This window comes from Gracilinanus agilis, chromosome 3 (assembly GCF_016433145.1).
Source record: "Gracilinanus agilis isolate LMUSP501 chromosome 3, AgileGrace, whole genome shotgun sequence".
Lineage (NCBI taxonomy): Eukaryota > Metazoa > Chordata > Mammalia > Didelphimorphia > Didelphidae > Gracilinanus > Gracilinanus agilis.
This window is the reverse complement of record NC_058132.1, coordinates 473,965,655-474,037,743: the sequence shown is the minus strand read 5'-3', so window position 1 is coordinate 474,037,743 and position 72,089 is coordinate 473,965,655.

The window sequence follows — 72,089 nt, the reverse complement described above, 5'->3', positions numbered from 1 at the left end:
GATCATCTCTACAACTTACACAGTTGCCTAGATCACAGAGAAATTACATGACTTGGCCAAAGTTGCAAAACCAATATATGTCAATCAGTACTTGAACCCTGATTTTCCTGTCTCCAAGGCAAGATCTCTATCTTTTAAGTCAGGACTTGTTAACCTTTTATGAATCATGGAATCCTTTAGTAGTATGGTAAAGCCAATGGACTCCTCATAATAAGTCATATTTTTAAAATGCATAAAATAACGTATAAGAATTAGAAAGGAAACCAAAAATTGGAAAACAATATGGGAGAGATTAGGTTTAGATCAACATTTCACACCCTACAACAAGATAAATTCAGAATGGGTTAATGACTTGAATATAAAGAAAGAAACTATAAGTAAATTAAGTGAACACAGAATAGTATACTTGTCAGATCTCTGGAAAAGGGAAAATTTTAAAACCAATCAAGAATTAGAAAAAAATTTCAAAATGTAAAAGAAATAATTTTGATTATATTAAATTAAAAAGTTTTTGTACAAACAAAAACAATGCAACCAAAATCAGAAGGGAAAAAACAAACTAGGAAAAAATCTTTATAACAAAAAACTCTGACAGAGGTCTAATTATTCAAATATACAAGGAGCTAAATCAATTTTATAAAAAATCAAGCCATTCTCCAATTGATAAATGGGCAAGGGAAGTGAATGGATAATTTTCAGATAAAGAAATCAAATGATTTCTTGACGTAGAATATCAAGAATTTTTTGATGTAGAACACATGTGAAAGTGTTCTAAATCTCTAATAATTAGAGAAATGCAAATCAAAACTACTCTGAGGTACCACCTCACACCTAGCATATTGGCTAAAATGATAGCAGGTGAGAGTAATAAATGTTGGAGGGGATGTGGCAAAATTGGGACATTTGTGCATTGCTGGTGGAATTGTGAACTGATCCAGCCATTCTGGATATAAGTTAAATATAAATAAACAAACAAATAAATGAATGAATGAATGAATGAATGAATAAGTAAATAAATATAAGTTAACCCCAGTTTTTACCTTAAAAATGGCCATTTGTATCTATGCCCAAAGAGCTCTAAAAGACTGCCTGCCTTTCAATCCAGCCATACCATTGTTGGGTTTGTACCCCAAAGAGATCATAGATAAACAGACTTGTACAAAAATATGTATAGCTGAGCTCTTTGTGGTAGCAAAAAACTGGAAAATGAGGGTATGTCCTTCAATTGGGGAATGGCTGAACAAACTGTGGTATATGCTGGTGATGAAATACTATTGTGCTCAAAGGAATAATAAACTGGAGGAATTCCATGTGAACTGGAAAGACCTCCAGGAATTGATACAGAGGGAAAGGAGCAGAGCCAGAAGAACATTGTACACAGAGACTGATATACTGTCGTGAAACCGAAAGTAATGGACTTCTGTACCAGCAGCAATTTAATGACCCAGGACAGTTCCGAGGGATTTATGGAAAAGAACGCTATCCACATTCAGAGGAAGTGAATTCACAGGAGTGGAAACACAGAAGAAAAACAACTGCTTGAACACATGGGTTGATGCGGACATGATTGGGGATGTAGCTCGAAATGACCACACCAATGCAACTATCAATAATATGGAAATAAGTCTTGATCGATGACACTAGTTAAAACCAGGGGAAAGGGGGGGGGGGGGGCAGCTGGGTAGCTAAGTGGATTGAGAGCCAGGCCTAGAGATAGGAGGTCCTAGGTTCAAATCCGGCCTCAGACACTTCCCAGCTGTGTGACCCTGGGCAAGTCACTTGACCTCCATCGCCTACCCTTACCACTCTTCCACCTATAAGTCAATACACAGAAGTTAAGGGTTTAAAATTTAAAAAAATAAATAAATAAATAAAACCAGTGGAAATGGGCATTGGCTATGGGGGTCGTTAAGGGGGGATGAAAGGGAAAGTAAAAAACACCAATTATGTAACCATGGAAAATTTTTCTAAAAAAATAAAATATTTAAAACAAAAAAAAATGAAAATAAGAAAAGAAAGGAAACTAAGTACATTGAAATAGATATCAACATTCATTTTGCCAGTTTTGCAAATTTTGTCAATTTTGCTATCTTTCCTTTCTTTGTGCATCTCTGCAAACTTCACTGAGAAGCTAGGTGGAAAGGGATAAGGATGTATCCTTTGCAGTGAACTTAGAGGTCAATAGATTCTATGCTTCTTATTTGTTTGGATGGGTTTGTATTTCTATGAGATGCATTTTCTCTTGCAGTTAAGATCAATTACAACTTGTATTGCTACTATTATTTGTTTCTGATGGTCAACTAGAAAAGGCATCTTAATGTTTAAAGACAACGATCTTTATGATGGGATTTTCAGCTGCATGAATTAAAGAACAATTCTATTGTATATAAAAAAAGGAAATAGATATCAAAATATTGTAACAAAAAAGTCTGTGACTAGGTTCAGAACCCTTAATATCTTGGTATCTTTCTCTCTGTCTCTCTGTCTGTATCTTTCTGTCTCTCTATCTCACTCTCTCTCTCTGTCTCTCTCGGTCTCTCTGTCTCTCTGTCTCTTTTCCCGTCTGTCTGTCTGTCTATTTCTCACTCTCTCTTTTTCTCTTTCTCTCCTTCTTTTTCTCTTCATTACCAGAAACTAAATGAACTAGCTCCCTTCTAATTCCTAACCTTCATCATTGTCATTACTCATTTTGTTGATGAATCAGAGATATTTCATGCATCCTTCACAAAGTGAATAATTTTTATTTATAAATAGTGATTCTTTTAAGTATGCTTCATTACTATTTCCTACCCTGAGTCACACCTCTGAGCATATATATCACGGCAACTGAAATCTATTCCTAAAGTAGTATGTTTTTTTCCTAGTCACGAAGATATTCAGAAGGTTAAAAGAGTCCACAAAAAGACAATGCTGCTTCTTATTCTTTAGGTGCTCTTCTCTGAGGAATGTTTTAGCTCCTCCTGACTCAGCCAGCTTGATTGGTCTTTCTGTTACTGCCATTAATTACCAGATATCCAGTCATAGGTAGATTCCTTGACTTTCTTCTACTATGTGTAAACATATTTATTTTTTTCCTCAATTCTACCAAAACATAGTATTGTTTCTTTTCCAGTGGAATTTGTCTATATAATTAAGGAGAGAAGTAAATAAAGCAATTTAAAAGAATGTGAAAGTCAAGTTGGAAAACTGGATAAAGGGTTGCCCTTGCAGTCAGATATGCCTGGGCTCTAATCCCAAGAAAATCAGAAATTTAACCAAAAAAAAATAAATATCATTTACAAAACTCACCAATAATGTCATAAGGCAATAATAATTTAGTCATAGGCTGGTGTAGAACATCCAAGTGATAACTTGTCCTGCTTTATATCTAATATTGACCTCCATGCTTTCTCAGCCCCTATCTGAAACCTTTTCAAAATATGCCTCCTCTTTATTCTAGCTCTGTGTAATTTTGCTCATTTTTTAATCTCGTCTTATTCTTCATGATCTCATTTGGGGTTTTCTTGGCAGAGATACTTGAGTGGTTTGCCATTTCCTTCTCCAGTTCATTTTACAGATGAGGAAACTAAAGCAAAAAGAATGAAGTCCAGAGTCGCACAGCTAGTAAGTGTCTGAGGCCACATTTGAACTCAAATCTTCCTGGTTCCAGTCTTTGTACTCTATTCACTGTACTATCTAGCTGCCAACCCTTGGATAAAATGTTTATTTAGGTTGTGAAGACAATAAGGCAAATCCGAGGTAAATATGTCTATCCTGGCCATACCTATTATCAGAGTTAATTCTTCAGAATCTTGGTAACACTCTGGTAATAATTTAAAAACTGATATAATCATTTTTTCACATATAACATTTTCCTTGTATAGACAGAGCTGACATTTTTTGCATTCTTGCTCAAATACCAACCTTAATATTACTTTGTAAATTAAGAGTGCAGAATACATTCTGTTATTTGCCTAGTATTCCCTCTGCTTCTTTTAAAAGTTTTTAAGGGTTTAATTTTGTCATGATAAGAGGGAGATAAAAAAAGTGGTGAGGTATGATGTTAAGTATAAGTTGAATAATAAATGGCAGTTTACAGAGTTTAATAAATCCCTCTCTTAAGATTATCTTGGCCTCAGTTTAGATTGTGCATCAATATTTTTAAAGTTCAAAGCCTCCAAGGGTCAATTATTAAAAGAAGACTCCCATCTTAAGGGAATTTAAGTGAGTTCCACTATTACATCATTAGATCTTAATAGGTTCCACTGGGCATTAATATTAAAACTCTTCATTTATAGCTGTCCTTTATTACTGCAGAGGTAAGCAGAGAAAAGAGGCTTGCTTGATAAAGATCTTCACTTGCTTGAATCTACTTATTTCCTTGAAAGAATCATCATACATTGCAGCAACTGAAGCTTTTTCTTTCTTTCTTACATATAACTTATATTGAATTGTCTGCAGTACAATCGCAGAAACTATTGCCCTCTAGTGAAATTCCTTAAAACCACTCAGATGTCCTGCAATTCTTTGTTACATCACATTGTGATGCTTCATGCCAAAAAGTAATGAGGATGAATTGCATATAGTGGAGAGGAGTTAGATGTTTTTTAATCCTTACCTTCTGTCTAGAATCAATATTAAGTATTGGTTCCAAGGCAGAAGACTGCTAAGGACCAAGCAATGGGGATTAAGTGACTTGCCCAGGGTCACACAGCTAGCAAGTTTCTGAGGCCATATTTTAACACAAGACCTCCTGTCTCCAGGCCTGGCTTTCTATCCATGGAGTCACTCCCAGGTTAGACATTCTAACAGGCACAACATTTTCTATGTAGTGATAATTTAATTTAAATTGATTTAAAATTGGTATTTTTAAAAGTTTGATTCAGTTGACTTTTCGGTAATAAAATTTTGTCACAAATTTGTCTACAGACACCTGATGGAGATTCTGAGTCTAGAGAGGAATGGTGCAATAGGAAAATTTAGATGGGAAATTGAGAAATCATTTTAGTTCTAGGTAAAGCAATTTTAAAGAATTGAAGGAAGAGAAATGATAAGTTAATAACTTAGTCTTCTGAAAATATTTAAATAATTCCCTTAAAATTGACTTTTTATTCACCTTACTTTTCATTTTATTCCTAAGACCTGCCTGCCATAATTAAGGTAAATACCTAACATGCCCTGTGCAATGCCTGCTCCATAATTAATAAAGATTCTCTCATCCTTCATAACTTTCTCTCTTGCTCTGCCAGTCATCTGGCACACACTCAGGCTTATCCACCTCCAGAAAACACAGAAACCCAGATCACCCTTTCTAGTACTGGTTGTACTTTCCCTCATGTCCCCAATATCTGCGTCTTTCTAAAGGAGTGGAAATATACATTATTCCAAGTTGCCACTTCTAGACTCCTCCTCTACTACCAATACTAAGCAATACTTTTTCCTTTGCAGTTAATATAGTAGAAAGCATGCAATTGAATAGAGATGAGATAATTGTTTTCTATCAGCCTCCAAAGAATTTTATCATCTTTCTCAATGATTTAAATCCCATTTTATTATTTGTTACCTTTCTAACTTCTGCCCTCATACTAGTTAACTTCAAATAAATTTTGAGCCTCCATCAAATACTTTAATTTCCCAGTAACTCAATATATTCGAATCTCTTTGTCTAATTCTCTACTTTACCTTGACTAGACAAAATGATAATCATACACTGGATCTTGCAACAGCAAATACCCCCAGTTTCATGTTCAGGAACTCAAAAATTCCTTTATCTAAAACTTATCTGTAACCTTTCCATCTTCCAAATATGCTTGACTTCTTTTCTTTTTAGAAAAAAAAGTTTAATTTAAAATGATAAAAGTTATCTTAAAAGCTACTGATATATTACAGTATTATAATTATTTAATAACTTCAAAAGAATACTAGTAAAAATGTCTCCTTCTTTATAACTATTTGGATTCTATAACCTCAATTAGTACTTTTAAAATACCCACCACCCCAAATAACACTCTGGATAATAGAGTCTAGATTGAAAATGATATTGACAGTAGAGAATTATTTTAAATATAATAACATGAAATTCAATAAGGACAAACATTTAAAAAAAATCAGTCTAGTAAGACTTCCGGTTAAGATGGCAGCAGAGTACAAATATTTATTAAGTATTTACCATAATCCAGGAACTATGCTTAGCACTAAGAATATAAACAAGAAAAAGAAAGACAGCACCTGCTCCCAAGGAATTTACCATCTAATGAAGAAAATATAGAAAAGGAAATTCAAAGGAGGAGAGGTCAACAGAGGGGATTCTCAGTGGTAGCATGATGTTCTGTGGGTTTAAAACCAAGAACTGCTTTTGGATAATTAAGAGTTCAAGGGAATACTTTGGGAGAACTTACTGTTCCACCCCTTAGTCAGAAAAGAGAGTCAGCTGAGGGAATTGAGAAGGTATTGACTATGAAAAGCTAAGTCCGACTTCTGGTTAAGATGGTGGCAGAGTAAGGAGCAGCAGCTTGATCTCTCCTAACCGAAGCATACAGGACTCCTCAAGGGGACATAAAAATGAATCCAGACGAATGAAGGGACCCCACAACAGGGCGCAGCATTGAAGGTACCCGGAATTGGGCATTTCCACGCTATAAAGGGGTGAAACAGCTCTCACTAAAACACGAGGAAGAAGCCCCTCCCCCACCCCCCACACCATGGACAACGCCAAGGCCAGCACACAAGAGTTAAAGCAGGTTTGGGGCACCCATTAAGTCAGGGCTTAAACAGAATACTAGCAAAAAGACTCCAGCAAGTGATCACGAGGATTATTCATTATGATCAGGTGGGATTTATACCAGGAATACAAGGATGGTTCAATATTAGAAAAACCATTCACATAATTGACATAATATCAACAAGCAAATCAACAAAAATCACACGACTATCTCAATAAATGCTGAAAAAGCCTTTGACAAAATACAACACCCATTTCTACCGAAAACACTAGAAAGTATAGGAATAGAGGGTCCTTTCCTAAAAATAATAAACAATATATATCTAAAACCATCAAGAAACATCATATGCAATGGGGATAAATTAGAAACATTCCCAATAAGATAAGGAGTGAAACAAGGATGCCCATTGTCCCCTCTATTATTTAACATTGTACTAAAATACTCACAGTAGCAATTAGAGAAGAAAAAGAAATTGAAGGTATTAAAATAGTCAGTGAGGAGAACAAGCTATCACTCTTTGCAGATGATATGATGGTCTACTTAAAAAATCCTAGAGACTTAACTAAAAAGTTAGTAGAAATAATCAACAACTTTAGCAAAGTTGCAGGATATAAAATAAGCACACACAAATCATCAGATTTTTCTATATATTTACAAGATGTCACAGCATCAAGATTTAGAGTGAGAAATTCCATTTAAAATCACCCTAGACAATATAAAATACTTAGGAATCTATCTGCCAAAACAAACGCAGGAATTATATTAACACCACTACGAAACCCTTTCCACACAATTAAAACTAGATCTAAACAATTGGAAAAAACATTGATTGCTCATGGGTAGGAAGACCTAACATAATAACAATGACCATCCTTCCCAAATTAATTTACTTATTTATTGCTATAACTATGAAACTACCAAAAAACTTTTTTACTGAATTAGAAAAAACAATAACAAAGTTCATTTGGAAGAACAAAAGACCAAAAATATCAAGGGAAATAATGAAAAAATTATGAAGGAAGGGGGCCTAGCAGTACTAGATCTTAAACTGTACTATAAAGCAGTAGTCATCAAAACAATATGGTACTGACGAAGAGACAGAAGAGAGGACCAGTGGAATAGACTTGGGGTAAGCCACCTCAGCAAGACAGTCAATGATAAACACAAAGAACCCAGCTTTTGGGACAAAAACACATTATTTGACAAAAACTGCTGGGAAAATTGGAAAACAATATGGGAGAGATTGGGTCTAGATCAACATCTCACACCTTATACCAAGATAAATTCAGAATGGGTGAATGACTTCAATATATAGAAGGAAACTCTAAATAAATTTGGTGAGCACAGAATATTATATTTGTCAGATCTCTGGGAAAGGAAAGATTTTAAACCCAAGCAATAGAAAAAATTACAAAATGTAAAATAAATAATTTTGATTATATTATACTAAAAAGTTTTTGTTAAAAAAACCAATGCTACCAAAATTAGAAAGGAAGCAACAAACTGGGGAAAAATCTTTATAACAAAAAACTCAGACAGAAGTTTAATTACTCAAATATATAAGGAGCTAAATCAATTATACAGAAAAAATCAAGCCATTCCCCAATTAATAAATGGGCAAGGGACATGAATAGGCAATTTTCAGATAAAGAAATCAAAACTATCAACCAATACATGAAAAAGTGTTCTAAATCTCTTATAATTAGAGAAATGCAAATCAAAACAACTCTGTGGTACCACCTCACACATAGCAAATTAGCTAACATGACAGCAAAGGAAAATGAGGAATGTTGGAAGGGATGTGGCAAAATTGGGACAATAATGCATTGCTGGTGGAGTTATGAATTAATCCAACCATTCTGGATAGCAATTTTGAATTATGCCCAAAGGGCTTTAAAAAAAGTATAGCACTGCTTGGATTATACCCCAAGGACATAATAGAAGAGAAAAAACTTGTACAAAAATATTTATAGCCGTGCTCTTTGTGGTGGCAAAAAAATTGGAAAATGAGAGAATGTCCTTCAACTGGGGAATGGCTGAACAACTTGTGGTATCTGTTGGTGATGGAATACTATTGTGCTCATAGGAATAATGAACTGGAGGAATTCCATGTGAACTGAAATGACCTCCAGGAATTGATGCAGAGTGAAAAGAGCAGATCCAGGAGAACATTGTACACAGAGACTGATACACTGTGGTATAATCGAACATAATAGACTTCTCTATTAAGCAGCAATGGAAGGATTCAGAGCAAGGCTGTGGGACTTATGAGAAAGAAAACTAACCACATTCAGAGGAAGAACTGTGGGAGTAAAAACATAGAAGAGAAACAACTGCTTGAACACATGGGCTGATGGGGATATTATTAAGGATGTAGACACTAAATGATAACTCTAGTCCAACTATCAATAATGTGGAAATAGGTCTTGATCAATGATACATGTAAAACCCAGTGGAACTGTGCATTGGCTAAGGGGCATTAGGGTGGTTTGGGGGGAGAGGGAAAGTACATGAAACATGTAATTATGGGAAAATATTCAAAATAAAAATAAAAAAAGGAAAAATAATATCAGGGATCATGCAATGTTTCCACAACAGATTGAGAAAAAAAAGGTGGGAGTGATGAGATAATAAAGGAAGAGAAATAAGAAATAATCTAATAAAAAAAGGAGATTCCAAATCAGGAAAATTGTCATGGATCTAAATATGGAAGAATGTGACATTGAGGAAGAAGGGAATTGGAAACAATGTGGTATTTCCAAAAGAATTGGAGTCAGGAGAGTTAGATTCAAATTCTGTCTAAAAAATAATTGAACTACTTGGTACCTCAATTTCATCTGGAAAATGAGGAAATTGGACTAGATAACCACTGACAATGTATATTTTTTTCTCCGTTCCCACAAAGGAGTTCTTAGTATTAATAATAGAACTTTAGCTTTTCCCAGGTAATATGTCTGGACCATCAGAAGGGAAAGTGCCTTCTCATGTTTCAAAGAACATTTGGAGTGAGAGAAGTGCATAGAAGGCTACAAGAAAAGTTCATAATCTTCTGACTTTAGAAATAAGAAATATGGAGGCAGGTAACTTCACTATAAAAAAGTATAGAAATAGTCATTTGTCAGTCACATAAAAGCAAGCAATATATTCCAGCTGTCTTTCTGTGATGTGCATGTAGAATGTGACCTAGAACCTTCTGAGACTTCTAAAATTGAAGATATATAATCATTAGTGGTGTAATAATAATGCCAGAGATATCCTGTAAAAAAGTCTCTGAAGATTTTGAAGTTCTGAACAGAAAACTCTGCCTGGATACAGTGGCATTTTCTAAGAGTTATATAATAAAACATAAAACTTTATTTTGAAGTTCTCTAGAATGAGGTTAGAAATTGGAATTGAGAGAAAATTTTGAGTTAGACATGTACTTCTTGATAAAGGTGGCAGAATGCCCTAGGAATTGGTACCTAACACCTTCTAACATCTGGATTGGGCTCTAGTTTTGGAAAAACAGTAATGTCTGATGGAAGAAAGGAAAGGAAATGACCTTCAGAAATGGAAAATGAAAAACAAAAACAATTATATTCTGATACCTAGGAATTAATAATGAATACAAATTATTTTGTGGGAATGGACAACAGTGAAGTTTATTAAAAGAATTTGTGGGTGAAAAACTTGAAACCCTGTCATTAATATCTGAAGAACAACAATGAATGACAGGCAAAGTTGGGCAAGAGAAAAGTAAATGTCCTGATTTTTAAAAAGGAACGGTGGATCTTTCAAACTATAATTCAATAGAATTCTCATAAATCCTTAACAGAATTGGAGACCAGATTATGAAAGGGACAGTTTGTGATCATTTAAAAGGAGAAGAGTGCCTTTTAAAAACCAGCATGTGCTCATTAATAAAAAAGTCATGTCAGACTAATCTCATTCCATTTTTTGACAGGATTATTTGTCTCGTAGATAGGGAGATAGCTGTCAACATAGTATATTAGGATTTCATCAGGGCATTGGATAAATTGTCTTAGTGTCCTTGTAGATAAGATGGAGAGATGACTCAATGATCATATACTTAGGTGGGCTCAAAATTGGTTGGCTGACAGAATTTTCCATGTTGATTAATAGATTGATGCTAACTTAGAGAGAAACCACTAGTGGAATACAGGGATTTCTTTTTAGCTCTCTTATTAAACTTTTTTTTTATCAGTTACCTAAAGTTCTTTGATTGAATGCTTTAAAATTTTTAAATGGAAAAAAATGAATGCAAAATATACAACAAATTGAACCAATCAATTAGTCAATCAATAACAACCTTTTACACATCTATTATGTGCCAGGGGCACTTAGATGGCACAGTGGATTTAGTGCCTGGCTTGGAATCAGATATGGTTAGAAAAGATACAATGTTTTAGTGAATTATAAGCTAAAATAAGACAGTAATCTAAGGTAGTAGCTAAACAAAATGAGAAATTTTGATATATGTTAAAATTGAATATAGTGTACAGAGAATGGAAGTTTATAATTCCACTGTACTCTGCCTTGTTCAGACTAACCCTGTAGTTGTAATATGCCTAATTCTTTATATCATATTTTAGAAGGAATGTTGACAAGCTAACTTCAGAAGACAGAAACAAGATTTCTGAAATGATAGAAAACCATGTCCTTTGGAAATAGATTGAAGAATCAGGGGATATTTAATTTAGAAAGGAGAGGACATGAGGAGAAGGAATGATTCTGGCCTTCAAATATTGCCTGACAAAATGAAATTGGATTTTTGCTACTTGGCCCTGGAAAAAAGAACTATGACCAATAGGAAGAAATTTTAGGAAAATGGATTCTTACTCAACAAAAGGAAAACAAACAAACAAACAAAAACAACAATCAACAACTTCTTAAATAATAAAGACTATTTGAAAACTGTACTGCCTCAAATGGAAGCAATTACCTATTTCAGAAAGCTTTTCCAGAAAGTTCACGATTTTGTTGATAGAATTTACAACTTTGTAAGGGTTTGAGTTCATGCTTTCTAAGGTCCTTTTTACTTCAATGACACTATGTTTCTATCACTAAAGGAAACTTCATTTCCTTTTGACTGATTTTCCAAACAATTTTCTGCTAATTTATTTATTGTTTAATTTGACACTTTCTCCTCTGCTTCCCATTTCCACTCTCCCTCTCTTCTACTTAGTCCTATATTCTATAAAGAATTTTAAAGATTAGCGATAAAGAATCAAAACTACTGATATTCCGTGGCCCAGGCACATCGTTTTGTTGATTTTGGTTTTGTTTTGTTTTGTTATAGTGGAATGTTTTGCCGCAATCTGGTAGGTTTTTAGATGAATGCGTGGGAATGGTTCCAGGTAACCTTCCACACTGCACCATGGCAACTAACTTCCCTTGACAGTGAATGGTGAGGTTACCATGGTGTTTTTCATTAATTTCGGTCTTATCCAGTTATGAAGTAACAGAATGAAAGCTCTTGTACATCATCATTTTTTTCTAAGAATTAGGAAGGAATTCTTTTTCTCTCTCCAGTGGTCACTTAATAAATTCTCATTACACATTTTTCTTTTATAAAATCAGAGGTCTTCAGGAAAGCATTTTTCATGAAAAACAAGAACAAAACAAGACAATTTCCTATAACTTTGATACAATCAAAGAGCAAAGACTTAGAAAGAATGAAACTTTATGAATGTGCTTATTATTGTTCTAACTTTACAAATTGCTTAAAGAAAGGGGTTGCAAGATATCCTTGAAATAATAACAATAATGACAAGTAGAATTTACATAATGCATTAAGGTTGTAAATATTTAGTAGATTTTATTTTATCTGATCCTCAGAATAATTCTATGAAATAGGTACTATTATTATCTCTGTTTTAGAGATGGGAAATGGGCTGAGAGAAGATAAGTGATGTGCTGCTCAGTGTCACAAAGCTGACTAATACCTGAGGAAGGACTAAAACTTAGGTCTTCCCAATCACAAATTTACCTAGTTTTCTATGAAAAAAAAGTATTGTGTTTGAAAGCAAGACTTTTGTAAGGCTTATCTCTCCTAGCATCTCACTGCTAAACTTTAAACTCTTCACACCACTCAGTCCTCATTCTATTCTTTTAGAGAGAGTAATAGAGTATATGTAAAGAGAGAAAATGAGAATATTTCATTTCCACTATTTCCCATTATTCCATTACACAATTATAATACGTCCTACTTTGTAGATATAGTCAAAGTTCTACTATCTAAGGCACAGGAAACTATTAGAGTCCTGTGTTTTTGTTGTCTTATCTTTAGTGACACCCCAAGTGACACAGACCTTGTTCATTTCTGTATTTCTGAATCTCTCACTCACATTTACACCTAGTAGAATGTCCAGACCAAATAGGTAGTGTTGTGTGGAGATGCAAAGCATGGAATCCCTGCAAAGGTACAGGGATAGCCTCACCCAGAATTCTAGGGGACCCCCCTGGAGAACTTTGGGGGAGGGGCAGTTGAGAAGGGTTGAGGACAGTTAATTTGTGGGAGTGGATGTGAGCAGACACTCTGCTTGCTTCTCCTGACTTGGGGTTTCTCCTGAGGTGGCCATTGTAGCTTAAGCCAGTGGTTTCTACTCATAGGGTTAGCCTATTTGTTATTACTATTCTTCATTAATATAATTATATAATTACGAAGTGATTAGAGAGTAAGATATTTATCAATAGCAAGAGAGCCAGTTTTAGTTAAGTGCTTCATCCCCTCCAGTGAGGAGGGGGGAAGGGGCATCAATTTAACAGTTCAGGGTCACCTTTCCTTTATCCTAAAACCTTCATTAACTTCTCTAATTTTCCTTGTTAATTCCTAATATAAGTTTTTACCTTCAAATCTGTGCCTGATAATTATTTGGGAAGATACTTACAATTCAGTCTGTACATTTAGTTTGAATCCTGTTGGCTGCCAGTTTAAGAAGATCTCCTCTGTCCTCAACTGTTAGATAACTAATTTCTATATACTCATCATACTGACCTGAGAGGAATATAAATTTAAGAAAAGGAACATCAATTGGGGTTTCAGCCATAACTGAAACTTACCAGAGGAATCTTATTCCTCTTATTCCAGTCTTCATTACCAACTGAAGCAGAAGCAGTTAGAGGGGGAGAGGTTTGAGAATCAGGAGTGTTTTACCCCCTCCTTTCCTCACTGTAGCCTGTCAATCTCTGGCTCTTGACTTAAAGCTCTATTTGACCCTGACACATTTATCTGCTTCTCCAAACTATCTGTTATTATCATCATAACAGTAGTCACCAACACTGTGTACCTTATAGGAGATTTTCACCCCCTTCCTCAATTCAGGAATTTATCCTCATTCGATGCCTGTAATTTTTTGTCACCTCAGTTTTAGTTTTTCCAAACTGAGTTTCTACTTCCATCTCTCTTCTATCCTACCTTTTATCATGAGTCAACAATAACTTCTTGATAATCAAAACAGCATCCTTTTTCTAAGAGAGAAGAATGAATATCTACTCAAAAGAATCTTGAACTCAGCATCAGTGTATCAAAGGCTATATTATTTCATCCTCCAAGAATGGGTGTGACATCCTCCAAGTCAGTGTGACAAGCATTAAAGCCAGCAAGCAAATACAAAAAATGAGAAAACTTTTTTCATCTTAGTTCTTGACACAAAGATGGTCCCTTCCCTCTATCACAATTGACTGGTTACTTGAGAGTTACAATCTTATCCTGAAATTTAGCTAATTGGAATGTGCAATTTACAGAACCAATTATCCTAATTATTCAAGCAGATTTTAAACAATCAAAAAAAGGAATGTTTCAATCCTATGTGAAATGGGGCATAGGTTGGGAACATGAAACTTAACTTGTTTTGATGGAAAGGCTCCCTAACTCCATCTTAGTAATTCATTGAGAGGAGTCCACCATCTTACTGACCTTTATCTCCCACACTTAGTCTTTTGATAATATTACCTCTTTCCCTAACTTTTTTTTCTTCATACTCTTCATACTTCATGCTCTACTGGTTCTTTTACCTCTCTAACTTTCATTAATCTGTCTTCTATACTTAATCCATACCTTTTGCCTTCTTTGAGTTATATATTTCTCAATTCTCATTTTCTAATTCTTTCTACTGTCCTTTCCTTAGCAGTTTCATTCATTTCCATAGCTTTACTGATCACCAAGATGTATCACCTAAATTACATGGTTTTTTCCCCTAATTTTAACTTTTCTATTGTGCTTCAGATACACACCTCCAGCAGGACCATTGTAGCTGAATGTCCCACCAACCCTCAAATTCAACATATCCCCAACTGAACTATTTAGTTCTCTTAATTCACTGTTCTGATTGTCTTTGTTATTTTTGTTATTCCATTTCTATTCATTCCATTCCACCATTCTATCAATTCCACCACTATTCATTCCATTTCTCAAATATCAGACTTTAATGTTATCCTTGTCTCTTCCTTTTCATTTATCTTTTATATTCAATTGTGAAAGAAAAAAATAACATACTATATTTAAATAAAACTTATATTTTAAAGGCAAGTAAATCTTATTATTTTAGAAGCAATTTGCTTGGAGAAACATTCGACCAACATATTGTCAAACCCTTTTAAGCAGAGTTTTCTGTCTAAAGGCACTTCCTATTCCCATTTATAGCAACTGTGGAACAACACCAACAAAAAAGACAAAAGTACATTCTTATGTTAAAATTTTTGCAATGTTTAACCTAAAGAAATCAATAGTTGTAACAGCTTTGTGTGGGTCTCAAGAGTCCAGGGGATTAAAGGGAATAAGGTTAGTAAAAATCTAATTTAGCCAGAAATTCAAAAGACACCAAGGACACTAGATCAAACATACTTACAACACATTTTTTATTTCTACCACACAATGGAGACCTTAGTACAACAGGCTTTCACTTGAGGCATCATCAAATCTTTTCAATTATTTCTCTTCAATAATCTCTTGAATATCTCCCTTTATCTGTAATTCTACTGACACCAGCCTAGTTTGAACCTTGTGTATAATCAGTCTAGCATATTTCAATAAATGATAAACAGGTCTTCTCATCTCTACTCTTTCCTTTTTCTTTCCTTTCTTTATTTTGTAGATCATTGACTCTTCCTTTTATTACAGTTGATCTCTGTCACCCATTTGTTATTTCCTACGTGGATAATTGACTCTTTGGAAGTTCCACAACTTTTCATACTTTGATACTGACATCACAAATATTTATTTTTCAAATGTGAATACTGAGGACCTCTTCATATGTAGGGAAACAAACTTTACCTAGGACTCTGTGCTGAAACTTCTTTATGATCATGGCAAAAACAAAACAAAGTAAAAAAAATAAACTTGCTTTTGCAATTATATTATTCAATTTTAATAGTTTGTTTAATTTTTATGAGATTCAATTATTTTGTCTTTGGGTATTTCTCTGTATCTCACATATGCCTTCATCACACAAAGCAAGTGTTATAGATTTTTACTACTTCAGAATTATTAGAACATTTATCTGCTAAATGCATATGTATGTATATACATTCTATACATATACATACACACATGTTTAAATAGATGAATAATTTATTTGAAGAAGTGAGCCTTGCTTAACTTTGTGGCTCCATGTAAACTAGCTAGTTCCAATTTTAAGATCAAAAGAAAAGATACTAGAGAAACTGATGAAGATAAAATTGGTCTATTTTCTCAGTCAAACTCACCCCTACTTCCCCAAAAGAATAAAAACATAATTATACTGGCAAATTTCTGTTTAAATGAAGACCTTCTAACATTTATTTTAAAAAATCTTTGGGAATACTCTTGTAATTCAAAAGGGCACAGATACAAGTCTTGTATTTTTTAGTTTGGCTGATCCTTTCTAATTTACTATGTAGCAAGAAATAAAAATGAGATATAGTCTCCCAGTGCCTAAAGTACTCCTTGGTCCCTAGTAAGATATCACTAGGGTACTATTTAGTAACTTACTATTTATTATAACTGGAGAGTCTGGCTGGACATCATTAGGCTTTTATTATCTACTATGGTCCTCACTTCTTGCAATGAATTTTAATTTTTAATGACTATGGCTTACTATTTGAAGATGAATCTTAGAAATCAGAATCTATATCATAAATGTGCTTTCTTTTTAGCTCTTCAGTATTCCACAAAGCTGCCTTTGATCAAACTTTTTTTTTAAATACTTCTCTCTGAGAGACAATTTCAGCTGTGTTAAGTACTGAGTGATTCTATTTTGAAAGTAATTAGGTTTCGCATATGGAGCATAAATAAAAGGCTTATGATTTTAGTGACCTTTATAAATGTTTGTTATCAGTTTAGTGGTGTTTATTAGCATTAACAAAATGTTGCTTACTGTCAGGAAGACCGATTATTTTCCAGTGGGTAGCTTACCAATCAGAATTATTATGTCTTGGGTGGCAGGAATGCTTTTTCACTGAAGTGGCCTCATTAGTGGAATTCATGAGAAGCACTCTGCCCTCCAGGTAAAAAGCCAAAGAAGGTGCTAGATATTAGGCAATATTCCTAATAGAGACAAGGTCCTTGGGAGAAACAAAATATTAAAATAGGAAATTATGATGATCTTTTATTTTAGAGTCTAAAGTCTGTTCTAAAAGCCTTTATTTCACAGATTAGCTACTATATTAGAATGTGTTTTGATACAGAATATGTGGTGTCTTCAAAATGAGATCAAGTAATCTATAAGTAATCATGAGATGTCAACTATGTGCCAGGCACTGTTCAAGATATTGGGGATTCAAAGAAAAAAATTAAATCTCCCTGCCCTCAAGAACTTCTCTGGGATAAAATGTTAGAAAATCAGAATTATGAAACCATAGTGTTGGGATATAGGGAGGTTTTAGATCATCAGGTTGAGGTGGATTTATATGGGGGAATACAAGAGCTTGATAAGATAGAAAAGGAAATAGATGAGGCTGAATACTAAATGTATGAGAGCTGAGACTACCAGTTTGTTTGCTAAGGCAAAGATTAAACAGAGAAATGTATTAGTCATGGGCCAGATCCAATGAAGACAAAGTTAGAGGAATTACTGCCTGGGGTGAGTTGACCTGAAGGGAACAACATGTTTCTGAGATTTGCCATTTGAGGCAGAAAAGGTATGGTCATGTTGATTGTTAGTGGTAACAGTCATGACCAGAATCAGGTATCGTTCTGACTAGTGGTTTGCAGCATAGAGCTTCTGTTAAATAAACTATAGTTTGATTCTGGGAAGTAAGATATAATACAAAGTTCTTTACTTAGATATCAGCCTTTCTACTGAAAAAAAAATACTTCCCATTCCTTTTTTTCTCTGTGTCCAACTACATCAATACCCAGTTGTTACAAATAATCCTTGGAAACCAAACTAATACTTGGTGTTTTTGTGAAGATCACAGGAAAGAGGCAGAACAGATTTAAGGAAAGTCAGAATACGGAAGGGAGACTTTGGCATTATGGTGGGTAAAATTAGCAAATGAGAGGAGGCAGTTCGAGATATAGTCTGGATGGATAGGGTTAGAGCTTCAATTGTAAATTAGTGAAAGTATAGTGAAGCAAGTGATCAAGGAATAATAATAAGAAAAAGATCTATAATTTTTAGTTGGCTCCAACTTTAATGTAGACCAGTAATGTTACCTGACAGACAAAAAGTTAATTTAATTATTTAGTTGTTGTTGGGGTTTTTTGTGTATATGTTTTAACCACATCTGTGGTTTCATGTGCGTGGAAACTTCTGGTTAGAGTGAAGTGGTGTACCTCAGAAAAGCAGTCTAGACACCCAGAAGTCCAAATTAGTGGAACCAATATTTATTTATTACTATACTTATTAATAAACATATCTAGTTGGCCAGGACAGCCTTCCTAGTGAAAGCTCTCCCGAACAGAAATTAAAATGCAATTTTATAGGGTTCAAGATACAAAGAGAATAATGTTCATTACATAGCCTTGAAGCAAACTTTTTATCATCTGGAAGTTAGTAGCATGCGACTTTCCACCATATCTCTTATTCTGGACTGTTAGGCAGCTGTAGGAAGCTATTCTTTCATGTGAAAGTTAGTTTTGAGCTGGCCTTCACAGGAAGGCTCATTCTTGATTTCTATTTTTTTCCTCAGGGAAAAACAGGTTTTCTGGACAATGACTTAGTTTACCTCACTTTAAGAGATCCAACCAGCACCTTCTAAGCAATTTATTGTTTTCGAGAGTTATCTCTATCATTGAGAGGTTGGAATTTAAGTCACAATCACATAACCAGTGTATATCTCTTATGGGGAAAAACAGGGGAGATAACTTAAATATTATATGTGGGTTCAGAAAGGTGTGTAGAAGACAGGAATGACAAAAGGTGGGGACTTAACAAGTTAGGTAAATTGAGTTTAATTGCCAAGGAAAAATGTCTGTTGACAGAAGTGACAGTTAGTCCTAACTGTCACCCTGCTCCACATAGACAAGGGTTCTGTGAAAACCAGCAGGCAAATGACAAAAGGGTTTGTAACAAATTTAATTAAGGGAACTATGGTCTAAAGGATGGGAATAGGAATTTCTACACTTCCAGACTATGGGCAAACCACAGGGTCAGAGGAGAGACTTATCTACTCTCAACTGAGATCTAAGCAAAGCAGGGTCCAGAGAATAGCAGGACTGAAGTGGGTATCCTCACAGCAGAGTCCTGACACATTCCAGGGATGTTGCAGCTCTTCCAGGACCACTAGCTGTGCTCTTTCAGGTGAGTAGATTCTGGGAGCTAAACCAGCCCAAGTTAACCTGTAACTCAGGTTGGGATTAACAGTCTCTTCCAAAATCTCCCACAAGTAGATGACAGTCTTCCTTCAGGATCCTAGGGAGTCAGGGTACAACTCCACTTCCTCTGAGGTCTCCTAGGGTCAGTTCCAACTTGTCCCAACCACCATGAAGTCCATTTCAGAGAGAGAGAGGCCACGCTTCCTGCTTCCCCATTCCATTTGGAATTCTCTAGCCCTTCCTGTTAGGGTCTCCTAAATAATAACTAAGTAAACTTCCTCACAACGTATCAGAGGCAGATTCAGATTTTAAAGGGTATATCATATAGAATGTATAAATAATTTCCAAATACCAAAACAAGTCTTTATGACCTTTGTTTAAATCCAGTTGTTACATAATTCCCTGATTTGGGTAATAGGGAAGAAATGGACCTTTCTCAAGATGACTGTCCAAAGCAAGAATAATGTGAACAGGAAGACAAAAACTTGAAACACTGAAATATGCAGAATGTGTTCACTTCAGCATATTAAGGGAATGATCAGATCCTTTTGTAAGTATTTAAGTGATAGTAGGTATTTATTAAAAGCAAAGAAATCAATTAGTGAGAGCCATTATCTCATAGGTTCTTTTCTTTATCTCCCATTGTATTGAATTGTTCCTTGTAAGACATGACTGTGTTCTGTTGGGTTCTAAGTGGACAAATATTTATTCATTAAAACAAGAATTTAAACTTGCTTTTCCTCCATACTAATCATTAGTGTTTTTGCTTTTTTAAATGATTGTAACACCTTGTAACCTTGATTAAAGCATTGATTTCCACTGGGAGATATAGATGAACCTGTAAAACAAATACAAAAAATAACTAGTAAATGAGACACAAAAAATTATCCATTATATTTCATGCTTCCAAGAAATGAATACTTTTTTTCTGTAATAATTGCCCAGAAAGGTGAATAGCATTACATCTCTGAGTTATCCTCCATACTGGAATATTATAACAGTCTTCCATATTTAATTTCTTTTGGAAATAGATGGGGTTATGCCAGTCCTCTGCCTAAAAATCTGTTGCCTATGTCTCAGGGATCCAGACTATTCCTGTTGAATTCCTAGCTGGCCTTTAAATCTCACCACGGTGATGACTCAACAACTTGAAGCTTTTTCTGATACATCTTCTTGTTAATGACTTTTGATCTTACATAGCATTTTGTTCTATATGTATTTAATTCAATTATCCGGTAATTATTAGTGACTAAGGGATAGCTCATCACATTGAAGAGTTCCCTAATCAAATAGGGATAATGGAATTCCAGTTGTTTCTCACAGGAAAAGTATCAGTGCTTAGAATTTACTCCTAAAGATTTTATATTGACTTTAAGAAGGGAAAATACCATGCACTTTCATCTATTATTTTATCAGAGACTAATAATTATGATAGATAGTCCACAAGTCTGATCTAGCTTAGGTTTTCTTTTGTCTATATTGGAGAAGGAGATATTTTAGGTTTGAAACCTGCATGAGTGCAGTAAGGGAGGAATTATGAGACGATTTTCCTGGGCAAACCCTCTGAAAAAGAGGATCTAAGAGGAACTTTCCACTGACCACCTACTACTATGTATAATGAGTCATTAAACAATTATTTAGCGCCTACTCTAGGCAGCCACTTGTTGCAATGCTGAGTCTGCAGTCAAGAAAACTCATCTTCCTGAGTTGAAATCTGGCCCCATTCACTTAATAGCTATAGCACCCTGAGTAAGACACTTAATAATATTTGTCTCTGTTTTCTTATCTGTAAAATGAGCTGGAGAAGAAAATAAGAACCACTACAGTATCTTTCCCAGAAAACCCCAAATAGGATCACAAAAAGTCAGACAGGACTAAAAAGGCAACAATTAAACAGCAATTATGAGCTAAGTGTTGGGGGGAAGAAAGGCAAAGAAAAACAAACAAATGAAAAAAATTACTTTCCCTCAAGGAATCTACAGCTTAATAGTGAAGACACCAAATAAAAAGAAGCTGAAAAGAGGGAGGGTATGAGAAGATTGGATATTAGGTAGGAGAGTAGACATGAATACAGCCAGGGAAATTCTGAAATGGCTTCCCTAGACAAACTTCTTAAATTGAGGATAAAGGGGAGTTCTCCACTATCCACTGCCCATCATCTCCAATTAAAAAGGGGGGAGAGTTCTGAAGAGGGAAAAGTTATAAGATTGATATGATTTTTCAGTATGATGATTGTTCAGAGACTATGATGAAATCCAAGCATGCACTGATTTATGGTACTTTTCATTTCATATTTCAGACATTATATTTCATTTTATTTGTACCAGTAGGATCAGAATTTGGAATATCATGATGGACTTCTGACATAGTCAGAAGCATCTCTAACACCAGTATTCTTTTAATTCAGGTTCAACGTTGAGATGAAACTCACAGATCATTAACAGATGACAGAAGGAAATTTACCTTGCCTTAACAAGAAATGGATGTGCAACAAGGAATCTATGATACTTAGCTCCTTGGATGGGGCTCCCTTCATATTCATATGGAAATGCATATGGTGATCAGAACAGGGTCTAGTGAAATACAGGATGACTCCCGTGATTTTCAGAAATATATCCAAGAAAGAGAGGACCTACCTGAACAAGTCTAGGTGGGTCTTTTTATAACCTTAGCTGACCAAAAAGCTGAGACAAGGAAGCAAGGGCCACTCAGGTCCTAGATCACTTTTAGGGGAAACTAAATCTCATCCTCAGATGGAAAAATAAGTGATGAATTTATTAAATCTTATTGTGGGGGAAATTGAGAGATAGTCACCCCATCCTGGATGCCCATATGTGACAACCATATTTAGTCTGAATGAGGTTTCAGATCCAGCAAAATTTGAAAAACAAAAATTTAATAACAGGCAATTCAGAGTTTGAAGCAATTTCAGGTGATTATTAGTGAAGAAAAGAATGGATCATTGACTTCCATTCAATTACTGGTAAATAAAAATATTTTTAAAAATGCAAATATGGCATTCATATTTGTCAGATCAGACAAGAAGCTAAAAATTAAAAAATTGGGGAAATGAGTCAGTACTATGAAAAATACGACTAGAACATTATAGATGACCTTGGTGAATAAATTTGGAGATGCATACCTAAAAGAACTTGGAAACTTTTTTGCATTTGTCCTGAAAGCAAGAATTACAAATATAGATATAGGTGATAGAGATGACAAAAATATATAGAATTATGGGTGTAGTTACAGCAATCCATTGTCATCATTCTAATAAAGTGGTGCATTGGGTAGAACATGGAGTGAGGAAGATTTAAGTTGAAATGTGATCTCAGATAATTACTAGCTAGTATTTATTTATTATCATAGCCTTTAGGTAAGAGAGAATTCAGTAGTAGGGATATTATAATAAAGCAGGAAGTTAACTGGGAAGTTGTGCAACTTTTGTGCTGCATAGCCTACTTGGAATAATTTAGTCCTACAAAAACTTGATATTTTAGAGACAATCAATAACTAAAGTGAGGTTTCAGGATTACCAATGCCTCACTTTTATCCATTATGGTCTTGAATTGTTTGATTTAGTTTGCTAAGACTCATTAGATAATTTCTGATTATCTGGATCCAGCTTTCAATTACTTTAACATGAGCTCTTTCTTTTTTGGTTAATTATTAAAGTTGGCTTTAGATGAATGTAGACTTCTAAGAATTTTATTATTCAGAGTGGGCACTGTGGATACTGTAATACATGGAGCTAAAGTTGGAACAGGTAAAAATTCAGAACAGCATGTACGGCACTGAAAGTGCAACTTTGTTAATTATTGAGTACAGCTGGAGAACATCTCATTCCCTGGGCTCCACAGTAGCTCTGTCATTTTCTGCCCACTGCAAAAAAATAAAAAATCATTGCTGGGTATTAATGGGCACAGCTTTTCAAAGAAAATTAGGTATACACCATGTGGAAATACTGAGAGGAAAGAAAAAGAAGAAAAGTCAAGCAAAACAGTTTTGCTGACTGTTGTATTTCCCCAAATGCAAAACTTGATGCTGAGATAATCACTTGGAAGCAACATTTTTTTTTTAAAATTTTGCAATAAGTTCTCTAGGAACTAGGAAAAGAAAACTCCAAAAAACCCGAAGCAAGATGCCAGCATTTTCCCCATGAATACTGCAATTTAGATATATGCTTACCATCATTTTTCATGTGTCTCATGATGGATGTCAGGTGTTCTGAAGATACATAGTAAAATCAGAGGGACCAAAAATAACTGGTGACTTGAACTACTGATTATAACTTGGTTTAAATAAACATAGGGCGAAAAACCTTATGAAAATTTGGAGGTTGGCCCAAAATTGTGGGGTTTTTTTTCATTAAAAAAATTCACAGAAAAAAAATGTATGTACATTTTGTCTTTGAAATGACCAAACTCCAGATTTAGAAAAAAAATACAGATTTTAAAAGTGGTTATCTAAATTTCCTGGATTTTATCCTGTCTATATTCCTGCTATTAACATTCTAATAATTAGCTATATATGTGTACAAAACATTTACATATATATGTGTGTATATATATGCATACCTGGATAGGTATTTAGTGTATTGTATCCATACACATATAAATATATTTTCAAAGTCCAAAAGGAAAATATTTCATTTTGAGAGAAAAATTGAAATGGAAAAATGTTGTTTCTCTCATAAAAATGTGATGCCTGAGGGCAGATAAGGAAATATAGTATTATCCAAGGACATTGCTAAGTTATCAGTCTGATATGAACCAATTTTGTCTATACTAAGCAGTATAATTTGAATTCTGCCATTTCTAATTTTCAACTCATCTGCTAAAACTTTTGAATACTTACCCAAATTATACTCATACAATATTAACTGACACACCCCAAGAGTGGAGGGGACTCATTCTAATGAACATGCAATGTATGTAATAAGAGGAGGAACATATAAAGGGGAAATGGGTAAAGGGGTTTCGGGAAGATGGTCTACTTCCTAGTACTCAGCTAATGCGGAATGAAGGGGAGGAAATTTGCATTAGGATTAATGATAAAAGAAAATTGTCTGTGACAAGCATGAACCATTTTTTGGCAGTGCATGCCCATTCTTGGAAGAATGAAATAAAGTCTTCAGTCTCAATTTTATTTATAACAATATAATGACTCAATTTATCTAGAAATCTTAAGAATGTACCTTCCTATTGCAAGAAAGAAACTAAAATATATTAAACACAATTCCCTTTAAATCATGTATTTGAATACCATTTCATTTTTCATTGATGCTTAAAAATTAGCATTTAACTGTTCCTCAATAACTTACACTTTAAATCATTTGAAAGTCTGCTTTGAGGGAGAATTCAGTCCATTTTACATCACTTGCTTCCTGGTATATATTTCTTTCAGTCTGTTCCATCCTTACTTCAAACTACATGTCTAAAATTAAGTTCATCAACTCATCTTTCATTTTGTTGTCTCAAAAAAAAAAAACAACAACCAGTCCCCACTTCTGGTCTCCCTATTTCTTCAGTTAAATTATCAGGCTAGGATAGATTACCAAAGTGCTTTCCATTAACAGTTTTTGCTAAATGGTATATTTTTGCTTCGGATCTATAGTTTATCAAACACTAGGCGATAGTGTTTAATTAGTTTCTGTATATAGTGTACTTAACCTGTTCTCCTGATCATTTTCTCTATTTTTTAACCAATGTGAACTTATTTAGATGATTATTACTAAGCAGTATAATTTGAATTCTGCCATTTCTAGGCCTCCTTTCTTTCCTCTATTTTTCCATTGATTCCACTTGACTTTTTTTAAAATCATTTTCCCCTCCAGATGAATTTTCAAGTTATTTTTCTAGCTTTATAAAATAATTTTTTGTAGTTTAATTATTTTGACATGAAAAAAATTATTTTAAATATGAGTGTTGTTTTTACTATATTGGCTTGGCCTACTCGTGAGCAATTAATATTTCTATAATTAATTGAATGTTTTTACTTGCATAAAAGATTTTTAATAATTTTGTTCATATAATTTGTGTGTATATCCTCTCTAGTGGATTCCCAAGTATTTCATATTTTCTATACTTATTTTAAATGAAATTTTTCTTTCTAGATCTTCTTGTTGAATTTTGGATCATATAGTTTCATTTTATATTCTGTTACTTAGCTGAACTTATTATTTTAATTAATTATAAGTAGTTTTAATTATCATTTATTATTTAATTAATTTATTCTCTATTAATTAATAATTAATGATTAAAAGGTAATTTTAATTGTTTTTAATTGTTTCATCTGTAAAAAAGTGATCTTTTCTTTTTTGATTATTCTTATTCATTTGATCTCTTTTTTCTATCTTATTCTTATATGTAGCATTTTTTAGCATTATCTATAGTGAGGAGGAGCACTAGAACATACAAGTGTTTGCAGCCTCAAGGGAGCAGGGAATCCTAATCAATAGTTCCAAGGTGGAAAAGAGTACTTGTGTTTGCTCATAGACCATGAGAGTAACTAAACACACCTCCCCTTAGATCATAGCACCTTAAAAGAACTGAAAGCTTACAGATCCCCAGAGTTAGTTCTGAAGGCACTGCCCAAAGATCCTGAAGCTTTGTGATCTCTTTACTATAGTAACATTTTTTAATGAAAAGAAAAAGGCTGGAAAATGAGCAAATAACAACCAAAAAATCAATGTATAAAGTTATTTTGGTGACATAAACTCAGATAAAAAAAAATAAACTCAGGAAAAAAAGATAACAAAATCAATACCTCTGTATCCAAAATCAAACCTCCAAGTAAAATATGAATTGCTGTAAGCCCCCTCAAACCCTCTCAAAAAATGTAGGAAATCAAAAAGGATTTTCAAAATCAAATAAGAGGAATAGAAGAAAAATTGGAAAAGGAAACAAGAGTAATACAAAATTATGAAAAAAAAAAGATCAACAACTTGGTAAAAGAGGCACAAAAAATACAGAAGAGATGAATACCTTACAAAAAAAAAAGAGGCCAATTGGTAAAAGAGTCACAAAAATCCATTGAAAAGAAGAACTCCCTAAAACGCAGAATTAGCCATAAAAAGGCATAAAAATTTACTGAGAAAAAATTTTCTTCAAAAGTAGAATTGACCCAATGAAAAAAGGTGCGGAACCTCAATCAAGAAAATAATGTCTTAAAAATTAAAATTTGGCAAGTGGATCCTAATGAGAAAGGGCCAAAGGATATAAATATGCAGTTTTCAGACAAAATAATTAAAGCTCTCTATAATCATGCAAAAATGCTTTCAGTCTCTGAGATTAAACAGAGGATGGCAAATTAAAAAAACAACAACAACAAACCTCTGAGGTACCAACAGATGCCTATCAGGTTGGCTATTCCTACAGAAAAGGAAAATGACAAAACTTGGAGATACGGGAAAACTGAGACATTAATGCACTGTTGGGGGAGTTGTGAACTAAATCAGCAGTTCTAGAGAACAATTTGGACCTAGGCCCAATGGGCTATAACATAGTACATACACTTGGACCCAACAATACCATTATTAGGTTTGTATTTCTAAAAGATTAAAAACAAAAAGTGGGAAACACACACACACATACTCATCATAAAAAAAAAAAATGCTGTCTGCTTCCAGAGAAAGAACTGATAGAATTTGAATTCAGACCAAAGCAAACTTTTCACCCTCTTTCTTATTTCTTTCCTTTCCTTCCACAAAAAATATGAAAATATATTTTATATGATTACACATGTGAAATCTATCTCAGATTGCTTGCCTGAGGAGAGATAAAAGGAGAGAATTCAAGACTGAAAATTCTTTTACAATGTTGGAAACTCTTTTTTCAATGTAATTGAGTAAAAAAAATGAATTATGGCAAGAGCAGGAGAATTGGAATCAGATAAGTAGGGTTGAATTCCAGGTGTCAGATACTTCCTCTATGACCTTAACCAAGTTATTGTTTTTTCTCTGGATTTCAATTCACCTCTGTAAAATGGAATTTTGGAGTAGAATTGCCTTGATTCATCAAATATTTATTACACCCGTACGTACAAAGCATATAGTTTGGAGGTGCTGGAATCAAACCCAGATGAAATAATCTCTGCCATCTATGAGTTTTCATTCTATCATATAAGCCCTAAATTTTCTTCTTACTTTAAATCTAGAACTAGTTCAAAGAATCAAACCTGGTTTCATGTTTGGTACTTTGTCTTTAAGATATATTAATTTCATTCATTACTTTATGGAATATTCAACCTGAAATACTTTTTTCTTCAAATCTTGCTGGTCCCTCTTCAAGATATAATTCATTTTTTCCTCTACAGAAGTAAACACCATAAACACCTCACATTCACAGTGATATGATCTATACCAATCATGTATTCATTATCATAGTATTGAAGAGTTTTAGAGAGGAAGGACTTTTAACAGCCATTGAGCCCTGACACACAGATCATAGAGGTCATAGATGGTTTTTAAGTTGTTAATATGCATATGCCTAATCTTCAAGTATCACATGCATTTAAAATCACAAGATAATAGAGTTAATTTGCTAAGGATCTTAAAAATCATTCAGTCCTACTTTGTCAATTTACAAATGAGGAAGATGAGTCCAAGAAAGATTAAATCCTTATTTCAAAATTTTGCAGGTTACAAGCAGCAGAACCAGAATTCAAATGTACTTAATAAATATTGGTCAATTTGTATAAGAAATATCTAATTTGTATAAGAAATCACTAATCAAAACTAATACAAAATAAGAATTAATATTCACTGATATGAATACTCATTCATTCATTTAAACTTCAATAGAAAGGTCAAAGAATTGAACAAGTATGGGTCATTGGAGCTCATAGCTTTAAAAATAAAAGAATCCTTAAAGGTTATTTATTCTTATCCCATCTTCTCTTTTTTAGTAGGATTTAAAATATAACATAAATCCAAGAAGTAACATTCAAACTATTGTTGCTTTTTTGCTTAAAAAACTTCTGGTAAAGACATCATTAATATACTCTTTTGCAAGGATATCATCTCATGTTTTAAAATATTTAACATCAGAGTTTGTAGTTCATTGAAAATCTTTCCATTTGAGGAGAAGTGTCCCCATTATGTATGGGATATTATTGACCTTATACCAGTCAATCTGAAATGAAAAATGGCAAAGGATGGGAAAAGAGTGATAAATGTTTAACTGTTTCAGTGATTTTAATTAAAACATTTGTCATGCCAGCAACTAATTAGTAATTACATAAGAACTGTATTATGCAGCATCAGTGAAACATTACTTTGAGTTTCAGAGCAAATTCTAGTTTCAAGTAAATAATTGTTTAAGTCAGAACTAATTACTTCATAAATTATGTACCCACAATACCATTTTAATGTACTTTGTGTATGTTAATAAATCTGTCAAGTCTTCTTTTCTCAAGCAACCAAATGCATATTCTCCCTAAATTATGTGGAATATTAGAGAAATGTGCAATGATTAAGGAGGGAATGGAACTATCTCCATTATGATTTAATTAGAAAATGAAATATGTTGTTTCTAATATGTTTTTAAATTGTGACTGGCATTGTACAAAGGCTCCTGAAGGTTTTTATGAGTGGGTATCTGACTTTGAGAACTAGAAATGAGAATATTGTGGCAATGAAGGGTAATGGAAATAATATAGTTTCTTTAGACAGAGGATATAGTTTGAGTACTGCCTTTACCACATTATAACTTTTTGACCTTGGAAAAGTGATGTCCAACTCAAAGTCCATTTCTTTTTTTTTCTGATTTAAATATTTTATTTTTTTAGAAAAATTTTCCATGGTTACATGATTCTTGTTTTTACTTTCTTTCACCCCCCTTCACCACCCCCATGTCCAACACGCATTTCCACCGGTTTTAACATGTGTAATCAGGCAAGACTTATTTACATATTATTGATAGTTACATTGGTGTGGTCGTTTAGTGTCTACATCCCCAACCATGTCTGCATCAACCTACGTGTTCAAGCAGTTGTTTTTCTTCTGTTTCCACTCCTGCAGTTCTTCCTCTGAATGTGGGTATTGTTATTTTCCATAAATCCCTCAGAACTGTCCTGGGTCATTGCATTGTTGCCAGTACAGAAGTCCATTACCTTCTATTTTACCACAGTGTATCAGTCTCTGTGTACAACGTTCTTCTGGTTCTGCTCCTTTCACTCTGCATCAATTCCTGGAGGTCTCTCCAGTTGACATGGAATTCCTCTAGTTTATTATTCCTTTGAGCACAATAGTATTCCATCACCAGCATATACCACAATTTGTTCAGCCATTCCCCAATAGAAGGGCATACCCTCATTTTCTAGTTTTTTGCCACCACAAAAATCGTGGCTATAAATATTTTTGTACAAGTTTGTTTATCTATTATCTCTTTGGGATACAAACCCAGCAATGGTATGGCTGGATCTAAGGGCAGGCAGTTTTTTAGAGCTCTTTGGGCATCTAAGTCCATTTCTAATGCTTTTTATGAACACATCAATTATTGTCTATGAAAAGATAAAAAAGACATTTTGAAGCAATTTAGAAGAAATTTAGATGATGGAATTTAGATATGAAAGGGATTTGAATCTAATATAACTCCTTCACTTTACAGGAATGGAAACTTGAGCCTGAGGGAATTAAATGACTTGTCCAATGTCATACATGCTTGGATATGGCAAGGTCAGGATTTGAACTCAAGCAATTTGACTGCTTTGTGAATCAAAAACTGAATATAAACATTTCTTAACATTTTAAAAGATATCAATAATAATTTTTCATATGGTACATGTTTTTCTCTTTATTACCTATAAACCCTGTGACTGAGGATTCTTCCCTACCAAATGAATATACATTTGCACATGGTAGGGTCTAATCCTAGTAAAATTAGCTCATGAATGATCAGTTTCTCTCTGATACATGGCTCCCTACATCTGAATAACTTCCAGGGAAATCTCCAAAATATAGCCTAATTACATTTCTGTGACTAAACCTTCCCCAGTGTGGACAACTAGGACCTCTCCTACAAGGTATTAAATGATTTCTTCTTCCTCCACTTCCACATGAGAGAAAGTAAAGACATTTTGTGGATTGCTAAAGAAATTGTCCCGAATCAACAAAACATCAACCACTATATTAGCAAATCAGAACAATATCATGAAATGTTTGGCAGAGTCCCAGTCTCCCACATTTTCATATCACAGTGTTAGTCTCAGTTGTGGGATAATTTACTCCAGATAATTTTCTTTGTCTTCTCTGAGAAGTGCATTATTAAGGAAATCTTTTTGAGAAGCCAGTGCCTGATTCAACAATTCAGAAATTCCTGAATTCTTAAATTTAGGATTGCCCACGAAATAACCCATAAGGCAGCAGATACCCATTCTTTTTGTGTTATGAAAAAAGAAACATAAAGTTAGAAAATGGCAACTAAGAATTGGAAGCTCAGGAATGTATAACAGCTCACCTGGACAAGGAGAGGATAATTCTTGTGTGCTTTTCCTGAAAATTACCATTTCTTGCTCCTAGGATTGGAAAAAGAGAAAACTCCATACTTTCCCCCCACTTAACCTGCTACACTTCCTCCTGGAAGTAGAAGGAAGTGAAAACAAGGAAAAAAGGGGATTGGGGGGAAAGGGACAAGCTATTTAGAGCTGTGTATATAAAAAGTGGTTCCTTCAACAGGAGTCCATCTTTTCTAACCCAAAGCCTCAGTTGCTAGGAAATAGGCAAATGAATTCTCTGCATTGTGGCATTCAAGAACTAGGACATCTTAGAGCTTTGGGCTACTTCCCTGAGGGATGCCTCAATTAGACCATTCACTGCAACAATAGTTACAATTGCACTCATTCTAATTCCAAAAGAATGACTGTACACCCTTGGACCAGAGTAGGAAAAAAAAAGAAATATATCAACTTAATTTTCAAATGAGATTTATTAAAGACTATTTTATATATCTGGATGAAGACAGGAAGGATTTGCTGCCATACTATCTTCATCTTTATTGGGTAGGTGTAATGGTATGGTAACTGCTTAGAAGTTTTCCTCATTTTCCTTTTCTTTTGCATAGGAAAAATTCCATCTCTGATGTTTATTAAAAATGTTCCTTTCCTTATGACATTCCAATGACAATCCAGATAAGAATTGGTGAGAAGTAAGTTATCAATTACTTTAACTGGCAGCATATAAGCTCTTGAATTTTTGAGTGTAGCCATTAGTTGAAGGGGACTAGAATATGATATTGGAATATCCTTTGATTATTTAAAAGTATGTCTTATCAAAGAGACAACACTTTGGGGTCATCTGGGCCAACTTTGATTTACGTTTATCTCTAAAGTTCTAATTGGGAAAGGAAGAGGAGACATTCTTGACTGGGTAAAAGCAAAAGAAAGCAAGAAAAAAAAATAACACTTTCAGGATATTAGGTAAATACAGAATTTATCCAAGATAGTCTGATCCTTTCATTGTTTAAGTAGTAACAGGAAAGTGGCTTTAGATTCAGAATGAGGACATAGAGGCATTATAGAATTAAAGTTTTTTTTCTTTTAGGTTTCTACATAGGGATGCTAATTCACAATTTGTTTGGAAACAAAGAAAACTTCTAATTACAAAAAACAAAACAAAATAAAATAAAGCAAAAATAAACAAAACCCCAAAATAAACAAATAACCTCCCCAAACTAATGAAATGTGAATGGTTTTACTTATAAAGTTGTTTTTTTTTTATTTTTTTTTAAACCCTTGTACTTCGGTGTATTGTCTCATAGGTGGAAGATTGGTAAGGGTGGGCAATGGGGGTCAAGTGACTTGCCCAGGGTCACACAGCTGGGAAGTGGCTGAGGCCGGGTTTGAACCTAGGACCTCCCGTCTCTAGGCCTGACTCTCACTCCACTGAGCTACCCAGCTGCCCCCCACTTATAAAGTTTTATAAAAATATGTATACAGAATATATTTTCTAAAAAGCCTCTACATCTCCAGATTGAAGAATTATATTTGAAATTACAAAATTTTGAGAAGCAATTTTGTACTTATATATGTAAGAAAAGGGCAAAGACATAGCAAACTACATACTATGAAATGATTTATGGGAGTCACAGTAACAGCCCTTATCGCAGTGCCTTTTTAATAAAGATTCATAGCCTGTAATCTTGTGAAGCTGATTACGTAGTCTCATCAAATTCAGTGAGGGATGCCCTGATCATCTCCTTATATTTCTATCTCTAATCTCTAGATATACATTAAGTACTACATAATGGGGTCAAAATTCTTCAGTTCAAACTCATAATGGGGATAATCAAGTCCACTCTCCCATCCCTCAGCCAGAATCTCTGGGTACTCTGTGCCATTTCCTTTCCTATGTGTGAGGCTCAGTGTTGTAACTCTTTTTATTGATTTTATTAATCCTTTGGGATGATAATACATTTCCTTGGTGCCTTTAATGGCAGAAGGGTTTGGGAAGGAGCCTGGCCAGGAAGTTGCACCTATGCAGCAGATTTTATTTTTTATTTTATTTTTAAAATTTTTAATTTTGAATATTTTCCCATAGTTACTTATTTCATGTTCTTTCTCTCTCCCCCACGTCCCCCTAACCTCCTTTAGTCACCGCACAATTCCACTGGGTTTTACATATATCATTGATCAAGACCTAATTCCATATTATTGATAGTTGGACTAGAGTTATCGTTTAGTGTCTACATCCCCAATAATATCCCCATCAGCTTATGTGTTCAAGCAGTTGTTTTTCTTCTGTGTTTCTCCTCCCACAGTTCTTCCTCTGAATGTGGCTAGTTTTCTTTCTCATAAGTTCCTCAGAATTGTCCTGGATTGCTTATACAGCAGATTTTAAAGGGAGAAACAACTTCTACCCTGGATCTTTTCCTTCTTCTTATCAGAACAAAGCTCTGTCTAAGATCTAGAAGGTTGGGCTGGAAAGAGAGATTTTGTTTTAGGATATTCATCTTGGAGATGACAATAAAAGGATAATGAGTATTAGCCAGAAAAATTCTGACCAGAAATCTTAGAACTTGAGGGACTTGTTTGAATTGGACAGAGTCAAGGCAAGGTGAAATGGTCCACTTCATAATCCCAGTATGTACCATATTTTTTTAAATATGTTTTAAATATCATCTTCCTGGGTAGGTGTAATAACAATTATGGGCAGTTACATTATGTTTAATTCTTTGCTAGTGTAGGTTCTGAAGATTTTGAATTTTTATTATGTCTTGTGTTGTATGTGAAGGACAAAAATAACAGCATTGTATCTTATTTACCTTTAACATTGTCTTTCCATACTTGCTTTTGGTGAAAATTTTAAAGATAACTAAGATTAAGTGATTTTTCTCAGGACTTTAAAGGGAAGATGCAAGAGTCAGTGAGTCAGTGAATTAAGAAAAGGAACTTTACTTCTTTTCTTTTCTTTTTTTTTTTTTTTTTTGAGGCCAAGCATCTCCAAGACTATACCTGAGTTTTAAGTGTGAGCATAGAGCAGAGAGAGCCCTTATCAGGAGAGGGAGAGTACTCTGCCCTTCTTGGGCTCATTGAAATCTGTTGATATATTGACTTCAAGGCAAAGCTCATGTACAACCCCTTTAAGATATTTTTCCCAAATCTCCTCTGAGGTCAGTTAATGTTTTGTACATTATGAAATTATACTTGTTCAATTGTAAATGTTGTATTCTGAGAATAAACAAAATGTAAACTACCTGAAGGCAGTACCTATTTCATTTTGGTGTACTAAGAATAGTGTTTTAGAGGTGGTAGGTGCTTAAAACCTGACTTTTTTTAATTAAAAAAAAAAGAATGTGATCATAAAGATATGACTTGATCATTTAGCCTCCTCCTTTCAGTACCAGGGAAATGTTTAAATCCAAAATTTCTTTGGTCACCCACTTCTCTGCACATTGATGAAAAATTATAAATTAAAATTAGGTCTACAAAAAGAAGCAAGTAGTTAGAACATAAAAATAAATATATAAATTCAATGAAGGATTAAATAATTCCAGTGGGTGCTTATGACAGCATGACTTGTAGAGTAGAATGGAATTTAGCATAAAGAACTATTTTAGGCCTCTGACAACAGACTTCAAATACCCAAAGGCCTTCATTTTAAAATAATCATATGTTAAATAGATGGTCCCACAGCATAGACCCCAAGGACAGTAAAGTAATGAAATTCTACAATGTTCAGTAAATTTGAATAATGATGACTACCAGTTGTGTGCTTTTTGTCCCAAATTATCCATATTGATTCTCTTCAGAGTCTCATTTTACTAACTAATTAGTAGTTTTTCACTTCACTTATTATTAGATCTCTACTAAGAAGGGACTCTTATCTAATTTTTTAAAAGACCTCTTAAGGATGTGACAGTAGAATGTCTATACTGTAATCATCTGAAAACTTTACATTGGATTTAAAGAGGTCATTTTGTTCTGCTCTTTTTAGCTGGCTGCTGGAATGATCAAGTCTAGGAAGTGAATACATACAGAAGGTTTTAAAGTTAGAAATATATGGAAATAGAATTTCTAGTACAAAGTAAAAATAAAATTTTAATATTTTTCTATTAGAATTGGAATTAAATTCACTTTAGTTGAGTTTCCTAATTTCTTGCTTCTTTGGTGGATAATAGTGCATTGGGGGAAAAACAAAAAGTTTGAGTTAGAGCACCTGGATTTGAATCCTAGCTATACAAATTCATTTAAGTTATTTAGGCCTTATTTTTCTCACATTTAAAATTAGATGGTTGGATCACATAGTCTCAACTGTCCCTTTTGGTTCCTATTTTGGAGCCTGATTCATGCTATAACATATATGTAGAAACCTGTTTCTTTATGCTTGAGATAAGTAACAAAATTTAAGTTACTGAAATCTACATTTCTTTTTAAAAAAAATTCTTACCTTCTGTCTTGGAATCAATAATGTGGATTGGTTCCAAGGGAGAGAAGTGGTTAGGGCTAGGCAAGGTGGGTTAAGTGACTTGCCCAGGGTCATACAACTAGGAAGTGTCTGAGGCCAGACTTGAATCCAGGACCTAGACCTGACTCTCAATTCACTGAGTCACTTAGCTGCCCCACAGATCTATATATTTTACACCTAACTTCTGATGGTAACTTTCTAAAAAAACATTTTGTTATAGTTACTCATTTACAGTGTTTCATGCTTCCTAATTTCAGAAGATAATGGCAATGCAGCAGTTTAATGCAATAATGATTTTAATTGGTATAGAACCAAATTCCTTTTTGTATTCTTTTTAAACAGAGATATTTACCACTTTCCATGGAAGACATTCAGTAACTTTAAAGAGTCACTCAGAAAATATGAGGAATAGGGATAAGAAGGGTTGAGAAAAGATTCATAACTGAAAGATAATTAATGTAGATGGAGGAGAAAAAGAAATATCTGGAGGGATTACTGTTATCAGAATTTGTGACTTCCCATCTCAAAATCCCCAAATGACATTTTTATTAATTATTAATATATTTAAGCTAGTACAATGTTTCATCAAAATAATATAGTGTCAATAAGTAGTCTCATATTAGGAAATCAAAGGATGGGGAAACTAGCCTAGTTTCTAATCAGCTAGCCAACCAGTAAATCAAAAACATAGAAACATTCAATATGAACCATTTTAAATTTGTGCTTAAAGGGATCAATGAAAAATCTTTTCTCTTTCTCCAAAAACCCATTAATCAAATGAGTGGAACTATAAAATATGATATATATGTATATGCATATATAATATGTATTTACATACATATCAGATATATTTTACTATTCATTTGTTTAGTCCTGTCCAACTCTTTATTTCCCCTTGGATCCTGTCAGACCCTTCTATCCTCCATTATCTCCTAAAGTCTATCCAAACTCATGAACATTGCTTCCATGGCACTATCTACTCTTCTCACCCTCTGTGATCCCCTTCTCATTTTGCCTTCATTCTTCCACAATGTCTGAGTCATTTCTAGTGAGTCCTGTCTTCTCAGGGAAGTATTAAAGCTTTAACTTCAGTATTTGTCCTTTCAATGAGTACTCTGAATTAATTTCATTAAATACTGGCTGATTTTATCTCCTTACTGTTCCAGTGATCCTCAAAATTCTTCTCTAGCATCACAACTCAAAACTGTCAATTCTACCATGCTCATCTATCTTTGTACTCCAACTCTCATGACCATTCATGACTAGGGGCAAAACCATTACTTGGACTCTATAGAGTTTTGTTAGCAAAATAATAATGTCTCTGGTTTTTAGCATGTTGAACATGTTGGCCACAGCTTTACCTCTAAGGCACAAGAGTTTTTTTTAATTTTATGACTGCAGTCACCATCTGCAGTAATCGTTGAAGTTAAGAATACAAAATCTGACACTGCTTCAATATTTTTTTTCCTCTATTTGCCAGGAAATAATGGGACCAGTTGCCATGATCTTAGGTTTTTTTAAAATGTTGATCTTCAAGCCCACTTTTGCATTTTCTTCTTTTATCCTCATCAAGAGATTTCTTAAATCTTCTGCCCTTTCTTCCATCAGAGTGGTATTGTTTATATATCTGAAATTGTTGCTATTTCTCCCCACAATCTTAATTCTAGTTTTTGATTCATCTAGTCTGGTAATTTGCATGATGTACTCTGCATAAGTTAAATAAATAAGGTGACAACATGCAGCTTCTTTGTATTCCTTTTTAGCTTAAGTCAATCAGTTCTTCCATATTCAGTTGCTTCTTGATTTGCACACGGGCTCCTTAGGAGAATAGAAAAATGATTTGAGGACAAAGTCAAATATTTTAGTGTTTTCAACAAAGTCAAAGTAGATTTTTTTTCTGGAGCACTCTTGCTTTCTTCATAATCCAATATATTAATCTCTTCTATTTCTGTTAAATTCCTAAAAAATTTTTGTTTTTTTTACTATGCTTATTTTTACGTGAAATTTTCTCTTGATATCTCTAATTTTTGAAGAGTTTTCATGGTCTTTCTCATTCCATTGTTTTCTTCTATTTCTTTGCATCGCTCATTTAAGAAAATCTTATGTCTCTTGTTATCTTTCCACTTTTCCACTTGCTTTCCTTATTTTCTTAACTATTTGTAAAGTCTCATCTGACAGCCTTTTTGCCTTTTTTTTCCCCTTTGGGTTGTTGTTGTTGTTGTTGTTGTTGTTGTTGCTTCCTTCTATATTCTGTTACAGACCTCTGTCCATCGTTCTTCAGGTACATTATCTACATGATCTAAGGCCTTAAATATATCTATCACTTATATTTCTTATTTACAAAGGATGTTATTTAAGGTCATATCTATATGGTCTGATGATTTTCCCCATTTTCTTCAGTTTAAGACTGAATTTTCCAATGAGAATATATAGTTAGCTGCAGAGCATGTTCTAACTGACTATGGAGCGTCTCTCCCTTTGCCTGAAAAGTAAATTATTAGTCTGATTTTGATATTGATCATGTGTAAAGTTGCTTTTCGCTTTGTTGAAAAAGTGTTTGCTATGAGCAGTGAATTATCTTGACAAAAATCTATTAGTTTCTGCCCTGTTTCATTTTGTTGTTCAAAGCCACAATTGCTTGTAATTATAATTATTTTTTAATTCCTATTTTAGTATTCCAGTCCCTTATGATGAATGTGACTTTTTAAAATTTTTTTTCAAGAAGATGTATTAGATCTTCATAGAACCAAGCAACTTGGGTTTCTTCAGCATTAATGGTTAGAACGTAGACTTATATTACTGTAATGCCATGTTGAACAGTTTGCCTTATTCAAACAGAGAGCATTCTGTCATTTTTGAGATTACATCTAAGTTCTGTTTATCTTAGTAGACTATGAGAGCTACTACATTTCTACTGAAAGATTCTTCCCCATAGTTGTATTTGTAATGATCACCTGAATTAAATTCACCCATTCATGTTCATTTAAGTTCTTTGACAGATGTCGTGTTGATAATTAATCTTTAATTATGTATGTGTATGTATGTATACATATATATATACTTACATGTCTATAAAGGAAAACATTTGTGTGTATGTTGTAATAAAAAGGGCTCTACACACTTATAATGGGGGTGGGGAGGCTGGTCGTACCAGTAAGTCTCCTGAGCCAGGGAGCCTACTGCTCCAGTGTTTGTTGATTTGAGACAACCGGGGGGATGTGAGGTCCTGAACTGAGATGACTAGTCAGTTTCCCCACTTCTGTAGGCTCCTTTAAAGTGAGGAGGGAGGAGCCCCTCCCTGCTGGTGAGAAACTGGAAGTTCACAGGAAGTGAACCTAGTTCACTTCCTGAATAAAATGGATGCCTGGTCTAGCCTCTCTGGAACAAGTGATAACTATTCTCCTTCTCCTCAGCCCCTAGCCCTGGTTGATAATATAAATGAATCATTGAAATTCTCAGAATCAGGCCAAGGGGTTTATTAAACACTAGGGTAAATTGAGGGAAGAGGGTTGAGGTCTGGAAAAGCTGTTGCTATGAGTGAACAGCCAGTGCTGGCAGAAGGTCTCAGAAGGTAAGTTTAGGCTGAGGGAACCAGCCCCTCAGCCACAGATAAATTCCACTGCCCTGATGTAGAGCGGTCAATCAGCTTGATAAATGAGGGTAATGATTTGGTTTAGGGTGTTCTGGCTAGGTTAAGTTAACTAATTTTCCTACATTCCACCTCCCACCAAGTCCCTCTTCCTGGGGCCCAAGGGGAAGTCCAGGGCGTAGCTGGATGTCTGGGAGAGGTCAAAGAAAATCAGCCCCAGGTTGGTTCTCCAGGGATATTTATAGTCCCAGCTCCAATGGTCTTTTCTTGAGACCAGGGACTTGCTGGGTCAACATTCTGTTTCCCTAACTGCCAGGATTGCCTCAGGTGATTTTGCAAATGCAAGAGATCTTGCATCAATACTGCATTACAATATATCTGTATATAGATAGAGTTTTTTAGGGCAGACACTTTACTTAACAAATATTATCTTAGATTGACAGACAGATAGATAATAGAGAAATAGAGAGAAATACATTGTTACATAAGCTCACTATTTTATAGTGAAGTTCTGCAGTGGTAAAACCCAAATCTGGCTTACTAGGAGCTAATTCAGACTGTGTGTGCATTAATAGCATGACAAGAAATCTGTGTATCTGTTTATTATCATGATTCTTTTTGACCTCATATAGAAATATATATATATATATATATGTGACTGTCAAATACACACATATGTATACACAGTTCTATATATTTACATATGTATATATATAGGTATACATATTGACAGATTTTAATACAGCTACAGACCATATATGTACTACTTAAACACATTATTTTATAGATGAAGTTGTGTCAGTCTAGCAAGAATAGAAGCACAGCTGGTCTATTGTGTGACAATGAATACTAAAGTAAGATTTTCTAAAGATCTGTGTCATATTTTATCTTTCTTGAAATTTGAGACTGAAATATGGCTGTAGGTCTGCATATGGCTAGCAAAATTATGGTGGATGTGGGTCAGGAATGAGTGTCATTAAGTTACAAAAATGGAGAGGGCAAAGGATCAAGTCGGGGCATCTAAGCAGGGGAACCAGGAGAATGGGGAAATGGATTCATTTGTTCAATAAATATTATATAGCAACTCCCATGCTAGGTATTACACATCAAGCCAAAATGTCAGACATACAGAAATTGCTTAGAGTGGGGCTCAGGAGTGATTCTCTAATTCTGTTTAGTGATAAATAACGTTCATGCAAGATATAGACTTGCTCTATATACTACTCTTTTGAGAAAGTAGGTCCTCTTTCTTCTCCATCCAAAGGACCTGTACAGTCTGCTACACTTAGCAGAATATAGTGGAACTAGAATACCTTGAACCTTTTCAGAACTGGGGTTGGTGGGAGTTTTCAGTAGAAGTAGCATCTCATTAATATAGGCTGAGATACTTTCCCTTTAAGGAGGCAGGGAAGTAAGATGTAACAACATACAATGTACCATATAGTCATTATGAAAAAACATGTTTGGCCAAATAAAGGATTTTCTACCATGATTCTTCCAAGCTTTTCATATCCTTCATATCTTGCTGTCATGCCTCATAGAAGAATTATAACTCTTGTACTTCCTCAGAAAGTTCATGAATTTTGAGAATTGGAAGTTGGCTTGGATGTGTTGAAGGACTAAGGCAGGGGTGGGCAACGTATGGCTCTCAAGCCATATCTGGCTCTTTTGAGGGCCAGATATGGCTCTTTCTGCAGGAGCCATAAAGTCAATTTTTTTTCAGGCGCTGTTACAGGAGCGCGCACTGCAAGCACTGTACAGCTCTCACGAAATTACATTTTTAAAAAATGTGGCATTTATGGCTCTCATGGCCAAAAAGGTTGCCGACCCCTGGAATAAGGGTAGATAAAACATTTCTACAATGATTAGTGCTTGGGAGTTAATAAGATTGTGTGGAATAGAGTGGGAGGAAGGAGAGAGGTAGAAGAAGAAGAACAAGAAGAAGGAAGAGGAGGAGGAGGAGGAGGAGAAGGAAAAGGAGGAGGAGAAGGAGGAGGAGGAGGAAAAAGAAGANTTTGTCTGAGGTTCTTGTTAATGTATAAATTCATCTCAGGTTTTGGTGTTGGTCTTCTCTATTTGTTGGAACATAGTGTTATCAATGATATTTTTAGATCATCACAGTGTGCATCATTTCCACTAACTTCAATTGCCTTTCAGGATCTCTTTTAGTGTACTTAGGGCAGGCACTAATGGGCATGATTGAGAGAGAGACAGAAAGAGGGAAAGAGAGAAAGAAAGAGAAAGACAGAGAGAGAGACACACACACAGAGACAGAGAGACAGAGAGAGACACAGAGAAAAAAACACACAGAAAGATAGATAGACAAACAGAAACAGAAAGAGAAGAGAGAAAAAGAGATAGAGAAGAGAGGCACAGACAGACACAACGAGACACACAGAAACACACACATCCAAAAAGAAAGAGGGAGGGAGAGAGAGAGAGAGAGAGAGAGAGAGAGAGAGAGAGAGAGAGAGAGAGGAGCTTGTAAGTGAAGTTTGGTAAGCTCCAGCTGTTCTCTGATCCTTTAATTCAGATATGCTGTGTCTGAACGTAATGAGGTAATCTGATTCCTCAGACATGATTATGCCAGCAATAGATTGTCTTCTATTATTTTTCTGAAACAACCATTTCTAAACTTTTCCTAGTTCCCTTTGGGAAAAGTTTCATTTTGGGGAAATAAAGAGTGACTTCAGATATATTGCATGAATGACTACAGTAGACAGGTGTTTAGCCATGGCATTGATTATATCCCTGAAGAGCTAACAGCAGTAGATCAAACAGAAATTAGGATAGTGTATATATCAATAAGGTCATTGGGGAAAAGTACTCTGACATCTGCATCATTAGGAATAAAGGAGAATTCATCAGGTCTAATAAGTTCAGGTTTTTCCAATGGCTACCTCTCCAGAACTATAATATTCCTTCGTGGAATGTGAACTAAGCCTAACAGAAAAGCAGTTGGTGAACCCCCCTCTGGAGACAGTTGAGTCCACAATTTTTGCCCCCAAGATATTTGGCAATTAGGAACTAAAATTCCATGTATAAGAATTGATGTCTAGATAAACTAATGGGGGGAGGGATATGACTCTATTACTCTGTAATCTTCTTGAGTTCCTCTGCCCTATCCCCTTAGCAATGTGGCTATACAAGTAGGACTTTCTTAATTGGAATATAGATGCAGCCCTTTCCCACACCACTTATTCCTCTAATCCTCACTCCTGGTGGAAATCAAGCATTTCCTTCAATTGCTATGTTATACTTTAAAACAATGTTCTGAGGAGGTCAGAGGCTTCTCCAGACTGCACTAAGGGTTCATGACACATACAAAAAGATTAGAACCCCCTTTTTAGGTTCATTTCAGTTGCAGGTTCATTACTATTTGTAGTATTTCTGCCTCCATCTAAATAGGAAAAAGATATTTAGGTGTAATATATTTAGATGTCAGCCAAATATATGACAAACTCTCCTCGCTATCATTGTTGTTAATTGTTGGTGTTGTAGGCTTGGTTATAATGCAATTAGATTGATTTGGGATAGGTGAGTTTCCAAAGAGTCATCATTCATGGGTCCATGTCAACTTGAAGGGAAGTATTTTATGGAGTAACAGGAATCTGTTCTTGGTTCTGTGCTTTTTTTAACACTCTTTAACTTGGCTGAAAATATATATTTGATATTTTTCAAATTGGCAAATGACTCAAACCTGGAAGAAGATGTTGTCATGGAAAGAAAACCTACTTAATTACAATTTGGTCTTATAACATTTAGGGAAAAAATCAGTAGAAATTTTATCCTCTACATTCATTTACAAGCCTAAGCAGAGTGAAACAGCAGTTGAACATATAGAGAGGGTTCTCTAGAGAGCAAATGGAGTTCTGAATGTCTTTTCACAGAGATACTTAGACTATATAGAAAACATATACTCATGCCACTTCATAACCATGCATTCAATAGACTTATAGACATTTTGCTGTCCTTTAGAGGAGAGGACAGAGTTTCTATTCCATAGATCCTCTATGATCCTGTTATAGGTTGACTCAATGAAGATATAGTTTAATAAGAACAAAGGTAAAATTCTATATTGATGTTAAAAACATCAGCTTTACATATTTAGAATGGAAGAGACATTGGAAATAGCTCCTTTTAAAAAAGATTTGGAAGTCTAATTGGATGGCAAGATAAAGCAGGTCAGTATCATGGTATGAGAGCCATAAAAGCCTAACACATACTTTGGCTACCAACAGAAAGTCATAACATCCAGAATAAAGGAGGTAATGATTCTAAACTACTATGTCCTGGTCAGGGCATATCTGGAATACTATGATTATTTGTGGGAACTAGAGCTTAGGAAAGACATAGACTGGCTAGAGTGCGAGCAGAGGAGTACAATCACTGAGAAGCTGGAATATATGCAACATAATTGTTGCTTGAACGGAACTTGGGATGTTTTAACTATGTCTAAGAAGACCTAAAGGGAATATGATAGCTGCCTACAAATATTTGAAGATTTGTCATATGTAAGAGGGTGGAACGTGGAGCAATGAGTAGAAATTTCAGAGAAGCAAGTTTACTTTTTCTTTTATTAATAGAATTTATTTGCAAATTTCTCAGCCTCTCCCATACCTCCCCATATCACAGAAGACATAATTTATGTTTGTTTATTTTATATCCTGCTACTTTGTTAAAATTACTGACGGTTTCAATTAACTTTTGGGTTGAATCTCTAGGATTTTCCTTGTATGCCATCATGTCATCTGCAAAGGTAGTTTTATTGCTTTTTGCCCATTCTGCTTCCTTCAGTTTCTTTTTCTTCCTTATTGCTATTGATAGCATTTCTAATATTATTGAATAATATTAATTAACTAAATACTAAAAAATAAATAATCAGGAAGAGGCAAAACGGAACAATTATTTCATAAAGGAGAGGAATGAATAGAGCTATCACAGGTAATAAGAAGAGAAGATGGAAAGTTATAGAACTAGAACTCTATTCTCATCTAATCTGAGTTAAAAAGGTAATAAATAAGGATAAAAGTCTTCTTAATGTACAGGAAAACAGGAGGAAAATGAGATAGTATCAGAGAGACAGTAAGAATCTCCTGAAGGGACTAATAAAAGGGAAGGTATATTAAGAGAAAAGAGGGCCAGGGGATAAGACAAAAGAGTACATATCAAGAAAAGGGGAAAAGTGAGAAGCTCCTAGGACAAGATAAGAGAGAGATTTTTAGAACCAAATTCATATCAAGATAGAAGGAAACGGTTGAAGGGATAAGAAAGGGAATTTTGGAAGGGGGAGGGAATAGGAACTAAAAGGTAAAGGAGAAGGGAGAGGGGAACAAACTTTACAAGGGTGGGTTAATTTGGAACTAGGAAAGCAAAGGAAAAGGATAAGGGAAGGGTTCTAAGCAAGTGTGCAAATTAGAGATGTAGTACACAGAAGAAATGGGATGTTTGAAGAGGAACATAGCAAAAAGAGAGGGGAAGGAGAAACAGTGAAGAAAAACAGAATGGAGGGAAATACAAAACTAGTAAATATGACTTGAATGTCAATGGCATGAATTCTGACCCATAAAACAAAAACTTCAAAATGGATCAAAAACCAAAAAAACAAACCCTGACAATATGTTGTTTCAAGAAACAAATTTAAAAATGAGAGACACATAGGAAGTAAAAATAAGGGCTATAGCAAAATATTCTGTCTCAATTGATACAAGAATAGGGGTAGCAATCATGATGTAAGACAAAGTTAAAGCTAAAATAGATATTATCAAAAGAGATAAACAGGGAAACTATATTATGTTAAAAGTACTATAGATAATGCCATATTATCAATATTAAACCCATAAGCACAAAATGTTATAGCATCCACATTTTTAGAGGAAAAACTAAATGAATTGCAAATGGAAATAAATGACATACAATGATAGTGGAGGACTTAAATTTTCCCCTCTCAGAACCAGATAAATTTAACCAAAAAAATAAATAAGAAGTCAAGGAGATGAATAAAATCTTAGTTCAAATAAATATAAGAAATATCCAGAGAGAAATAAATGGGAATAGAAAAGATTATATTTCTCAGTGATAAATGATACTTTTATAAAAATTGATCATATATTAGGGCAGAAAAAACTATCAGTTAAAAGTAGAAAAGCAGAAATATTCAAAGCATTATTTTTATACCATAATGCAATAAAATTGTATGTAAGGGACCATGAAAATAAAAAGTAAAAACTAATTAGAGACTAAATAACTTAATCTTAATGAATTAGTGAGTCAAATAACAAATTATTGAAATAATAAATTATTTCATTAACGAGAATGATAGTAATGAGACAATATACCAAAACTTATGGGATGAAACAAAAATAATTAGAGGAAAATTTATATCTCTGAATATGCTTATGTTAGTAAAATAGAGAAAGAAAAGATAATGAATTGGAAATGCAATTCAAAAAAACAACAAAGAAAGAACAAATTAAAAATCACCAATTAAATACCAACATTAGGAATCCAAAAAAGTTAATGCTAAGATCAATAACATTGAATGTAAGAAACCACGGAATTAACAAATAAATCTAAGTGTTGGTTCTATGAAAAAATCAACAAAATTGACAAACCAGGGGTTAAGCTGGAAAAAAAAAAAGGAAACCAAACCACTAGCATTAATAATGAAAAGGGTGAATATACTGGCAATTAAGATAAAATTAAAGCATTTGTTTAGGAGTTATTTTGCTCAGTTATATGCAAACAAATTTAACAATGGAAATGAAATAGAACAATACTTACAAAAATGCTTTGACTATCAGAGGAGAGGATAGAATATCTAAGTAAACCTATATTGAATAGCCCATAAATGAACTTCCTAAGAAAAAATCAGCAAGACTATATGGATTTACAATAGAAGTAATTTCAGATATACAAACTTAACTAATAATTGAGCTGTCCAATAGGGAATGGGATGATTCTGATTGTAATAAGTTTCCCTCACCAGACTTCTTCAAGAGGAGGCTGGATGAGCACTTGGAGTATATACGGTATTTAGAAAGGATTAGCACTTCTGGTGTGAGAACTTGTCAAACTCTTTTCAGGGCTTCTTACTCACCTTTGGTGTTTAACCCAGTTCTCACCTATGGCTCTAAGCACAGTGGCCACCTCCCTAAAAATCCATCTTGGCACATGTGCTAAACCAGTTTAAAGGTAACTAATAGACTTCACTTAGTGAATTAGGGGGATTTCTACCCTAAACATATGAACATTTTCTCTGATGAGATTGGCAGATGAAAACAATTTGTCCTAATGGCCCTGGAAGTGGCTGAAGGAGACACTATAGAATGCTTAAAGCTAGTCATACATCAAAGACCCCAAGGCCATCCATTACATCCTGAGCCATCACCACTCATCTTGACTTTTGTCTTGCCACTGAAGTTTGGTAACTGGAACAGTGAGGCTGATGACTTTGTACAATTCTGCCTTACTTTAATCCAATACCTCATGATATCATTGGATCTCTTAGGAAACAAAAGATAAATAACAATAGATAAGTACTTATTAGAAATATCATAAGGATGGATCCTATTTAGATATGTTTGCTAGATATCCCTTTACTTCCTTTCTGCTTTTCAGATTTTGTAATTCTCCAATAGTTGAACACATTTCAAGGGAATGAAAAAATCACAGATGAGGAACTAGGTGGGACTTACAATGGGGTTTAACACAGAATCTGATATTACCAATGATGATTGATTTCTATGCCCTGCATCTTGTTGGTTCCATTCAGTGCAAGCATTGCCTCCCCTCACTAGGGTTGAGGCAGAGATATAATATGGTGTACTTAGCTAGTGTTCAAAATACCAAAGTTCTAATCCTTATTCTACCTCTTGCCAATGCCTTTGAAGATTGAATGGCTTTTGGAGAAAGGGAAAATGTCATTCTGAATTTTAGTCTCTCACTAACAGTGTTGTACTAGTCTCATCAAGGTTGACTTGGTTTATCATTACTTTCTCCAGTTGCCTCTGCAAACCTAAATGGGTAAGACAAATGGCAGTCCATTTTCACTCTTCTAGTTTTATGCATCTTTTTGAAATAAAGGACACCACAGGGAATTAAGGAGAATTTAAATGCAAAGAAGGAAACATAGGACTTCCTAGACCCTTCATGATTAATTTGGTTCCTTTGTGCCAAATAATCCTTTTAACTCTCCTTTATATTTCACCATACTATTGCAAAATGTTACGAACTTCCTGATAGGTAGTAGATTCAAGATACAGAATGAAGCATTTATTTTATTTTGGATATAGCCAATGTGGAGATTTGATTTGCTCGACTGTATATTTATTCTATGTTTATTTTCAGTATCTATGGTGGAGGTGGGAGTGAGAGAAAATGAAACTATTAATTTTTAAAACTACAATTTAATTGAAAAAATAATTCATCAGAGCATCTGGCAAAATCTCTACTTTTCTGTTATGAAATCTCTCTTGGGGTTTACTATTTATTTCTCAAGGAACAACAATGCACAGATGTTGTGCAGACCCAATACCTGAGCTTATCTATTAGATGCCAATATCTGAATTTTCACTTATGTTATTGACCTTACTTGATTTTGAGCGAGTCTTTTCATACTTCTCTTTGTCTCTGACAAGACTAAGAGTTCTCTAATGTGTAGATGATAAAGTCTGAGAGATCTTAAATTCTTAAGAAATAGGAAAAACATGTGGCCTGTCATTGAGCATAACAATCATTTTTTTGAAAGGATCAAATTTGTTGCTTGAGCCCAGCCTCCTAGATTTTATTATTCTCAGCTCATGCCAATAATTCACATTCATCCTAGTTTTCTCAGTCTGCCTTTTCTAATATATGGATCTAGTCTCAACTCTCAAATTTTCACATCTGCTGCCCCATTGATGTGCCAAGCACCAAATGTTGTCATTTTACCTCTACAAAGTCTTTTACAGTCATTCCCTTCTCTACACTTACGTAGTCACATCTCTGTTTCAGGCTCATATGACTTCTTGCCTGGACTATTACAACAGTCTCTTTGCTCCCCCTGCCTTATTGTCCACTCCCAACCACCCCGACCACCTACAAAAGTGATTTTCTACAAGCATGGATCTATGTCACCCCCAAGCTCAATAAACTCCAATCTCTCTATCACTTCTAGGACAACATATAAGCTCTTCGATTTTACTTTAAAAAGCTTTCAAAGGGGCAGCGGGGTAGCTCAGTGGATTGAGAGTCAGTCCTAGAGACAGGAGGTCCTAGGTTCAAATCCAGCCTTAGACACTTCCCAGTTGTGTGACCCTGGGCAAATCACTTGACCCCCCATTGCCCACCCTTACCACTTACCTATTACCTAGGAGCCAATACACAGAAGTTAAAGGTTAAAAAAAAAAAAGCTTTCAAAACCTAACCTCAATTTAGCTCTCTAATTTTCTTTATATTCCACTTTCTATACACTTTTCCTGTTGAGCCAGACTTGTCTAATTATCGACATTCCATGGGCAGCCAGGTGGCACAGGGTTTGTAGTCAGGCAAACCTGAGTTCAAATCCAGCCTCAGACATTTACTAGCTGTGTGACACTGGGCAAGTTCCTCAATCCTATTTGCCTCAGTTTCTTCATCTATAAAATGAACTGGAGAAGGAAATGACAAACCAATTCAGTATCTTTGCTAAGAAATTCCCAAATGGGGTCATGAAAAGTTGGATACAACTTAAAAACTACTGAGCATGACCCTCCATCTTCCAGGTCCATTGCTTTGTGGGTCCTCGATACCTTCAAGGCACTCCATATCCTCTTTTGCTTCTTGGAATCCTTAGTTGACAAAAAGATTCTAATTCGAACAATGATTTTATTGTGAAGCTTTTATTGATCCCTTCAATTGCTAGTGTATCACTTCACTATAGATCATTTTCTGTTACACACACATAAAATGGAATTATGTCTTCCCCAGTAGAATTTTGCTTTTTGAAGGCAATCTTATTCACTTTTGTCCTACATTTTGAATTGTTCAACTGATAGCTCTCACTTTAAAACTGTACTATAGCTTTGTATTTAGATCGTTATCATTAGTTTCTTTTTTTTTTTGCTCAATTTTACTTATAGTATGGACATTTCTGCTGATTGTTGGGTGTGAAACAGTCCTTAATCCTGGGACAGACTTGTTCTCCCAGTTTGCTCACATCTGTGGAGGATGTATTTAGATTCTAAGGGTTTTATTTCACAAATACTCAGATCCTAAATGATTACTGTGTGAAAAATATTCATGAAAGTGTTTTCACCTAGTCATTTTACAACTTATTTGAAATAGAAAGTACTTGTGACAGCTGTGAGACTAGGACTTGAATTCAGGACTTATGGTCATAATTCCTAAACTAATATCTTTGGTGGGTGACACGTTGCTTCTCTTCAGGTCTAACCATGAAAGCATCAGTTGTTTTCTAAAACACAATGATCTACTGATGAGTCAACTCTGAAGATGAGAATCTATATTTGGTAAATTACTTTTTTTTCTGGATCACATTTCTTCTCTAAAACAGTAAGTCCTGGTCATTACTTATTTATACCTTGACTAGTCTTGAAGCAGAACCAAAAAAAGGAATTTCTAACTGGATTTGATTTCTAAGTCCAAGTCTTTTTTTTTAAATTGGAGGCTTTATTGACATGTCTTAACAGTGTACTGCAAAACAAATTAAAGTAATTAAATGGAGGTTTAAAAATCCATTGAATGTATAAACCTAAGCTATTAAGTGACTAGACAGTAATCAAGTGCTGCATCTTGATTAAGTAAAGGGAGATGTCTAAACTTTTTGAGGGACTTGAGTTTTCTACAGCTTTATTGACAGAAAAAAACTAACAATGGAAGTTTTACTTTAGATCTTTAGTTCTTCAGAGTTGAGACTTGGGGTGGGAATTATATTTGCAAGATATTGTTAGTATATGTACTATGACTTGTGAATGCCAGGATCCTATGACCTGTGGCACAAGTAAATTAAAAAAGTTCAAGTTCTCAGAATATTGCTAAAGATTTAATTGCAACTGACCATATGCTGACTAGTTGTTAACAGATTCTATTTTCCTGATTTATTTTACAGTCTTTTCAAATGTGGTGAAACACGCACTCCAGGAGAGAAAAGTCTTCTTCATTTCTCCTCACTTCATCTAGCAGTGTCACTCTAGCTCCCTCTTACATTGTCTAAATATGCCTACTAGGGCACAGAACTGTCCCAGAACCACTGGTGGTCTTCATCACTACTAGAAGAGTATGGTCTACTTCCAAAGACCTTTTCATAAGAACAGCCAAGTTGAGAAACCTGAGATAAACCTGATTTCGGGTACAGGATTGTTGTTCATGAAGCCTGCCTGGCTACCTTCTGCATTTACCTGTTTAATTTCAATAACCTATCAATTATTTTGTGGCTAAGAGAATATCTAAGGGGTTCTTGTACCCCTTAGCTTACTTCATTTAAAGTAACTATTGCAGAAATTCCAGCATTCTTCAACTCAGCTATCGATTTCATTTTCATTAATTTAATTATTATTCATTAATTTAATCAATTTAATTTAAGTAATTTAATTTGATTGTTTACTAATTAATTAATTTAATTAATTTACTGGTTTAATTAACTAATTTTTATTAATTCTTTAACTTTGTTGATTAATTTTTATTTTATTTATTTATTTAATTTGATTAATTTGTTAATATAGAAAGCATCTTATGAAGAAACTCCTCTTACTAATGTAGAGCAATAGTTCTCTACAACTTAGGAGAAGCTTGGTGGCATAGTGGTTAGAATAGTTGGGAAGGTCTGATTTCAAATCCTGCTGCAAATACTTACTAGCTGTGTAACTCTGGGTAATTCATTCCTGCTTGCTTCAGTTTCCTCATTTGTAAAATGAGCTAGAGAAGGAAATGGCAAACCACTCCAGTATCTTTGCCAAGAAAATCCAAATAGTGTCATGAAGAGTTGGACATAACTGGACAACAACAACAATACTATTTAGAATCTTAAAGTGTTGCCTGAGAGAATGAGTGATTAAAGTGACTAGGCCATGGTCATAAAGGCAGTATATGTTAGGGGCAAGTGCTAAAGATGGTCAAGAAATGACAGCCTTTTTGACTGCCACTAAAATAAAGTTAAATTGTAAACGTGAATCCTCTAGAGCCATTTTTAATATTCTGCATCTGAAAAAACTGGTAATAAAACTATAAATCTGAATAGTTACTACTAAGTAAGAATAGTGCAGACCTAGTAATTCTTAGAAAATTATAGTTAACAGAGATAATGCCCTCTTCAGAACAATAGCCAACATATCAAGGAATTATGATTTCTCATTTGGAAATTCTCTTCCCCACAACTCTTCCAGAGAAAAAAATCACTCATTAAAATAATAGCATGTATATTAGTTAAACATCAATTATATGCAATTACAGATCAATTATAAGAAAACATTCCTTGAAGCATGGTAACAAATATAAAACTCCATTTCGAATTAGGACCTCTATTCATCTGATGTTTAATTAATTCTAGTGAGTCTATCTATTGATTAATTTGTTATTGGGTCTGTTTTTTACTTATTCTTGCTCTGTTTAAAAAGTATATATCTTTATAAGTTAAGTAACCCTTTTTAAATAACTTTGCTTGCGTGGTTCAGCCATTAACACCATTTTAATAGCTAGATCTAGGACGGCTGCCAGAAGCCAATGTAAGACAGCTGACTATTTAGAATAGAAATGCTCCTCTCTATTATCCTCTGGGTAACCTTCAACTTTCCTGTGGAGACTTTGATGCAATACATAATCAGCAGAGAATATTGATAACAAAAAGATGGCCCTTTATTTCAGGGAGAAGGATGAGTTTATTAAAAGTACTCCTCAATTTCCCAAAGGCAATCTACCCTTCTCTCCTATAGTCTCAGTTCATTGTCAATATACAGTGTCTACCCTAATAATATTTACTGGTGGATCAACTCTATGGACTGTTCATTCAAGTAGGCATGTTCTTCAGCTATTTTTTTCTTCTGTATGGATTATTAGACTAATACTCTGGACAAATAGTATCATTTAGTATATATTCTGGGGCTTTAATTAAAATAATGTCAACTGCTGATAGGAAATTCTAGAAAACCTCATCACCTATAGGGAAGCTTTGTTTGAGTTGAATGCTGGCTAATACATACTCCATAAGGGTAACAAACATGTGCAAAGCCTTTGTACCTCTCTCTCTTCTTGACAACAGCTTTCTAGAGGTTTCTCTTTCCTGAGATCTGCTCTCAGAATTAGTTATTCCTCATTCACCTTCAGTGTTTCCAGATCACAATTTCCTAGAGACAGGAGGTATGAGGATCTTCAGTCATGCTCACTTCATTTTCCTGTTTTACTTTCTAGACTTATTCCCTCACCAGCAACCTTGCCCTCCCCTTTTCCATGGAGAAATATTATTTATCTCCATTAGACTGTAAGCTTCCTGAGGATAGAGCTTGTTTGCTTGTATTTGTGTCTCTAGCTCTTAGACCATTGACTGGAACATAATAAATGCTTTATCTTTGTATATCTCTGTGTTTTGTCTCATTTTATATTAATAATTATCTCTGGTCTTGAATGATTCAATTCTATTTGTCTTATTATTTTTTTTAACCCTTGTACTTCGGTGTATTGTCTCATAGGTGGAAGATTGGTAAGGGTGGGCAATGGGGGTCAAGTGACTTGCCCAGGGTCACACAGCTGGGAAGTGGCTGAGGCCGGGTTTGAACCCAGGACCTCCTGTCTCTAGGTCTGACTCTCACTCCACTGAGCTACCCGGCTGCCCCCTATTTGTCTTATTTTAAGACATCTATGTAAGGTACTTTGTTGAAATAGGGTTTTGCCTTATTGAACTGAATTCCCCACGACAGATGTTGTTGAACAAACTAGTTAACTTCATGGTGGGCTTTTATTGCGAATATTTTCAAGATCACTAAACTAACATATGATGGATTTTCTATGAGATGATGATTCTTCTTGATTATGGATGTACAATAAAACCAATTCAAAGAAGTCCTGTATTTAAACTCTTTAATGAATGCCTGCGAGCCATCTGACCATAATTTTATTCTGGCTTTTTGTTTCACCTGTAGTGCAAATGTCAGTGTGGATATGATTCAAGTCTTCTAGAAAGTAGAATATTCATTCAATTTCAATGAATAAAAATATCACATTTAAAGTACCTAAAGTTTTTGGATGACTTAAAACTCTTTAGGTATATCATACCATGTTTTGTACCATTCTGGCACTGCCATTATAGAAATGGAAAGGGATTCCACAGTACTTAAGTTGATATTTTTTTCATATTTTATGGTCCCCAAATAATTTATTGCCTAATGGCCGAACTACAATAGCTGAGCCTTTCTCAATTTAAGTAAATTTAGGAAAATAAATAAATAATCTCTTATGGGAACGATACCTTAAACCTTTTAAGTATAGGAGGAATGGCCAGAATTTATGTATCTTCAACATACCCTGCACAGATTCAGTTATCCTCATGCCACGATTAGGAATAGGAGTAGGACCTTATAGAGGATGAAGGGGATATTTTGTAGAGTAAGGTGAAATATATACTTAGCTAGTTTGGTCTTCTGGACATAATTTGTTATTTTGAATAGAGTACAAATCTTTCCAGAATAGTAAAATTGGACAGAAGTAGCATCCTAAAGGCATATTTTTGGGAATCCAGGATCATTTTCATATCTCAAGGAAGCAGGAGAGTAGGATTTTGTGGAGGATCTTAAAGGGATCATACTGTCCTTAAGATAGGGATAGGAACTAGTCAGATGTTTTCCTTGGTATAAGGAACTCCCTGGTGAGATAACCCTCTATCAATAAAAATGACTCCTTTTTTGCAACTTATAGTCTTAGAGAATTCCCCATAGTACCAAAAGTTTATGTGATTTGCCCAGAATCACACAGTCAATATTTGTCAGAGGAAGGATTTGAACCCAGATTTTCTTGCCTCTGAAAACTACTTTCTATCCACTATTCTACCCAACTTATTGATTATAAACATATTTTTTAAATCCTCATTTAAATAGTTGCTTCATTATAAATTTAATTAAATTGGGGAAATATGCAATGATATTTTATATAAAACTCTCCTAAAGTTCTACTCTGATGCTTCATTGTGAAGAGATAATTAGCATTGGTTCTCAAAGACTAAGGCAGAAGAGCATATTCTTTGGCAGGTGCTACCAAGTTAGAAAAAGCTCTGAATATAGTCCAGGAGATGATTTAGTATCTATTATCTAGAGACCAGCCTAGTTATGTTGATGGATATGCTCAACCATCAATAGAGAGACTGCAGGATGGTAAAAGTTTTGGCCTCTGCAATTTATCAATACCATTCACTAAGCCATGAGGACCTTGAGTTTTATATTAAGAGAATTACTAACAGAAATCACTCAGTCTTTGATTTATCAAGTTGTTATCAAATGCCTACTTTGTCATGAACAAGTGAAGTTACAAGTTAGGAGGTGAAGTTACTAAATGAAACAATCCTAATTTTCAAGGTACTAACATTTTAATGGGGGAAGCTACAAGTATATTCTATCTGTCTATCTCATGTAATACATGTCTTAAAGAAGAGAGGAATTCTTAAAACAAGAAGTGAGGAGAGAGCGTATTCTCAGCATGGAAGATGACTAGTACAGAGTTAAAGAGATGAAAAGTAGAGAGAGTGTGTAAGGAATAAAAAAAAAAGTCAGTTTGGCAGAATCACAGAATTTGGGAGGTAGAGTATTGTCTAACAAGCTTGGAAAGAAATGGAAGGTTTTTCAAGTATTGAAGTATAACACAGTAAATAAGCCAGCAGCCCTCTTCTTGCAGATATTTTTTAAGAGTAAAATGTGCCTTTCTTAGAAATAATTCAACATAAAAACCTTTTGGTAGCAATTAAACCCCAAAAGTCAGATTGTGACTAATTATGTGGAAGAAATTAGGATTCTGAAAGCTTTATATTCCTCATCTTCTGATAATTTCCTCTTGAATGAATTGAAGTAAAGGGTTGAGTAGCTTGCCAGCCTAAGTAATCAAACATAAAGACTCTTAGGAGAAGATAAGAGTGATTGCAGTCCCCTACTCAATCCCAAGGTCTAACTCAAGAGCCTCTGAATATATTCTTTCATTGTCATGTGGAAATAATCATAGGTACAATAATTGTTTCAGTTCCAGGAGAGATTCCTTTTCATAGGCTTATAGGATCATAGATGTAATGCTGAAATGAAGCATGGAGGCCAAATACAGATGAAGCAATTGAGACCCATGGATTTATCCAAAAGTGATTTACCCAAAGTCACACTGGTAGTAAGCTTTAGAGATGCAATTTAAATCCAATTCTTTGAATCCAAGTTCAATGTTATTTCTATTCTATCATAAATTCTTACTCTAACTCACCAAATATAGTCTTAAAACAATTGTAGGAAACAAATAGCAAGAAAGAATTGGCATTATCATTTTCCTTCCAGTTGAACCTCTCAGTATGTTTCAGGTCAAGAGAAGTAATTCTCATCTAATAATGTTCTTGTGAATCAATTTTATAAGGTTATACAACATGGTCATTAAAAATACCATTTTAGTAGAAGGAAATTTAATCTTCTTTCTTAACAGAAGAGAAAAATACTTTAATATTAGGAAGTTTCAGATTTGAAAGGGATTATAAATGCATGTATAAACATATATTTGATTATGCATCTATATAGACACATGATTGGATGACATATAACATATATACACATATAATATTTACTTTACATAAACATATATAATATTCACTAACAAGTTGTGAATAAGAAAAATACCTTAATTCCTGAGCTTGATGTTAACAAATTTAACTACACTATTTCAGATTTGATACTTCCTTAGATTTAATATTTTGCTTTAATATCTATATTGAAGAAAAAGTTTGGAAAATTTTATTGAAAAGATTAAGTTCAGAATATTTCTATGACCAATGGACATTATGTATTTCATTTCCTTGATTCTTGGGACTTTGTCTTGGAACACTGAAAAACTGTCATTACTTTATTGTTCTATTGTTCATTCTAAAGGAAATAATATTTGTTAGGCACAGTGGCATAATGCCTGGCACATAGTATGCACTTAATCAATGTTTTATTCCCTTCCCCTATAAATCCTTGAGCTCTTAAGTGTATGTTTTCCTCCTACTGCTTTATAGAACAACCACTCATACCCACTTTTCATATGTGATTATCAATAGCCTACTATGAAATTTCCAGAGGTGTTCCACTCAACAACCTGAAGGACTTCCATTGTTCTCTTAATATTCACAGATAAGCATTTAATACTCAAGTTTTCCTCTTGTTTCATTCATACTTGGAGCAGATCTAGCTTTCTTTCTAGACATATGTCTTTTAAGATGTCTCATATGGCACTTCAAAAATCTAATTCATTCTTGATAGTATATTAAAGTAAACTTATATCCAACATTTATTCTTCTACAATTTTGATTTTTTTAAGTCTGTTAAGCCATGACTCAAAGCTATTACTGGGTATATATTGATAGTAAAAATGTACAGACAAGAAATGAAATAAATAAGACAGTATATCTTGATGAAACCTAATAAGTTTAATATTTCCTGTAAAGGAATGATATTGAATATAACTTGTTACTTATCTTGCTCTTCTCACCTCTCTCCAAATAAACACAGAATTTCAGAGCTAGAAAAGGAGCTTATCTATTCAAACTTCCTATCCATTGACATATTCAAGTATATAATGTTTCTAATGGCTCCCTATTGCTTCTAGGATAAGAAAAAACCCTTCAGAATCTGGCCCAATCTATCTTTCCAGGTTTGTTTTACAATATTCCTCTTATTCTATTTATTTGATCTAGTCAAAGAGGCAATATCCTTGTTTCTCATACAACATTCCTCATTTCATCCTTATGCATCTGTACTGGTTATCTCTCAAGCCTGAAATTCAACCCCTTTATGCCATATTGACAATATCTTTTTCCCAAGTAAACCTTTCCTGATAATCTTATTTGCTAGGGAGTTCCCTTCTCCCTTATCATATTGTATCATATTTAACTATTTTGTATTTATTATATATCTGTGTGTATGTGTGTGTGAGTATGTGTGTAAAGATGCACACATTTTCCTTCTTTTTGCATGTAAACTCCTAAAGAATATAAATTGTCTTTTTTTTTCTTTTGTCTTTTTACACCTAATTTCTTATACAGTGCCTGACACATAGTGGGCTCTTAATAAATACTTTCTGATTCATTAAGTGATGTACTATCCCTGAAAAGTGGTCATCTAGCTAATACTTTAAAATTTCCAGTAATGGGTACATTTGATTATGATTTAAATGAGAGAAGACTAAATAAAATGAAATAGCCTATATATCCCCATGTGATAACTTGAGACCTTTCTGACTGATGAATATTTATATAGTCACTTCAACTATCCCTTTTCAGTATTTTCTCTGCATATTTAAAATTGTCTGTCTTTAACTTTAGCAGATTTCTATGAAGGAGTCAGACAAGGTGAGTTCGAAGATCCCTTTACCTCTGAAATTTCATGTTTTTAAGATTCTTATAGAGAGCCATTAAAGAGATCCCTGAGGAACAAATATTTCTGTCTGCCCCTAAGAGGTAGTTGGGAATCAGAAAAGGTTATTCAAGTGGATACTTATATTATTCCCACTAGTTTTTATGATGACTAAGTATTTCATTTTGTAATCTGCAGGTCAGAAAGACCTTGTCTTTCATATATCTCTGGCACTGAAAAAGGCAGGAGAATGGTAGACACAGTAGTTTGCATTCATTTATTTCACAATCAATCAACAAACATTTATTAAATGCCTACTAGTACCAGGCACTGTGTTTGGCTTCAGAGATATAAGTGCAAGAACTGAAATGATCCCTACTCACAAAAAAGGTTTAATTCTGAAGGGAGAGTCAACAACAACAAACAGAAAAATAAGTATATCATAAACATAAAGTGAATAAGTAAAATATAATCAATTGTCTGTCTTTAACTTTAGCAGATTTCTATGAAGGAGTCAGACTAGGTGAGTTCGAAGATCCCTTTACCTCTGAAATTTCATGTTTCTATGATTCTTATAGAGAGCCATTAAATATGTTTTAATATGTAGTAGTATTTATATGTTTAAATATGTAGTAGTTTGGGAAGGAGGGCATTAGTCCCTGTAGGAATCATGAGAGATGAAGCTTAATATGAGTCTTAAAGAGAGGTAATCTAGGAATTTCTAATATTCTGTCCTTTCTTAACAGCCTATCATGACTGTTATCATTGCTCCCCAGTATGCCAACCTCATTGGAAGTGTTTTTTTTTTAATTTTTGTGAGAGACATGATGGTAAGACATGCAACCAAAATTTAGGAATGCAAGTTTGAAGCACAGAAATTGAACCATAATCATTTAATACCTTTTCTGGCTGAAGTAATGACTTGTAATGGCTTGAAAAGAAAAAAGAAAAAAAATAACCTTCATCTGACAGACATTTTATCTTTCTTCTTGTGCTTTACCAAATTAATTCAACTGCTAATTAAAAGAGAGAATATGGTTTTCTATTCATGTCAGTTTGCAGTCATTACTTTAAGCTATGAATGCATCTGTTTTACTAATGCACTTTTAAAAGATGTAAATGAAGACAAATTGGCAATTTTGCATAAAAGGTGTTATCTCCCATTGTAAAGTACATGTCATATATGTCTGGGAGACAACTTACTGCTAACTTTTGTCACCTACGGTAGGGCTAGGAAATGAAATGTGTTTTATGCAGATTAAGAATATAAAAAAGGGCACAGGGTCAGCCCTGGGCAAAGCCCTGGTCTCTGTAATGAGAAATTTATAGTGATGAGGCACATTAAAACATGAGTTACTAGTGAGGAGACAGCATGACTGTAGCTGGGGCGGTGATCCCAAATGCCCTATTGAGGTTATAGTACCAGTGCACTGCAATTTTTCTTATTAGTTTATCAACTTTTCTCTATGAAAGAGTCCCAGGTCCGAATTCTTATGCTACGATCATTAGGTAATTTCAGCCAAGCTGCTCATTAAAAATCTGAAGAGTGATCCTTTTCAGGAATATTTGGATTTTGATGGATAGTTTTAGAAAAGTCTTGCAAATATTTAACAAAGCTACTGTTGGAGTTTTGAACAGCATCCAGGGTGTCCAGGATCTGCCTCAATTCACATCCTATAGCTTGCTTGTTACTTTTACTTATCTGAAAAGCCAGTCTTGGAAGAGGAGTTAGAATCAAGGCATTTTAAATCTGAAAGGGTATCTTTTAGTCTAATCTCTTAATTCACTCATAACTCATTAAGAATTTATTAACTACTTACATAGCCTTGAACAAATCATTTTACTACCATGAAAATTCCTTATCTATACAGAGAGTTAGATTATTTGACTTTTGAAGTCCTTTTCAGGTTTAGAGATAAGTTCTTATGAATTATCCAAGATCACATAGCTAGTTAGCAGCACTGAGATTTGCCAGGAATTTTATATGTATTACCTAATTTAATCCTCATAATAACTGTGTGAAATACATCCTTATTGTACAAATGAGGAAACTGAGGCTGAGAAAGAGTAATGATTTAGCCAGTATAACACAGCAAATATGTGTCTGAGGCAGGATTCTAATTCAGGATTTCTTGACTTCAGGTGAATCATTCTATCCACCATTCCATTTAGCTGCTGATTTAAGAATTCTAGGGAAAGAAAGAAATTTCATTTAGTCCTCTATATTCAGTTAGGTCAAGTAATAGCCCCACTTCAGTCATGAGATTCCAGGCCCAAAGAAATTAAGTGATTTGTTTAAACATCATGCATTTAGTATCAAAATTAGAACCAAACTTCAGATTTTGTTTCCTTATACAATTCTTTTACCAATTCATCAGACTGTATTTTTATATACATCCACATACACAGTCATACCAACACAGTTATACATATGTGTGCATTTGCATATATATGTACATATATATATATATATATAAATGTTTTTCTTTTCTATAAAGGAATGGTGTTAGTCAATAAACATTTATTAAGTGTCTACTCTGTGCCAGACATTGAGTCTAGTGCCGAGGATTCAAAAAGAGGCAAAAATCCTCAAGCGGTTAATGTTCTAAAAAAGGAGGCAACGAACAGATATACGCAAAGCAAACAAGTAAAAAATAAGTAGAATATAATTAAAAGAGTGGGTCACTAGAAGTAAGAAGGCTTGGGAAAGGCTTCTGTAGGAAATGAGATTTTAGTTGGAACTTAAAGGAAATCAGGGAATCTAGTAGGAGAAATAGCATTCCATATATGGGAGACAACCTGAGAAACATCCAAAGCCAAGAGATAAAGTGTTTTGCCCATGGAATAGTCAGTAAGACGGTGTCCCTGGCAGAGTGTAAGGTGAGGGGGGGAAATGGAGATATTGGAGAGGACTAAACTATGAAGGACTTTGAACACCAAATGGAAAATTTTCTATTTGATCCTGGAGGCAATAGAGAGTCATCAGTGTTGGCTGGATGTGTGAGAAGTGACATAGGAACTGCGTTTGAGGAAAATTAGTTTGGTGGCAAATGGAGGTAGGATTGAAGTGGGGAAAGACTTGAGGCAGGCAGACCCACCAGAGAGCTGTTGTAATAGTCCTAGTTTGAGGTGATGAGAGCCTGCACTAGAATGGTGGCAGTGTGAAAAGAAAGAAGGGAAGGGATATTCAGGAGATGTTGAAAAGGTGATATCTAGAAATCAAATCTGAATTGAGATTTTTCTTGACTGTATATACAGTACTTTTTCCCCCTGTGATACCTTGCTGCCCATTTAGGGAAGACATATTGAGAAGAAAATGTGTAGGAGGTTTTAATGACTAATCTTGATCAACTCTCTGTGTCAGGACCAGAGACAGGTTCATAAGATCATAGATATAGCTTAAGGAGTGATTTTAGAGATTGGGTGGTGTACAAATCTCATATTTCACACAAAAGCAAGCTGAGATGGAAAGAAGTAAAACAACTTGTACATATTATACAGGTAGGAAGAAGCAAAGCCAGACTTTGTAGCTTGGACTTTTGATTCCAAATTCAGGTCTCTTGAATATTTGAAATCAGTACTTCTGACAGGGAGTATCACAATGTGGTCAATAGTGGAATGGCAAAGATGCTTTCAAGTGAAACATCCAGATGATGGGAGGTCATTTTTTTTTCTGTCTCCTTGAAATATGTGCCAGGTTAGTTTAAAGTCAGTTCAGCCCAGCTAATGGAATGTGAGCTTGTCTGAAGGTCTCTTGCTTCCTCCATCACTATGTACAGCCTTAGCCAAGAAGCTCTATATCACTCAGAACTGTGTGATTTAGATGTACTCTGTGTCGTAATGGCCCAAACCATTAAAGTTTCAAAGCCAGAAAAGGATTATTTCAATGAGACTGGGACATAGGGAAGTGAATAGGGTAAAAATAGACATTAATGATATTCAACTCTTCAGATTACCTTCCTCTCTTAATGACTTGGGGCATAGAAAGTCAATCACTTCCTTTATCTGAAGAATCACTTGAACTAGAAAGCCACTCAAGCAAGTTGTATAATATGTTAATTTACTTTAAAATGTAGAATTTTACCTCCTTGATAGTTATCAGAGAAATATATTTTATTATTTGTATGTTAGAATCTATTATTATTAGCACAAACTATGTATGTGCACGAGAGGTACATCTCATCCATTCTTATTTCCATCAATACCACTAGATTGCTGAGTCATCGAGCTACTTGGCCCCGCTTTTAATTGGTTGCTATCCCATCAGTGTCTGACCTAATGCTGACTGACATCTCAGCCATCGACTGGACATGACTTGTCTTGTTCCATGCCATTCCCCTTTGCTGATTCCATAAAATAAGAATTCTCCTGGCACTAATCTCAATTGGGCAGTCAATTGCTCTTTTAACAATGCCCACTTATCATCTCCCTCATCTCCTCAAAAGTAAGTGGGAAGGGGGCAGCTGGATGGTTCAGTGGATTGAGAGCCAGGCCTAGAGACAGGAGGTCTTAGGTTTGAATCTGGCCTCAGATACTTCCTAGCTGTGTGACCCTGGTCAAGTCACTTAACCCCCATTGCCTAGCCCTGTAACAAATAAAAATTAATATAGAAGGATATATATATATATGATATTATGGTTTAAAAAATTTTAAAAAAACAATAAGTGGGAAGAGGAAAGAGTACATTCATTTGCAACACAACAATCCTACTATGAGCAATATGCCCAAAGGATCCAGTGTGGTCACAACTTTGCTGTAAGAGAAAGCAAAACAAAACAAAACAAAACTGAACAAGATTAAGAAAATTATCATTATCTTGGGGAAAAAGGAAAGAATAAAGCATGCTATTCTTCTAAATCAGTGATGGACAAACTACAGCCTGAAGGCCAGATGCAGCCCCCTGAAATGTTCTATCTGGCCCTACAACATTATTCCTAATCTGACGAATACAATGAGTAGGATAGAATACAATGAAACTTCCAAAGAGTTGCCTTAGAAATAGACTGACAGATGAGCATTTCTTTTCCTTTGGCCCCCTCTTTAAAAAGTTTGCCCATCACTGTTCTAAATGATAGAAACTAGGATATCTTGCTTCATTTCCCAAACGAAAATGTAAAAATAAAGACACAAAAAAATGTTTTCCTTATGAAGGTATCAATTATAAAGGGCAATTTATTTAGAAATAATATCCACAAAGTTCTAAACATAACTTGGTGAAGGAAAAGCTTCATGTTAAATTGTGTGGAAGAGAAGCTTATTTGCATGCTTCAGCGATTAGGCTGTTTCACTGTTAGCATTGAGAATGATGAAGCAAACCTTTATAAAATATATGAAGCATAAAAAGGTGTGTAATGGCATTAATGAAATTGGCCACTTCGTACTAAAAAGAAATGGGATGAGCCAGGCTACATCTATGTAGCAGATCTATTTTGTGTGATTTGATAGAGTTCTCTGTTCAAAAACATGTCTCTTATTATTCTACCATGGCAAAGCACCCTCCTTTCTATCTAGTTTACTGTTCTAAAATTGAAGTTCTATGAGCTTGAATAAGTATCTATTATTTTCTGGATGCTAGAAAAAATACAAAAAAAATAATATCTGGTCTTTCCTGTTGTGAAGTTGATAAAATAATAACTCTTATTTATTATTACCTATCCCTAGATGATTATCTGATGAAATTAGCCAAATGTACATTTGAAGATTTAATTCTTAGGCTCTTGATTTCAATGAAAGATCAGGAAGGATAAGGAATTAGTGACAGGGGACAGCCGTGTGACTCAGTAGTTGGAGAGCCAGGCCTAGAGATGTTCAAATGTGGTTCAGACCCTTAGCTGGGTGACCCTGGGCAAGTCACTTAACCCCCACTGCCTAGCTCTTACCACTCTTCCAAGATGGAAGATAAGGGTTTAAAAAAAAAAAAAAGGAGTCAGTAACAAAAATAATTGGATATCTATAGGATAGGAAGTTTCAAAAGGAGAAGCCAAGTCCAAGAGGGATCTATAGAAGGACCACTGAATCTACTGGATAAAATACAAGATCAGAGATTAGAGGTACAGTATAATGAGGTCTCTGAGAGGGGGACGCCAAACATTAACTTCTATTATACATTTATGTTTTTATCTACTTCTAAAGTGATATTGGGCACATCCCTTTCACATATGCAGGGAATGATAGTGGGAGTATTAAAACTGGACAATCCTAAATTCCTAAATAATTGCTTGACTCTAGGGAAGGGCAGTTTGTTATGCCAGGGGAAACAGTTTGTAGGTTGGAACACAAAACAAAAAGAGAAAAGACTTTAGATTATTATGCAGATAATAAACTTGCTTAAACATATTATAATTTATTACATATTTATAACAACTCATATACATTATATTGCTATGTTACATATTATGTGCTGTATATAAAAATAAAAATAGCAACAAAAAGGATTATTATGCAGAGTATGATGTTTTGTTTTAGGAGAAGGAGATAAATTTGAAAATTGTTTTTGAAATGTAATAATGTTTCTGGAGAATTAATTTGTTTATCAGCAACAATAAACTAAGCTTCCTAAAATTATGCTTCTATGCTAGATGATAGGGATGTGAAGAGAGGTTGGCTATAGTCCTGTCCTTATAAGTCATTTTAGGAGTCAATTGTAGCTCCTTATATTCATTACTTTTACCTTATTGAACATACCATAAATCAGAGAAAGAATTAGGGTGGGGAAATCAGGATGTTGACATGGGATACCACGATTTTAAAGGCATAGATGTTTAACAGATATATTTCTTAAGTAGCAGAAAATATTCTAGTAATCAATTTTTACCTCTTTGTCATCTATGTCTTTATTATATCCAGAAGTATTTTCCAATCATGAATTGCAAAGCTTATCTGAGAGTGTTTTTACTGTCCTTTGTCCAGATGTGTATTCTATTCATTACCCCAGATATAAAAAATACTTGCTATGATTCTGGGATAGCTGTTACATGGCTTAAAGGTTAAGGGTTTGAGAGTATAAAATAATGATTGTGACAACTGTTTACATGATAACGATACTATTGTACTATATGAAATGTTGAATAGGATGGTTTCAGAAAAACCTGGTAAACTTAGAGGAACATAAGCAAAGTGAAATGAAACCAGACAAACATTGTACACAATAATAGTGAAATTGTAATGATAATCAACTGTGAAAGACTTAGCTACTTAGGTTAGATTATCAAGACTGTAAGACTAAAAATGAATATTCCAAGTATGATCCAAGACAATTCCAAAAGATCTATGAAGAAAAATACTCTTACTGATGAAATTTGAATATAGATTTTTAACTTACTTCATATTTCTTGCATTTTTTGTTTGTGTTTATATGTGTGTTTGCAACATGACTGATACAAAAATATGTTTTGCAATACTTCACATATAAAACTGGTTGTCATATTGTTTGCTACTTCAGTGGGTTTGGGAAGGGTGAAATGGATGGAGAGAATTTAAATCTCAAAATTTTAGAACAAATGTTAATTTTAAAAATGTAATTAGAAGGGGAAGCTAGAGTATAAAAAATTAATCATGACAATTGGTTTACTAAAAAAAATAATTGACCTTGAAAATAGGTCCACAAGAGATAATCGAAGTATCATTGATTATCTAAAAGCCATAATTAAAACAAAAGAATCTGGGCACCATATTTCTAAGAAATTATCAGGGAAAAGGTCCCTGATGTCTTTGTAGAAGAAGAGAAAACAAAATGAAAGAATTCACTGATCACCTCCTGAAAGAATTCTCAAATTTTCATCTATATTTTCATTCTTTTGAATTTGCTTTATTATTTCTTACTGTCTAAAGTTATTAGCTTCCATTAGGTCAATCTTCATTTTAGGAAGCCATTTTCTATTTTGAGGAGTTATTTAGTTCTTAGGGAGTTGTTTTCCTTTTTTTAAAATTGAGGATTTTACTATTATTGAGAAGTTGTAATTCCTTTTTTTTTTGAGAATTGTTTTCCTTAATAAGATTTTGTTCTAAGCTACTAATTTTTTTCTATCATTTTCTTTTCCATTTTTTCTTCTGAGTTTCTTATTATTTGGTTTTCTATTTTTTTTAGATCTTCTAGGAGTTCATTTCAGACTTGACCTTCTTTCACATTTTCCTGTAAGGCTGCCCATGTTTTCATTTTTGTATTGCTTCCCTCTTTGAGCTTGTATTTTGGTCATCTCTCTTGCTGAAACATTCTAGCACTGAGCGTTTTCTCTGTCTTTTGCTCATTTGGGGGTTATTTTTTCTCTTTGATTTTTTTTCTATATGCTGAATCTTAGTTCTATTTCTTGGGTGAAAGAGTACTGTCTCATACCTGTATTGTGTTTAGGATTGACTCTGCTATCTTAGTCTCAGATTGAGCACTCTGTAGAGTAGGCTTGGTTGTTCTATTATAGGGACGTTTATAGCTCTTCAGTTCAGCTGTCTCAGGTGGAGTTCTTTCTACTCTAAAGAGGTTAGACCTTGAGCTGAGTTCCTCCCATTTCTGCCTGGGCTGGGTAGGGCCTTTCCATGCTACAGAGAGACTGGACTTAGCAAGGCTACTTTCCTCCCACTGCTACCTGTTCTGTATTCCATTGGTTTCATTTCTTAACCTGCTGAGGCTGAACTGAGTTTCCTGTGCTCTTTCCCCTGCTGCTTGCATTATATTGCATCTGAGTTTTGCTAAAGCTTGCTTAGTTCTCTCTCCCTGTATCCCAGTGAGATGAGTCCTCCTTGCTTTCTTTTCATGTTGTTCTGGGCCAGAACACTGCTTCACCCCTTCTTCTGTTGGATCTGCTCCTCCATTATTCCTTTTGTGGCAGTTTTATCTTCTGAGGTCATTTGGAAAGTTGTTGGTGTCTTCTAGAATATCTTGCTTTGCTATCTAGGCCTGATCTCTTCAACATTCCCCAGCTCCCATGGAAAACTCTGTTACTTGCCAGTAGTTTATTTTTTATATATTTTTTTAAAACCCTTACCTTCCGTCTTGGAGTCAATACCGTGTATTGGCTCCAAGGCAGAAGAGTGGTAAGGGTAGGCAATGGGGGCCAAGTGACTTGCCCAAGGTCACACAGCTGGGGAGTGTCTGAGACCAGATTTGAACCTAGGACCTTCCGTCTCTAGGCCTGGCTCTCATCCACTGAGCTACCCAGCTGCCCCCTAGTAGTTTATTTTTAAAGAGGGGAATTTTCTATTTCTCTGAGAAATAAGACCTGCAAACTGTAATAGGTATAGGCTTTAAAGGTATAAAGGCAGATTTTTGCAAGTAGATTAGGGAAAGCCTTGGCTGGAAGTCATGGACATTCTGTATAGAATGCAGGGGGTAGGGAGGAGAGAGCTAAGCAGCAGACATTGCTGTTTTGTGAGGGGTTTGGAGCAGAAGTGCAATCTGCAGTCCCTTTTGACCTTGGATCTTGGAGAGTGGTGAAGGTTGCAAAGGCTGAAGACATCATCCTGCAAGTTAACTCTGAGTAGGGAAGAGGCCTGTGTTCTGGTGGACAGTCTGCAGACATCTCTCCCTACCTGGTTACTTTGGATCATCGGCTGTGGAGGAGTTGGTTCCTGGTATCCTGAAGACATCTCTGGATCAGTTTGATCCAAGTCCTCTTCCTCAGGTCCTTGGCCAAGCTGTCAAACCTGGAAGAAGCCAGGTTGGCTAAGGAACTTACCCTTTGACTCCAGTCCTGGGCAGTTAGATAGAGATTCACCTCACCCCCTCTCCTATCCTATCAAAAAACAATTAAACTGTTTTCCCTGTGTTTTTTTCTTTGTACTTTGAAGTTTCCATAGTGTGTATTTATTACACTCTGAGTTTATCCCTTGTCTAGGAGAAGCAGGGTGACAGTTAGGGCCTAACTGTCACTTCTGTCAACAGTCTTTTCCTTAACAACAAACCCAGTATCCCTAACTTATTTGGTCCCCCCTACTGTCCATTCTTGTCTCCTACTCACCCTTTCTGAACCCACATATAATATTTGTTATCTCCTCTGATTTTTCCCCAAATGAATACCTACCAATGTTCATCCATCTTGCAAATGTGTACAACTGATCACAAAAGCACATATTTAAAATTAAAGATAAATAATTTGAAAGTTTCTAATGGCTTTTAATTTAATTCTTACATATCACAAGGACCATCTGTGTCACTAAAATTTATTATAATTTATTATAATGCAGTATTCACAGGCTTAGAATGTAACTATGCCGTCTAGAAATTAAGAAAAGCAAAGGAAGGGAAAAAGGAGCATTAACAGACATACGTAAAAAATAGAGTTAAGAAAAAAGAAAAATTGAGAGAAGCCATGAATTATCCTCTGATTAGAAACCCTAAAAGGTAAGATGGCTCAAGAGGCATGAGAAGGTATAAAATATGAAATTCTAACAACACAATCATGACTAATCTAAACAAAAAAAGAAAGGCAAGGATAAGGTTAGACCACAACCTTACAATTAAGTTTTATGATTTACAAAATACTTGCTTATGGTTCTCTCCTTTTAGTTTCATAACCCAGAAAATTAGGGAAGAACTTTTTATCCCCATTTTATAGACAAGTAAAACATTAAAAGTTAGTAAAATTGCATATGAGTAGAATTGAGCTTCTTACCCTAAGAAAAGCAGAATGCTTTCCAATGTATAATGTTTCCTTCTGCATATTACTTTTCCAATCTGACTATATCTTCTGAGAAAAAAATGTTATAAAATAATATGCAAAAATGAACAAAAACAGCTGTAAGAATGCATGACATGACTAATTTTGAATATAAAAGGGTGAAAAATTCATTCATGTATTCAATGACTTCTCATTAAGAAAGGAAGAAGGAATGAGGAAAAGAAACCCTGGGATGCTTTTTAATGAGGGATAGATGTTGTATTTTGTCAAATTTTGACTTTTTTTCTGCATCTATGAGATAACCATGTGATTTCTCTTCGTTTTGTTATTGATATGGTTACTATGCTAATGGTTTTTAAAATATTGAACCATCCCTGCATTCCTGGTATAAAACCCACTTCATCATAGTGTATGATTCTTGTGATATAATATCATAATCTCTTTGCTAGTATTTTATTTAAAATGTTTGCATCAATATTCATTAAGAATATAGGTCTTTAGTTTTCATTTTCTGTTTTAGTTCTTTATGGTTTAGTTATTAGTACCATATTTTTGTCATAAAAGAAATTTGGAAGAATTCTCTCTTTCCCTGTTTTTCCAAAGAGTTTACACAGTATTGGAATTAATTTTTCTCTGAATGTTTGGTAAAATTTACTTGTGGATACATGTGTCTTTAGGGACTTTTTCTTAGGGAATTTTTTGAAGGGTTGTTCATTATTTTTATGTGATGAGGTTGTTTAAGAATTCTGTTTTCTCTTTTGTTAATCCGGGAAATTTATGTTTTTGTAAATATCCATCTGTTCCCCAATGTTGCTCCAGTCTGTTTTGTGGAAAGCTTCATGGAAACTTTACTGGTTCCAAGAGATTCTCACTTAGCTGGGCAACTCTTTTTTGACCCCAGCCAGTTGTGTCCCTTCTGTTTTACTTTGTTTTAAGGTGATTTATTTTCTATTTTTGTGGGTTTGATGGGTCTGGGTGAGTGGAACATCCTTTATTCTGCATTTTTGCTCCCAGACTACAACTCTCCAAATTTTCCATTGTTTCCACCTCTCTCATGCTGGCTTCATTTTCTTGATTAACTCATGATGTCTTAACCAGTGATATCTCAATCTTTTTTCCATAGCCCCCCTACAAAGATAACTCCCTTCCCTGTTTTTAGTTGTCTATCATATATTGCTTTGCTTTACTAGAATGTTAGGTCTTCAAAAAAATCAGAGGGTCTTTCTCTTTATTTGAATTTTAATTTCTACCACTTAGTACAGTGTATCAAAAATAGAAAGTGATAAATTCTATATATGTATATATGTATATATCTATCTATTAAGGTAACCTGCAAGTTATTGCAAAGAGCCTGCTCTTCGCTTGGTTGGGTCTCTGGAAGTAGGATGGCGTGGCGAAGAATGAAATGAAAACGAGCCAGAGTGCAAGTCAAATTGCAGAGGCTGTTCCTTCTAGTGCCATCTGCTGATTTTCATTTTTATACCTTTTTTCTTTATGATCTCATACAGGTTTTTTTCCCATACATTCAAAATCACATATTAACTTTTGAAACATCATATGATTGGTATTTACTAATTATCTTACTGTGGTTAAACAAAGAAGCAAGCTTGTCAAGAATTATTCATTACGGGGTGGCTTAATTGGAACTTATTATTTTCAGCCATGCATAAGGTACAAGTACATCAGTTCCTAGCTAAGCATAATAGCTAATATTTTTGACTAATTAAATCGTGTATATATTTATGTTATATTCTTCATTCTCATCATAAATCAAGGGGATAGTTATGGTAGTTGATTACATCCAATGAGATACAATAATATCAGTCTGGTCCAAGTTTTGTTCCCATGGTGTTCTTTCTGTTATACAATCACTAAGAATACAGTTCTGGTAGGGTGATTCTGTGCTAATTTATCATTGCCTTAATTTCTTTGTGTTTCACTGTTTCTTTGGTCTGTAGGAGTTTGGAAGCAAACCCAGGCCAGGTATTTTCTTGCTGGGAACTTTAGAAACTTGCATTAACTCACTAACTGCTGGTTTTTTGCTGGGCTGATTCTAGGGGAAACTTCTGTACTCTAGGGGGTTGTACAGGGATTTATTTTGGGATAGTGGGTAGTCTATGGCTGTGATTGTTCTTGCCATGAACCTGTATTGTTTTTCTGTGTCTCCTATGAGCCGAGTTAGGATATTGATTGTAATAATTTTAATGCAAATGAATGTCACTGCAAAAAGAGTCACATAGGGGAAACTGAGTGTGGAATTTCCATCCTCCTGACAACCTGCCATGCTGGATTGTCACAGCTTGTGAGTAGCCGTGCTAACCTCACAGCTTCGATGGCGTCAGGCAAATTATACTTTTAGAATATTGCTAAAATTAATGAGAGGTTAAGTGATTTGCTTAGGATCAGAGAAAACATTTTCTAATCCTGGCCCTGTTCCTGACTCCTAAGCTTTAAAAGTGTATGTTCTCATCCTGGAACTTCTTTTAGTTCCTGAGGTATCTTTGCCTTAGAATATCCAACTACCTCAGCAGCCTTATGAATATGGAACATCCCTGTATAATGCCCACCCCTAAATCCCTACTCTACTCCTCCCTGATTTCCTTTAAGACCTAACACAAATCTCATCTTTTCCTGGAAGCCATCACCAAACTCTTTTAATTCTAATGCATTCCCTTTTTTTCATTATTTCCTATTTATTCTGTATATAGCAGTGGTTCCCAAACTTTTTTAGCCTACGGCCCCCTTTCCAGAAAAAATATTACTTAGCACCCCTGTCACATACTATCACTGCCCCCTTACAGTTATTCACCACCCCCAAATGCACCTGTAGCCATCACCGCCATCCTGGATCGCTGCAGCATCCACCAGGGGGCAGTGGCGCCCACTTTGGGAATCACTGGTATATAGCTTGCTTTGTATATGTTTGTTTGAATGTCATCTCTCCCATTAAGTTGCAAGTTCCTTGAAGGCAGGAATTTTTTTGCCCCTTTTTTGTATCCCCAGTGCTGAGCACAGTAACTGGATCGTAGTAGGAACTTAATAAATGTTGTTGACTGATCCCATTAATTATAATTTGAGATTCTTGAGAGCAGGGATCATCTCTTATTTTACTTGTTTTGTATCCTCAGTACTTAGAATAGTGTCTGGAACAGAGTAAGAGCTTAATGAATACATTTTTCCTCCCTCCCTTTTTTCCTCCCTCTCTTCCTCTCTTTGTTCCTTCCTTTGCTACTTCACTGCTCTATTTCTTTGTTCCTTCCTTTCTTTTTTTTCTCAGTATCTCCCTCCATTCCTTTCTTCCTTTCTTCCATCTAACATGGACAAAGGTCTCCCTTGCTCTAGGACTTCAATTTCATTGAAAATAATGCTCTGTATATAGGCTTATGCTGATTATTTTAAGATATATCATGTGCTCACATTTTAGAATACATAACACATTTATAATACATATAATAACACACTGGATCATGTGCTAGATTTGGAGTCAGAATGTTTGGGGTTCACATTTTGTTTTATACTTGTGTTATCCTTGGTAAAGCACTTTATTTCTCTTGGGGCTAGTACCTTAGCTGGAAAATTAGATAGTTGGATTCATTGGATTCTAAGTTTCCTTGCAAGTATAAATCCACATAAAACAAACAAACAAACCAAATATATACATACATATAAATACATATATATATACATATATATATATATATATACACATACACACACATATATTTCAATAACACCAAGGTCAAGGTATTTCAATTATGACTACCAACTAAAATCTTAGGCTCTATAATTCATAATTGAAACAGAAATTCCATTTCATTCATTGCTTCTGTTTATATGGCTCTACCCTCTATTAACGTAGGTCAAATATTAATTAAGTCTTAGTAAGTTGCTATGGAAAAAGAAAAAAAAAACAACAATGTCCTATCTTGTGGTGCTAGAACTGGACCCAGGACTGGAAGCTATTTGTCAACTTAATTTTCTATCTCTCTATCTTGGTCACAGTCTAAGATAGA